At 38.7% G+C, this 72089-nt stretch overlaps 1 protein-coding gene across 1 annotated transcript; it reads right to left on the bottom strand.

Moving 5' to 3' along the window:
* Positions 1-28643: 28643 nt before the first annotated feature.
* On the bottom strand, positions 28644-57402 carry LYPLAL1 (lysophospholipase like 1; the record flags this gene model as incomplete). The annotated part of the gene is made up of 5 exons (XM_081997060.1): positions 28644-28880; positions 29511-29626; positions 40648-40817; positions 53182-53281; positions 57318-57402. The coding sequence occupies 5 exons, from the start codon at positions 57400-57402 to the stop codon at positions 28644-28646; spliced, it is 708 nt and encodes a 235-aa protein (XP_081853186.1).
* Positions 57403-72089: the final 14687 nt, after the last annotated feature.

The raw sequence follows: 72089 nt of genomic DNA, 5'->3' as shown, positions 1-72089 counted from the left end.
GCTTGTGACTCTGCTGGTAGAGACGCCTTGAACTGCTGGAAAGAATGGCTTGTCTTTGCATTCACTGCCGGGAAGAAGAGATGAGCCAGTGGTGTCATGGCAGTCTGCTCTTTCCTGAATGACTTTCCACCTTGTCCTTTTGCCTTTAATTCTTCAGGGGGTACTTTGCCACCATGGTTCTGCCCATTACTGTTGGTGTCCATATTTTTTTTTATCCCACAGTTTAAACTGCAGTCAGTGTCCTTTGAATCACTCTGATCACAGAAGCGAAACCCCATCATAATAGGTCTGAGGAAAGACACTTGAAATTTCACAATATATGGCAATTGGGTGGGTTTAGTACCAGTTGTCATTCGAAGAGGTTAAATGAAGAGTCCAGCCATGACTCATGATCTGTGGAGGATTTTTGTAAGACCCTGTGACTGTGGGCTTGGGACCTGGGCTTCAACCCAAGCTCTCGTTGCCTGTGCTGCCTGCGTGTGTCTGATCTGTGCCTCGGTGGAAGTAGAGAGAGGCAAAGCAGTTCCTAAGGAGGGTAAATACAAATGCAGTTTTGGGACTAGTGACAGTGAGAATCTTTCAAACAAGCTTTGAATGATCATACAGGGATTTAGGAAAATTGGTATGGCTAACAAATGGTACAGGCAGGATCTTTGAATATTCAAAAGCCCACTTTAAGTCTGTTTCTATGGTTTCAGAGAAGACAGGATGCTTTTTTCTTTTTACATCCTCCTTTCTTCATTCTCTGCCCTGAATACTGCAAAAATACACTGAATTCTTAACTCCCCCTTCTTGTGCTGGCCTCCACTCTCCAGAGCAACTTTGATGTTTGTACCTGCCTTTCAGCAGAAAGTTGGAGAGTCAGTTGAACAACTCATATTCTGTATTTATTTACTACCAAAGTGCTCTTGGCACGGTCTCCACTCAGGATGAGGGGAGAGATGTTCACCCTGGAACCTTTGGCCAAGGTTTTTTTATGGGTGATATAATCCAGCCGCAGATCCTGATTTATGGAAGAGAACCAGGCTGTGATGAACAAATTACAGCTCCCACAACATATTCCAACTTCTGCTTTCAGGCAGGAGCTTTTAGGCCTTGATTTGTATTTTCCTGAGAGTGGAAACATTTCCTTGTTGGGGAATGGGAGAGGAAGAGAGGACCTTGTTTCTCTTATACTAAAATCTCTGAAAGAGGGCAGTAGATGAAGAGAAGTCACTACAGTTCAGTTCTGTCCTTAATCAGGTCCCACCAGCCTGTTCTTTTTGTTCCTCATTTCTGCCTGTTCCTGAACCTGTACTGGCTGCACCAGAAGGTGAGTCAGGCTTTTCCTTTGTAATTACATCTTTATTAAGAGTGGTGGTTATACTGTCCTATATTGTCCAACATGACTCTGAACCAACTGGTGAAAATTTTTGTAAGAAAAGCCTGAACATGTCTGGGAAATTATGGCATGGAAATAAGGTGATGATCATGTTCCAGTTTCATTCTGAATACTGGTGATGCTTAAGGAGAGGCAGATCCTGTTTTAACAACTGCTAAAACCACAGATTGTTTTCACCATTGGTTTTTGTCTAGGTTCAGGACCATTACAGCATTTAAAAATTAATTTCAAGGTATTTTAGGCAAGTGAAGCTACCAGAAAAATATTATATGCTATTTCTAGCTCATTTATATCTATAGGCTCAGCTGATTATACAAGTTGTCCAATTCTGAGACCCTTTCCAGAAGGCACCTCTGGAAGACCTGACAAAGAGTTTTAAAGGGATGACAGACATAGTGACTGGGTAGCTTATGCTATGGACTCTTCAGGTTAGCAGTAAGAAATTAAAAATGAGAACACATTTTAATATTAAATCTTGTAGGTTCACCTAGAAAATTCATCATGATTACTCATCACTAATTAGAGATCTACAATATCTTCATGAATTAATATTTTCTATTGAATTGTAAAAATGTACTTAAATTCAACAGTGTTTTCTGAAAGACAGAATTTGTAGTGCGTTATTAAAAACAGCCAACCAAGCCCAAAACAAAACAGCAGAACCCAAGAGTTTGCTATTTCCCAACACACTATAACACTTGATATTTTGAAGCTTCATCTTATCTATTGTGCCCCAAGGAGGTCAATATCTGATTTAAAAAAAAAAAGGAGGAAACAATGAGTAGTAAACATGGGTTTTGAATGAAATCTTGTTTCAGATAAGTGGTGTCCTTTTTTTTAAATATCTATGTAGGAAGAAGTAAAAGGGTTGCTGCAGCACTTAAAAATAAGCAATATGACATTTATTTTGGAAAATCATTTGATTTCAGCAATTTATCAAATCGGTATGGTAGTAGGCACTGCCTAAGGTTAGTACCTGGGGCTGTAACAAGGCTTCTTAACAAGGTTTAAATTTCCAAGTCTTCCAATGACTCATGGACAAGTCACTTAGTGTTTTTGTTCTCTCAGGAAATTTTGTAAAACTTCCCTTGATAATAGCAGCACTGGTAGCCAAGTTACTGATATTTCCCAAGAGGGGATGCAGCATCTGTATCATATTTTCCTTGTCTGCAAATTATCAATAATATCGTCCACCTCATGCAAATGTTGTAAAACTCATTTAACAGTGGTATAAAAAAGGAGCAAAACCATTTTGAGCAAAGGGCAGATGAAAGCTACCACATGAGGTGGAAGGTGTTATTCACACTTTATCATTACTACTTTATGATATTAAAGTGATATGTACAATCCCCTCTCACAACTGAGGACTCTGAAGAGTTCAAACTGATAAAGTCTTATGAAATACAGCTTAGGTATCCTCTTTAACCAAATGGAAAGGTCCGCAATGAACAGCTAAACCGAGACATACAGTTTGTCTTGCAGACTAGACAAATGCTCAGGAAATGACTAAAGTCAGACATTCACGCTCACAGAAGCTGGCAACAGGGAGAGAAATCAGTGGGCAAACCTTCTGGGTTTTGGATGACTGACTGTGGTCACTTCCAGTTGTTTTCCATTGCACTCATCGCTTAATTTCAAAATACCCTGTGGCAAGCAATAAATAAATAAAAATTTAAGGTTCAGAGCCTTTACAATAAATTCCAACCCTTAATCCTGTCCCACGACAGTAGGAATTAATTCACGTAGTTGGGGGCTGAATATCTTCAAATGTCACCCTGTGTTTCTGTAATGTCTCCAGAGAGGACACGAAATTCCAGTTTCTGTATAAAGAATGCATTTTTTTGTTTTTCATTAATCCACCCTTTGTCAACATTGTACCTGCTCACAGTAAACTAATTCTTTTCAGCCACTATCCTTAAAAAGCACAGATGAGAAGACAGGGCGAACAGAAGTAAATGAATGCTATTTTCAAAACCTTTTTCGTTGTAGGATTATTCATAGTGCTATATTAGCCTGCGCAGTTTCAGTCTTTACATTGTGAGAGTATTCCACGAGGTGGATGTTTTACAATATGTATCACCTAAAGGGATTTTTTTTCTTTACCAGCAGCATTTTAGAATAATTGCATGAAAGTGATGTTGGTTTTTTATCAGACTTTGTGACAGTGCTGCATTTGTTTATAGTGTTAAATACATGCTTGTGCCAAAGGGAGGCATGTCTTCTGAGGAAGGTGGCAAGCACCTGGCTTTCTGATCACAGAGAAAACTAATCCTCCATTTTCACGGAAATATACAGTGTCTGATGGGAACTAGATTTATATATATTAGAGTTAAATTTCAAAGGTTTTTATATGCTTTTCTAAAGATACAGACATACCTGAGTAGGCTTTTCCAAAGTGCCTAGTCATATATTTCTCTGAGAGTTTTGTTAGGATCCTGCTATTTCTGTCTCTTTTGGTGATTAAACATAATTTCATCCATAAAATCTGGGTCAACTGGCTCTCCATGTAAAAGATCACAAAATATTTTGTAATAAGCAAAATACCCGGTGCCTCTGCCTCAACCAAAATTTCCTACTTTCTATGGACAGCAGGATAAAATTCTGAGCTGAAAACCATTTTCACCTTTATTTCTCTTAAATTGACAATGTTAAAATCCCATTTAAAACAAACAAACAAAGCACAGTGACACTTTAAAACCTCGGTCTCACAGAACTATAATGTGATTTCAGTCCCTAGGGCCTAAGGGAATTAGAAAAGTGAGATGTGGTGCTTTTTTTTACTTTTTTTTTTTTTACAAACATATGGGTGCCTGTCTCAAGACACTATGGATTTTTTAGAGATTTAATCAGGGAAGAAGGCTTATGGCAATAACCTAACTGGATATACCACATGTTTTGTTGTCTATTCTTTGTCATTGTCTCACTCCTCCTTAGAGCTTAAGAAACACTTTAGTGCTTTGCCAAATGCTGGCTACACAAAGGCAGCTATATACTATTCACTGAGGGACTCCAGATCTGTTTTGTATGAAGCTACTAATGAGCTCATGTGTTGTTACTGCTTTGGAAAGCTGATATATGTGCCCTGACATGGCCTTCAGCTGAACAGCAATGGGGACTGAAGCCTGCTTTATTGCCTTGACTGGAGGTTTTTTCAGAAAGGAGGCAGGCACATAATGGAGACGCTAATCTACTGTATTTCTGATCTCCCCTGAATGACTTTATTGCTATAGACAAAAAGCTGTGCCTATTAATCCTTGCCTGTGCCCAAATAATGCTTGGCTTCAGCTGAAATTGCTTTGAAGAGTGTTAATTAGCATTTTGCAGAGAACTGAATTTGTGATCCTGCCATTTATCCAATGAGAAAGTGGATTAGGATCATTAGACAGAATGCACCTGCAATACTAGATGGAAACGACTGTCATCCACAATGCAAATTTAATTTTAGTTGTCATAATCGGAGTAGAAAGCTTTGATTTCATAATCTCAAAAAATTAGAATCTCTAAAAAAGCTAGATCATGCAAATATCTGACTCCTTATTTTTCTTTTATTTCACCTTACTAAAAGCAGAGAACACTTGGCAAACAACACAGGCTCTTGGTGAGAGAGCAACAAGCACAGGGAACAGAAAAACTTGAGGGAAAAGAGACAGTTCTACTGTATTTTTTCTTCTTTCAACAAATAGTTTTATTTCTTGCTCCCTTATTCGAATATTTTACAGTCCAAATCTTTGACGTACAGGTATTTTGTTAGTTTAATTTTTATTTAATCAAAGAAGAATACAGATACGTATGAAACGCAAAGAGAACATTGAGGAAGGTGACAGTCGACATCCCTGTTAGGATGCTGCTATTATTTTTGTGCTCCCTGTAACACAGGACCACAGGCTGGGGAGGGACCTCCTGGGCTCTTTGGGCCACTCAGTAACTGCATTATACAATCTCCTTTTGTAACTAACATGCTCCGACCGAAAGTAGGTCAGCGTTTCACCCATTTCTCTTGACTACAAGAGTGTTCCAGACTCTGTACTTCAGTGTCTTCTAAAAGCTTCATTTATTCATGAATTGTTCAAGCTCATTTGTTCATGGGCCAAGAGCATCCTTTAGTTTAAGTAATTCTTTCCTTTCCCCTTAATCCCTATGACTGGCTCGTATAGATCAGTCATCTTTCTCATTTTTCTGTGCTGGACAACCAAATGTTTACCCTCCCTTCACAGGAGATATGCTTTAATTTAGTTAATCTTTCCAGAGCACAGATGACCAGAGCTGTGTAGTGCAGTTTTGATGCTATCTCACCAGCACCCTTCACAGTGGTGGTGTTCCTTCTCTTACTGAAATCTAGTGAAGCAAGAAAGGCTGAAAGCTTCCCAAAAAGTTTAAAGGATATCAACCAGTTCCTTACGTTCTAGGGGATTTTAGAAATGTGAATCCTTACTTCATTGGAAATTATTTGTATAAGATAAAACGGGCATGGCCCTAATGAGACCTGCATTTAACTGATTAACTACTTCTATACTAAGCAATTTAATACTTATTTTCAGTTTTATCCATCATCTGGCTGGGGCCAGGATTTGGAAGGCAAGTTCTACTTACTGATTCTGCAATGCATCAACAGCAGCATTGTTTGGAACAAGTTCAGGGATTCATCTGAGTTAAGGTAGTTGCACAATAATCGTCAAAAATCCATTCTGCATCCAGCTCTCTTCTTAGGTCAGCCAGCTGAACTTAAGAAGAGTTAAAAGGCAAACAGATTCCAAGGAAACATTAATATCTTAAATTTGTTTAAATACAAAACAAGATTCTTAAAAATAATCGAAGTTCAACTGAGAACTTTTTGTTCACAGAAAAAGCAAGGTGCACTGCTTCATTCTTTGGATAAGTTTAAGACATTTTCTTCTATGAGCTGAGGTGAATTTTTAACTGAACCTTGGTAACGAGTTAGTCATGAAAAGTGGCTAGCAACTTTTTGCAAAGATGTCAGAATAATAGGCACTTCAAAAAGTGAAAGAAAAACAAAGGCTTTTCTGAAAAGAAATCATGCATTTAAAAATTTTCATAGTGAAGTACTTGGATGTTTTCTAAATCATTCCTGCCCTCTTGGGGACCAAAAGCATGTATAAAAAAAAAAAAAATTCCGGCTGCTCACCTATATTGAGGACAGGGCAAAGAAACCAAACTTCAGGGTAATGGAATTCTGCACCTGACTTCAGGCACTTCCCTCCTGTACCAAGATGTCTGCAGTTGGGAGAGGTTTGCAAATGAGGTTTACAAAGAGGTTTACAAAGCATCTGAGGCAGCTTCTCCTGCAGGCAGCCTGCACAGCTGGGGGTTACCCATGGGGACAGCATTTGTATTTTCATCACTGAACTGACTGCTCTCAGTCAGGATATGCCTGTTCTTCAAAGACCATAACTGTTAATGAGAACTCTGTTCTGTGCTGAGAGCTAGCACAGTTTCTCTGAAGATTTGGTTAATTCTGTGTCTTTAAATAAAAGTATTTGGAGGGGTCTGATTAGAAATTAGCTAGAACAACATCTGAAAGATAATTTGTTCTGTCATTTCTTTTGGGGGAAAAAAACCCCAAACACACTGTCCCTAAGTTAAATATGTGCCCTCAAGTGCTGTAGTAAATGCTTTGTTAACACACTTCTCATGGCTGTAGGATAAAGAAAAAACTAAGTTGTTAAAAAAATCCTAAGTTTTCTATTTGGCTCTGGTGCTTATGAACACAGGTTTTATGAAAACTGTTTTGTCAGTATGTAAGTCAGGTTTGACTGGTGCCTGAATGAACACATGGATTACGAATACACTTTCACAAAACAGAAAATATACACAGGCATGACTTGTAATTGCAGTTATTACTGTGCAAAGGAGGTTTTCAACATCTTTATTGGTCCTGTTTTAACTTCATCTGTATTCTCCTGGAGCTATCCATCTCAGAGGAGACTTAAAAATAGATTGAATTATATTTTTTGATCACTTGTAACTTTTTTCTTTTTCAAGCCTCTTGCCCTTTGTTCCCTCTTTCCTAATTAACTGTATCAAAGCCTCAGGAGCCTTGGCTTTCCACTCTGCTGGTTAGACCTCTATTGTTTTCCTAGAGAAAGGCATTTCAACACAGGAAACTTTTCTTAAGTTTCAAAACGTCACATCTCCAACCAAGATATTGAAATACTCGCTAAAGATTCCTTTGTGACTTCCATTTGTCCTTAGGAAAGCACAAAGCACAGACTTTCCATCGTAAACTTTAACACAAACCAGACTATGACAGACTGAAATGGAAGAGAAATGAAAGTCAAAATAAAACACGGATAAGCCCATGTCTGAACTTGCCTCTTGATGAAATAAGGAGGTAAAAGGACACATACCAAATTAAAGTAAGCCTTCTCTGGGCATTTTTAAAATGCAGGGCCTAATCATGCCTGGAATGAGGGGAAGCTAATGAGATGCACGTTCAGGATGATGATCATCACCACCATATGGCACAGCGATGCTTCTGTGGTTGGCAATGCTTTTATGCGTTGCACCATAACTTAATGTTAGAAGGGGAGTGTGACTAGTTAACCTAGAAGACCCTGTTCCACAGACCTTACTGCTTTGAAGGTTTATTATTAGTGGATGAGTGTGTTTTGGTTTTAAAATATTGTTCTTCAGTAGAAGTATTCAGTAAGTCAAAATTAAAATTGGTTTTGGCCAAGCAATGAAGAAAACATTCAACTCAGTTACCCTACTAGTGCTAACTGCTGGTAAAAGATTTCGGTCCTGTAGATCTGTTGGTAACATGTCTGTTGCAATTAATTAGAATTAATTCTGATTTTTTTTCTTTGCTAGAGAAGTCCTATGCTTAAAGCCTCTGGCTTATGCTTGTAAGACTGATGACAAAGAGAATAAACAATTGCTTCATGCTGACCCAAAGCTATAAAAAAGTGAGATTCCAGCAGTAAGCAAATGATGTAGCTAGAGAGAGCACACATAAGTGTATAGTGCATTTATAGTGACTATTTTGTGAACAAACTGGAGGACTTTCTGTCCTTGCAACTGTCAGTGCAACACCCCTTCTAAATATCGTATTAATTTTAATGCTTTTTCTCATTACGCATTTTACTGTGCAAGCAAGTTTCATTTTTTTCCTCTTAGTACATAAATAAAAACCTGAACCTAATGACTATTGCTATGTATAACCTCATTGCCCCATTTATTGATATGCACCAAAGACAGCACTTTTGCACGACTGGGCTAACAGCTAGTGTTGAGGCGTCAGCAGCGCTTTGAAGGTTTCACCCTTTAATCTGACGATAGGTCACTAAGTATATGATATTCTTTTTTTTCCCTCACTCTTGCAAACTGAGAAATCTAGTTGTCATCTGGAAGTGGAAGGGTGCAGTATTCATAGATGTTGTGCAGCTTGACCTCTAACTGAATGCAGAATCAATCTTAATTGTTGTTCTTTGTTCTTCACCCAAGACCTCAAAAATGTATAGCTCTGTTCTGGAAAACTGGGGCATTCATACTTGCTGCTTTTCTACAACTCTCCAAAAAACTGTAATACATCTATGGTGACGTTTTCTAACTCCCTCAGAAATATTTTATGGTCAACTTATCCTTAAGATGTTACTTGGCTACTTGCACTCTTTATATGTAAAACTGTTTCAAAAACAGAGCCCTTGGCAATCACACAATTTTCTGTAGTGCCCGGTCCCAATTCATAATAACGCTGATGGTGCTGCTAAGTGTCAGAAGAAGCTGACCATAGTTTAACAGCTGTGAGCTTATTATGCACTCATTTCCTGGAGCAATGAGCTAGAAACTACTTTCTTTTGCATCATACCAAATAGTTGCAGCAGTATGGTAAGGTACAGTGGCAAATCTAATTAATGTTTTTGAGGGAATGTGTGGGTTTGAAAGATAAACCTATGCAAGGGTTGGAAAGCGATGTGTGCAATCAGCTAGTTCCAAGGGCAACACAAGCTTATTTAGTCTATAGCAGACGTTTCTGATATTTCAGAAAAACAAAATTAAGGTGACTGATTTCTATTACTAGAGTCATCCACCCAGACTTGCTGAAATCCTTGGAGGTTCTGAGTCCCTTGCAGAAAGTAATTGAAGCTGCATCAAGCATACAAATCATCAACCGGCTATTACATCCAGGCTTTTCAAGAGGAATTCAAACAAAGTCAAAGCTTCCAAATATTAACCTAAGAAGTATTCAGAACTAATCAAACAGATTAAGGAGCTAACAGATATGTCAGCATCCTCTGAAATATTACAGGATATTTAACTCACCTGTCAGAGGTCTGAGTTTATTGGTGAATTCTGTTGATGATCCACTTCTGGCACTTGTTTTCTTTCTTCTCTTGTTTTTTGCTACCTGTTGTCAGGAATGACTACTTGAGCTCAGCTGCCATGGTTCCCCTTCACTGGCCTTTATGGTAAGTCATCCTGGATTTTTCTTTTCCACCCTGTCCAAATCCAACTCTTTATTTGTTCTCAGCCCTCATACTGTAACCGAGGGCTCTGCTGTCTACTGCATTATGCAGAATGTCAGCCTCTGAGACCAGATTATTTCCTTTTTTCCTCTGCAGTGCACCCATCTTTATTGCTACAAAACTTAAAATCTGTTCCTTTCTTTTCATCTTTAGACCATAAACATTGACCTTCCCTTATCAAACTGGCATTTGGCTTTTTGCTACCCAAATTCATTCCTGTCTCAGTGACTTGAATACTACTGTTTACTGGGAATAACCACAGTAGAAATAATTAACTGACATCCCAGTCAGAGTATGGTTCATCAAACTGTGAGGTGACAAAAAGATGAGTCTTGACTGATGATGCTTGAGTCCAAGAGTTTGGCAAATGACATAAGGTAGTAAAAACCACAGGGTAGGTGGAAGCAAGTAAGTGATTAGATTTTGGTGCTACTTTAGAAGCAGTAATCCCAGAATCAACATTTCTGACATGCAAAGACAAACCTTAATCTTATAGTTAAATCCTATCCAGAGATTGATGAATTAGCAAACTTTTATGGGAAACTTCACTGAGGAAGGTGAAGTGCCCCACAGAAATCTGGGCATATCAGCACAGAAGGTGCAATCACCAGCAGGGCTGGAGTGGGAAATTATGATCCTAAACCACATAAAAAAAGGAAGCCTAGACACAGACCAAGATTGTTCTGTTTGGTCCTGAATAAATACAACAATCACAACAATGGGGTTTCAAAGTATCTTGCTGCCACATGAGTATGCCAACAGGTAAATTGCTCTGAATCCACAAGGTCATGCTTTGGAGAGCATAAAGGCAACAAAAGATAGAGAAAAGTCTGTCAGTCTACTGCACTGGTGTCTTAAGCTGTCAACAGGTATGCTACAAATACACACAAATCATATGGATACCACATTTTATATATTGCCTTTTACCGTCTAAGGGAAAAGTGAAATCACAATCATCATGAATGAAGGGTATTGAAGTAGCCTGCATGTGCCCTGGCAGTGCCACATGACATCATAGGATAGCTCAAGATGTATTTCATGTTGATGTAAATCACTGTTTAATTTCAGGACTATACGTATCAAACAGCTCTAAGACTTGCTTTCATAGATGTTAAAAGAAATGTTTGCTTTTTCAAGCAATTACTTAACTTTCCCAATTATCCAGAAAAATGACCTCATTGTAGCATGTGAATGTGCATTGGAGACTCTCTATGTAAGTTATATAGCTTTTAAAAAATAGATACGCAACGGGACTGAGATACTTGAGCCCTAGATGTGTGCAGCATGTATGCAGTGAGAGCAAAGGGATCTCTTCTGCTGTTGTTACCACCCAAGCCCCACTGAACATTTACAAAACTAAGAATATCTTCCAATGTGTTTATAAGAGTATCTACCTTATTTGCAGGTACCAAGCCAGATGGGATGATAAAGATCAAGCTTTCATGCTGTGTGAAAAAACAAGTCTTTACTTCCAACCTCCTCCTACAACCCTTAGGCAGCTCTTACTATCTACTTTGTGCTGGCACTTTGCTCTGTGTTACGTTACCATCATATAGGTAAGTTTCTGGGATGGGACCTTATTGGATAAAAAAAATCTGAGCTATTGCACCTCTCAGCTTCTAAACTGAGCATAAAATAACCTGGAACTTTCATTAATTCTATTTATCTTTAAAACTTTTTGTAGACAGCATTTAGTTGTTCTTTGCTGCAGGTTTAGTAGGAAGCTGTAATATTCTCTAGTAAAAAGGTATTTTAGTGTCTCATACATGGTTTGAAAGGTTTGACAGAGCTTCTGCATTTACCATCAACACAAGCACTATTTGGAAATATCTTTCTTGGACAAGAGGCTTGTGATAGAAACTATTAAAGCTGAGTAAATGCCTGCCTAAAATAAAAAGAATCTATCTCTGTGTGAGCTGCTAGAAGGTCAGGAAGTTGGCAGACATTTCCCAAAAATTTTGTCCTTACTTGCAACCCTCCTTTTAGCTGTGTCCTTCCTTGTAAATCCTGCAGGTTTAATCTGTGCAAATTAGGAAAGAGCAGGCGAAGACTGGAAGACAACCAGCGATGCCAGCTATAACTTGCTTCTTATGCTCTTCAGCAGCCTAAAGGAGCCATGTAGGCACATGCATGTGTAATACATGTGTATGGAAAAAGTGTTACGTATCAGCTTACTAAATATCTATAGGATTCAGATCAGTGCTGTAGGTATTCTTTCTTCCATGAGACATTGCATATATTTTCCCAAATAAAATAATGCAGTGGAGACTGAAGGGATAAACTCATGGGTGGCACTGAAAAGTATGATGCAAACACAAGCTTTCCCTCCTGCCACCTTCTAATGCCTCTCTGTAAAATATTAAAAGGAAAAATTATCATCAAAAGAAGTTTGCATCTAAGGTTTCAAGAGACGTGGTTAATATGCACAGTTGTCCCAATAAATCGTTAAACGTGTTTGCAGTGAATTCGTAAATCACTGTGTGAGGCACTGAAATAACTGGCACTACTGTTTTGGCTCAGTTACCAGTTTTACATCAGGGACTTATTTTCCATTTTTTTCCTCTAAGTTGCTGTAATCATGTGCTGCAGTTGAATCTAAATTGAATGGCATGCACAATAAATACGCTCCCTCACTGAGATCATGCAAGCACTATAAAATGTAAAAGAAAACAGTGGAAGGCATTGAAGTGGTTCACACTGTGACCTTTTATAAACCAAGAGGAGGAAAAACAGCAGAAAAGCAAAATTTGTCAGATTTATCTGCTCCTTCTGGCTTAATAACAGAGACTATGTTTGCTTGTCTTGCGAGGACATCTATGGCGCAGGAAAAAGCCTACCTGAGCAGAAAAGAAATCCCAGCTCAGAGCCTTCTTTCATCCACTCACAGATGCAATCCAACTGTGTATTTTTTTTTTTTTCAGAATCTTACATCTGAAGTGATGACCCTTATGCAAAAGGAGTCACTGGAGTGAGCAGACACTGACTTGCAAAGAAAACAACATGTTTGGAGCAGAAAGACTCATTCTGTACCTCAACAGCAATCCTGTCCGTCACAGCTTTGTTATTGCTTGATCGTACGCCATGTAAAACCCACAAATCTTCAGAAAGCAAAATAACTACAAATGCCAGAAGGGACATTAGCATCTCTCAGTCTCTTCCAAATGTAAACAGCTACAAATCAAAAGCTGATCTTAAAGTGCCCTTATCGGTGTTTAAAAACAATCAGGATCCTATAACACAAAGTTATATGCTTTTGGGTGATTTTGGTTCTTGTATTAACAACAAATGCCCTGAGGACAGAGGGAAGTGAACTCTGGGCTAGTCCAGCCCAGAAGACATGGCTTCTGATCCCAAATCTGCCTTCTGGCTTCCTGCACAACAGAGGCTCCACAATGAGAACTGTGAAGCACTGATTACTGTGTCTCTGGCTCTTTATCTATGTGGTCCAGTGAAACTTTTACAGTGGAGGTGATCTTTTTGGTAAGCTTTAAAGTAAAGCTACTGCTAAGTGACAAGACTTCGGTTGCTATATAGGTGATATATTAGAAAAAGGCCAGTTCTTCACTATTCTTGCCTTCCACAATTGTGCTTCATCTGAAGGAAGCAAAAAAACCTCAGTAAGTGTACATTACCTTAGCTTTTCATAACACTATATCGTTTTGTAAAAGCACTGTTTTCTAAAATGTCCTATATGACAACTCCATGCTTATGATTTTTAAAATGCAAAATTATAAAGTACATTAAGTGACTAAAAATGTATAAATCAAAGTTTGTATATTAAATATATACACATACTCAAACACACTTGGAGAATGTGACTTAGATACTTTTCAATGCATATTAGGAAATATTACAGTTCTCTGCTTTGCAATGGAAATGTACTCCTTTTTAATGATGTTTTACTTTTAAAAAACAGGAGCTAAAAATATTAAAATCTTCTGATTGTAACTGGATGTCTCACTTTCAGACTCCAGACTATTCCTGATTTTATCTTCCAAAGGAAAACTAAACCACTGAAAGTAAATAGCTGGAAATCTATTTCTTTCTGCAAATATAGTTATATACCTGTTTCTCAAATCCTCAATTCTGATACTTTTTTTTTTTCTTGTCCATATTGATGCTACTTCTGGTAAAATGAATTCAGATTCATAGAAAATTAGGCTGGAAGGGCCTTGAGGAGATTACCTGCTCCAACCTCCTCAGAGCAGTGCCAGTGTCAAAGTGAGATCGGGTCCAGATGAGATTTGAAAACCTCCAAGGAGGGACTTTTCATGGTGCTTAGCCACTCTCATGATGAAGAATATATTCCTCACATCTAAACATAATTTCCCTCATTAAAACTTGTGATCATCACCTCTTATTTTGCAGTAGAGAAAGGAGGAAAATAAGGAAAAGCAGAGCTGCACAGTTTCTTAGTTGCTCAGTGTCATTACTGTAATTCCCACATAAAGGCACAAAGTTTTCCAGTTGACTGGGAGAGAACAATTGGCTTTTTCACTGCAATGGACTGCAAGCCTTGCTCCTCCATCCAGGAAAAGGCAAATGCAGAAGTAGTATGGACATAGATAAAGCCTTCAGTGGGAATGCTAATCCAACCTAAGCTAATTCACTCTTTGGAAGTTATTCTCAGTCACCCAGGGGCTGTAGACATCATTTTTATCTATGACCGTAAGGTTAATTTTCAGGCACCTGTCTCCCATATCTTGTGACAGAATCATTCCCATTACAGCCCAAAGAAATTTACCTGCTGCCCATGGAGAACTCCAGAAACAGCAAGCACTTCCTCATGCCCAAATCGCAGCTGCCTCAAGAGCCTGGGGAGTTGTCATGGGGCTGAAGGCAAAACTGCCTGGACAAGGCAGCTAAATACAAACGAGCTAGGAATATATCATAGCCCTCAGTTGTTCATGCCAGGAACCACCACAGATCCCCTGGGATGCAGTAACAGCAACAATAATAATAAACAAAAAATTTCATCTTCAAGGAGGGACCCAAAACAGAAGAGCAAGGGTATGTTATTTGCTTATGCCTTACTTCCATAATCTGCAAGAGGAATACCATGGGGGCCAAACAAGTGGTGTTGCAACTCTTGCCCTAAAGACTGAAGTAGCTAAACAGATCATTTGCACTGAAGTAATTTAGAAAATGGCTATAAATAACCCACATGTTGATCTTTGGCTTCCTGCAGACTGCGCCAGTATGAGAAATAACTCCAGGAATAATTCCAGAAAAAAGCCCTGTCCACTTGCTGACTTCCATCCTGCCTTTTGCTTTCACATCCACTTCAGATAAAATTGCTCCTGTTGGAATACCCTAGCATAATGAAAAATTACATTGCTGCTCTATTTCTCCTGCCTTGGGCGAAGAAAGTGATCTTGATGTTCTCTTCTTAGAGGGCCTTTGCATCTGCTTTGTCAGTGGGTTTGGATGGAGTCTGGAAGCACGTTTCTATTTTGCAGAACATTGTAGGGATGCTTATCATTTCACGTGTTTTGCAAGTCCCATAACACTCGCTCCAGCCCCACTGGCTGTAAATTTCTTCCACTTTTCTCAAGCCAGTACTACATTTCCTAGCACCCTCTACGCCAGTAAACAACACTTTGTTTGAGTATCGTCTCCATTGGTAAATCTACTGATTGAATGAAACTAACTGCCTAGTCAATAGGAAAAAGTCCAATGGTAACATAGGAAGTCAGGAAACACTGGACAGATCCAGCAGAAATTACTGGTGGGGGGTGGGATCAAATGGCTGTATGGAAAGTGTTGTAATTTAGTTTTATTCCAGATCTAAAAGTGGAAAAACTTAAAGCTTCATACTACTTTACAGTGGCGCCGTTCAAGGTCTGCCAATGTTTCCATCATGAACTGCAACTTTCAGGGGTTTGTAACTCAGCCATAAAAATTTGCTTTGGGATGAAACTAGAAATAAAAGCTCTCTACCCAAAAAATAATCCCCCCCCCTTTTTTTATGAAGGAGAGAGTTAAATTTAATTTGCTCATATTTAAGCCAGCTCAGTTTAAAAAAGAGATCGCTTTTGTCACTTTTTGTGCTATTACAAAACACAGATTAACTTTGAAGGCTCTGGGGTTATAGCAGATGACAAACAAAATACACGTCAATATCGTTATGCTGCAAGAGGGCAAAGGTTTTTTTGGTTTTCCATTAAAAATGTGAACATCAACCCTAAGAGACAGGCAGTAGTTATTCTGTGCAACTTTGCAACCTTGCGGTCTCATCCAGAGTACTCTACCCAATTTGAACATCATGTGTTAAAAAGAAGTAAACCACAGAAGAACAATAAAAATTATACAGACCTAGAAAACATGACAAAAGGAAAGACTGAATAACTTAAGATTTCATCTAGGGACAGAATGTCAGTGGATAAGTGGCAACAGTTTCCCAATATGAAGAAAAAACCCCCAAACATTGTAAGGAGGATGGTGATCAGATGCTTTCCAAATTCACTTCATAAAGAATAAAAAAAAATAAATTTATCTGAAAGAATTATGTTTTAAGTTACATGCCTGTAAATTCACATAGCAGTGAAGTTGTGCAGTGGAATCACCCTCATCTTGACCTGGTCATATTACTTAGCAAATATTTCTCTCCAGGCTGGATAATTATTTTCAAGCTGGTGGTGAAACAGGGCACTCAAATACAGTTTATTCAAATATAGCACTCAAATATATAACCTGACGTCATATGACTAGCTCAAAAAACCCCACATTATCTCTTTTACTGAAGATAATTTGGAGGGTTTTTTCCCTTTGTTTTGTATTTCTCGAGTTTTTAGAGCATATTTTCAGTTTCCCTGCAATTCAAACTAAAAGCTTGATAAGCTCATAAGCAAAAAGTCTCACATAATCATGCTCTATATGAGCTACAGCTTTATGAAATACATCACAAAATAAAGAAATTTGCAACAAAACGACAAGAGTTTTCAGCTCTGCATTTACTCCATTAGCATCTGATTTACTTTCCACATTTTATTTGGGACAGAGAAATTAGACTGAGCAGTTTCTCTTTTTTACAGTGTGACCTTTGTTTCATTTTGCTAAACTAACATAATTTTGAGTGTTTTCCTTTTAATTAGCAATTGTCCGACCTTTACCTAAAGAGTTATTCCCTATAAACCCAAGCATCAGAGTTATCTACACCAGTTTGAACAGAACTTGGGAATCAATTTTTTCAGTCCTTTGGGAAAGAATTAGGAGATTCTTCTAAGATTATTAGCAAGAAATATTTGCTGGCTTCTAGTCCTTTCTGTGGTAGCTTATCACAAAGGCTGGGAGTTTATGGTAATTTCAATACAGTGTAAAAACATTGATTTATAACTTAAAAGATTAGGAAGCTTTGAAAATCATCTATGTTTTACATTTGGCTGAGGGATCAGCTGACAAAGCATTTTATTTTATGCACATCACATAAATTTTAAATATTGCTGATTCTTTCCTAAAGAGAAGCTTATCTCCAAGTAGTGGCTGGGGAGCTGATCGTAACCTTCTGCGCCTCCCAAAGGTTTCTGACATTTTCTACTCCCCCTCTGGCCCCTGTAAGTATTACGTCTTCTCTGAACTGAGGTTATGGCCCCCAGGGTCTTTCCTCTGAAGGTTATTCACCATCTCTGCTGTCCTCCCTCACCCTCTCCAGCCATGTCTCATGGGATTGCATCGTGCTTGTACCTCTGATATGTGCTTCCCAAGTATTGACTGTCAACTTCAAACACTGTCCTTGTTCACCATATTATAGAGTCACAGATGACCTTTAAAGGTCATCTAGTCCGACCCCCCTGCAGTGAGCAGGGACATCTTCAACTAGACCAGGTTGCTCTCAGAGCCCCGTCCAGCCTGACCTGGAATGTTTCCAGGGATGGGGCATCGACCACCTCTCTGGGCAACCTGGGCCAGGGTTTTTCCACCCTCACTGTGAAAAATTTCTTCCTTCTATCTAGTCTAAATCTATCCTCTTTTAGTTTAAAACCATTACCCCTTGTCCTATTGCAACAGGCCCTGCTAAGAAGTCTGTCCCCTGACACTGCTTTTGATTAAAAAGATTAAAAAAAAACAAACCAAAACAGTAGTAGTGTCATTTTTCTTCCTAGAAGGTAAAATCCTCCAGGACCGTGTTTCTCATCCATGCAGACTGCTGTCACAGCACCTCACTCAGTACACCTCAGGTTGCGACACCAGATCCAAACACACTCAAGACCTAGATGTTCTGTCTCCACATCTGGCTTGTGCAAGTAAAGCCCAGCTTTCCGTTGACTGAACGGGCAAGTTGATAACCTGCTAATGGCATGTTGACAGGCTCACATTACTCTGATGCTGACCGGACACGTGATACCCTTGTCATCCATACAGCAAACACGCCCCTGCAGGCAGAAGAAACTTCTTGAGAATTTGACTCCTGCCCCTTCTACGCTTCTACTCCGAGACGAACCCACTGTTCTCACCAAGTGTACACGGAGAGGAGCTGGGCTCCAATCTGAAAACATCTTGGGAAGGGACCAGGTATTTTTTCCCAGGTAATACCAAACACATCTCAGGGCGAGCACCTAAAAACCATTTCAGGGCAAGCTGACAAATCAGCATAAATTATCTGTAATGGTACAGACTACACTGAAAGTTTGGTTTTGCCTTGAAACAGTTCAGGAGTCGATCGCCACTAGAGATGGCCTGAGACACAAGACACAATTTTCCTGTAGAATCATGGGCCTATGTATAAGGTCACAGACAGACCTGGTGCACTCACCTAGTAAAAAAAGTACACGAAGTCGGTGTGTCAGCAAACATGCGACGACTGAGCTTAGATTAACACAGTGAAGTCACAGAAGGGCGCAAATGTTCCTCCTATTCTTGGTCCTCCTCTGGATGGTGCCCCACAAAGCACACTGCTACCATACACACACCATTCCATGCTGCATGGTAGGACAATACACAAGACTCAATCCCCACAGACTGTTTCCCCTCCTCATTATTCCCCTCCAGCCCGCAAAGATTTTAACAAAATAGACAGCAGATCATATTAGGTGCACAGAAAACCAATTTTTCAGTCTGGCACTTGAGGCTCCCTAGACCACATCTCACCTTCCGCTACAAAATTTTCAAGAGAAATAACAAAATGAAGCAATACTATTATAAGCAGCCCTGGGGTAGGTCACAAGTCAAGCTACTGCTGACTAAGTTTAATCACCTTCAGAGCCCTGTAACCTCCCTGAAATAGCCCAAAATATTATGAAATGGAATTGGTACGCAGAAGGCAAGGAAAACAGACCTTTTAATTTACCAGACTTACAACTATGATTATGACAATAATGGTGGGTCAGAATCTTCCCATTACATCAGTGGATCTATAATTAGCCCCTAACTTTGTTTTTGAGGGAGTAAGAACATCTTTCAGCTTGCCACTGGTTGCTGTATTAATTGCAACACAAGTGCCTCCCCTCCAGCTGTCAGCATGATGCCACCATTTCACCTACGTTTTCTCAAGGCTTAGAAAAAAATTTTTAAAAAATCGCATTGCTGAATTGCCCCTTCTACATCCTCTTCTACTTGATGTACTATCCAGGAGAAGCGGCTCCTCAGCTGGCACAGGGTCAAACCCCCAGTAACTCCACTCATGTCAGGTCCTCAGCTGATGTATATTGGCACAGACTGGTCCCAAGGGAGCTACACCAATTTACAGAAGGAACTGGCACAGACAACTCCTCTCTACTCTGTATAGCATTAACAGGTCCTCCTAATTATTTATTGAAAGAACATTTTATTTTCCTGCTGCTCTCTAAAGCCAAGTCCCTCCAGGGTGGTCTCAATCCAGTGCCTGAAGCTGGATGTGAAGCTATTTTTGAACGCCTGCAAGGTTTGCGTGCCACCATTGGGTAACCTTACCAGGTCTGGCCAGCCAGCCAGAAGCTAAACGTGTTCAAAGCTCTGACTGTGATGCTGGGCACAAATCTGGGAACACAATTTGCGCCATTTAATCGTCTCAGTAAGCCAAAACACAATTTCGACTACAAGAGAAATCAGCACATGCAGATGTTATACATGTAAATCATTACAACGCACTCACTTGTGGTTATAGCACTGGAGGGAATTTGACAAAGTAAAATGAGGCCCATCCTTCTTAGCACCATTTCAGCATTTGATTAAGTACAAAGGGAAGGTTTTAAAGAAATTGTAGAGTTAAATTCAAATGAATTGAGGCAACTACAGTACAGTAATTTTTAAAGCCCACCTTAATGCACTGACTGCTATGGAGGAACACTGTGTTAAACTTTCTGACACTTGTGTATCTGTTTCATTACAAGAAGGGAAGGACACTGATTTCCAATACTACTACACACAGCAATCAATGTAAGCATGCACAGAAGCATTTGGTAGACAAGGATCTATGCTATTACTTCTGCTGCAAGTGTAATGTAACCTATTGTTAGCCCACTGAAGTACTGTGTTAAAAATGCGATGGCTGAAGTAGCCTTCCCAATACTGCTTCCTCTCAAAGGACGCAGACTATCACAACTAAAGAAAAAAAAAATTGGCAGTGTTTTCTGAAAAATTATTTTTTCAGAAATATCTATTTCTATAGTAATAATTTTAATATTGTAAGAAGGCAAGGACAAAAATATTTACCTGTATTTCCCTGTCTTCCATTTATCTCCCTTTTTCCCCGTTTATCAATTTTCCCTGGCAAAAAGGAAAGTAGTAGAAGAGAAATGGAGACAAAAATCCTCAAAGGAACAAGGAACTTTTATGGCTTTTGAAGATGAAACAAAATTATTTTCCAGGCTGAAAGGAAGGGGTGGGGGGGGTGGGGTGTGAGAGAACAAAAGTTTTAGTCAAGCAAAGTTTTTTTGAAAAATAACTAACAAAACAGAAATTGTTGCACTTTATTTTCCTCCCTCACCAATACAATTTGTTGCATTTCAAAACCTCATACAATAAGGGCAGCCAGCCTGCAAGTCTGGAAGGGAATTCAGCACATGTTATTGGTGGATGATTTCAACGTAGCCACAAGGGGAATGCATTTAAAGATCCATATGTTTGGTTGGCACCAAATCAAGTTCCATTAAATAACACTGTATTCAGCTACACAACAAATTTACTTACCATACATTTCACATGAGAACTAATTTGTTTGATAGGAATATTGCTGATGTTTATATTGGTTTACTGTAATGAAAACAGTATTTTCCAAGCTATGAACAAATGCATACCAGTAGTTTTACAGTGGCTTAACCAAAGTACTGGTAGTGCTTCAAGAAGGGAATTTATACAATACGTATGTTTCTCAGCACTGCTCACGCCAAACACATTAAGGGGGTTCCGCTACAAAGACGGAACTTGCTTGTAACACTGGGAGAGCAGACCTAAATCTCCACACGGGCCATGGGGAGAGCTGCTGAGGCCAGCAGGACTATAGGCAGTTCCAGGCTTGACAGCTTGCTGCGTCCAAAAATGCCTTCAGGAAAACCAAACGTGTATGTCCAGTTCTGGTGGAGTGGAGCATGGCATGAGGCTCTCATTTCTCATGACACTCTACAGAAATTATGAAGGCAATCGCTTACCTGCTGTTTTAGCTGAATGTCAGACCCTAAATTTTAGATGTGAAACCAAGGGCCTTTATATAAAATGTGAAATTCACACACTATTGCCTATCTGGTCAACAGAGCTGCCAAATATTTTCACATACAGAAAAACACTGGCGACTGAGTTGTGCTATAAAAACAATAGAACAACTTGAGGATTTCACTTAGTAATTCCATGCGGTCTGGCATTAATCAATTGGACATCTTCAGAAAAAATATATTTCCTTAGTGGGAAAAAAACTAATTCTTCCAAGAAAGTCACCTTCAGTGTTTCACATGTTTATATTTTTGCTTAGAGAAGCATCATTTTAAAAAAAACAACTGAGAAGGAGCCAAGGATGATTTAATGAGGCACTTACTGAAACCTCTGCAAATTGTCCTTTTTGTCAGCTTTTGACATACAAAATCTGCCTTGGCAATTGTAATCTCAATATCCATTCTTTTCTTTTCACCAGGACAGTTCTGACTTCTGGTTATGAGTCATGCTAAATTATAAATACAAACGGAAGCATGAGCCACATTGTTTCCAAACAATATGTCAACATATCATTACAAATACTGGCAGCACCATCCCTCATTTTTGATCCAGTTCATTACTGAGGAAACGGTTTTCAATTAGCACATGGCACTCCACACCACCTTTGTACCTGCTGCAGGTGTCCACAGTACAAAAATCTCTGCCTGTAAAGAAAAATCTGCATGCTTTTAAGTGTAAATCTGATGTGATGTGCCATGGGATCAAACATGTCTCCACAGACTGATTTTCCAACGGGAGAGGGAACCTACTTCTAAACAAGCTTCCTCTCCCTTCCCAAATCAGCGGTGAAGGAAAGCTGGCAGTCAGGCAGGCACCTGCAAGTCCTAACTGGAAAATTCTCCCATGCATACTAAAGAAAGGGTTCATCCCATTTCCAAACCCCGAGCTCCTCACATTTATTTAGCAGATTTAGACTGTAACCTGTTCAGCAGAAACACTGAAAAACATTCTTTTCTCTGAAAGGTGTAGGATCAAGGTTTAAGATAAGATGGGTCTATGGATAAACCTGATTTAAATCACTGCCTATTTGGAAAAGACCTATTGATGCTAATGCAAGAGTTCTTGCCCAGAAGGTCATCAATCAGCCATTACTATTTCTGCAGTGCAAAAAGAATGAAGGTAAGCTCCATTTTCTTTTAAGTATAAATAAAGTTTGCTGCCAGAATGATGTATCACATTAACCTGCAAATTATTATAACACACACTTCATAAAAAAGTAAACCCAAAAGAGAGACCTTCCTCAGATATAAGCCTACCTTAACTGGGCTAGGGATTAGCAATTAAAAATCACAGCCATGGAGGGGAAGGATGGTTGAACATTCAACCATTCTTATTACTCTGGAAGTATTAAATCACTGCCTTTGCATTTTTGGCATACTACCGTGATTAAGGTTGATAGTTATTTTGGCTGCCTCCCACCAGACCTTGGCTACATTAAGAACTTCACCCCAAACCCTCCCAAACTCAAACAAAAAACCTCCATCTTTGAAGCCAGACTTTCTACACAGATCCATCAGTGGGAACCACAGGCTCTAAGGCAGCAGAGGTTGTTCGCATGCTTGCATATCACGATTTTGCTCCAGAAAGGATTTTTTACACTAAGATCAACTAGGACAGCAGGTAAGCCTTGCAGTCTGATTTAGTTCTGCATGTTTTAAAGGCCAAGAAGCAGCAGAAGTCACAATTTTGTAAAAAGTTCTCTACTGTACACATGACAGTAATATCTCTGGATGGCTTTTTTAATTCAAACTACAATCTGATGTGCTTGATGTCTGCTAGTATACATTCTGACAAACACCTTTAATTACAGCAAGAGAACACAAGCAACCAATTAATTCTTCTATGGTTTTATTCTGAGCTTCAGAGTATTAGGTTACTACTCCTTCATGTTGCATTTAATTAAAAAAAACACTTTCAAGAACCCTGAGCTTCATACACTCCAACCACAAAACAGCAGTCCCGTGAAGTAGTGGAAAAGTTGTAAGTATACTCTCTGGTCTATTTTGACTGTCTTCACTATGTTTTAAAGTTACACAGTCTCATTGGTTTTGTTCTCTAACTTCCTTGTCACTAGCAATTAATGACCCAAGAATAACGTTTAACAGTACACAACTGTTTTTGAGAGCTTAGTAAGAAGCAACGAACTTTTGCTTGCATTGTCAAAGGAGCCTATAGGTTTACACAATGAACCCGCGAAAGATTTCAGGTGCCTCCTCACCAAGGCAGCATCTACAGCCCTCAGATGCTTCAAAAAAGAGTGGAATTTCTGTACTTCAAATAAAACTCACAAAACCTCAGTGATGCCAGGTTAGCTAGGGTAGTCAGGTTCACTGCCATGCCCTGGGAATAAGGGGCCTTACTAGATCCACACCACTGGTTCTTCTAAAATTTTTTTTCAAATCTGATGTTCACTAAAGACAGTGCTCACCCAAGACACCGGATATAAGCTCATTTCCGGCCTCTGCCAGACAGGGTACAGGCCGGTATCCCACTCTAGCAGGGAGTTGCTCAAACCAGTGATCAGTAGACTGATGCAGGATGCTCTTACCTTCTCTACTTAATTGCAACAGTAAAAAACTCCTTAAGAGACAGATGGAGAACAAGCATAACTCTTTTGCAGGTACTCACCTAAGCGAAGTCAAGTCTGGAACACCCTCTCTGTTCCAGTGAATGATGATACAGTCTATGCTAAAAACATATTAGATGAATTGACTATATAGGTAACATTTTAAGGCCTGGCACACAGGTGAACATGCTCAGATGGGCAGAGGAATTAACTCCAGGTGTCTCACGTCTTTAGCTAACACTAGCCACTGAAGTACAGAACGGGGGTGGGGAAACCACTGCCTTTTCCTTCTGGCTCTCATTTGTAAAGACAAATATTCTCACTCACAGCTCTGCACAGGAAAAGCACTTGTCTCGCACGTGCTGGGCGAGTGCTGCTGATCAGTGGGTAACTAAGACAGGAAGAGGATGCTGTTCAGCCCCACTGCAGTGTACAGAGGAACATGTGAGCAGACAATCTGGTCTTGAAAATAGAACTGCCAGCTGCTGTTTCTTCTGAGTAGTGGTATCGGGTTCCCACAATGGAAAGGGGTTTGGAAAATAAACAAACAAACAAAAGTAGGAAAAGACATGAATTGGTAACTGTGTTATTTCCTTTCTCTAGAGCACTTTTAACCAGCTGCATCACAAATGAAGGTTGACTCAAGTTGGAAAACTCATGGAATAGATTCTTCTTCTTAGATCTCCCGAACAACATTCTCAGCTGTCCTAGAATGTGTGTCAACTGGAAAGTAAACTCCTATTGCTTTCCTCCATCTATGTCTTAACAAATTTAATTCTAACATCGTCCACTAGGTTCTCATTCCATGTTTTGCCATCTGGATCTCATCTTTATAAATACAAGTTATGTTCACCCACTTGGCTCACTTAATCTATAAAGACTTGTTAAATGGCTTTAAAGATGATTTACTAAAAAAGCTAAAGATTTAACATGAGAAGAGATTAATTTAAGTAGAGAACTTCTTACTTTAATGTCAAAATTGCATTACCAATGACTTTTGCCTTATTCACATTTGTTCTATAGCTCTTTATGTCTGCACTAGCACATTAATTATTCAGAAGGCACCCCAGTTCACAGCAATGATCTAGTCACAAATTTCAAACAACTGAAATATAAATGTGTAATGTCAGAAAATTAGAAAGAAAAAAAAAGTCCAAACACTAGTGCTTTGTTTCTGAAGCAGCAAGGAACACACTAACTGAGCCCAAGAGAGTTAAAAGCTTAAATTAAACTAGTTTTCCTTTGCTTACTGAATTGTGTTCTTCACCAAAATAGCACCAAGCTCCAACAAAGTAACATCAATTTGAATGGATTTACTCCCTCAGTTATGTTGGTTATATTTCTTAATGGTATTAAAAGTTTGTACTTAAATGACAAACTCTTTTCTAAGTTTTAAGGGGGGGGGGGTGGCGGGGAAAGACCGTGAAAGTTACAGTAGGAAAACAGCATGCCAACTAATTGCTCCTGCCTCTTCTGGATCAGCACAGAGCCACTGCCATTCTAGTTTATGTTCTCATATCTTCAGTAGCTGAAGTGATACAGATCCATGCTTGGCACTGAAATTTTGCAACTTACTCCTCAAAATGATCTTTAAACATGTTTTTCTCCTTCAGTCTGAGAGAGAAACAGGACAAAGCCCATGTAAAACATAAAAAACCCCCACAAACCATGAGACAGAGCCCCGAGTTTGCTCCTCCTAAGACTACATGGCATCTATTTCCTTAACATCTTCATATTATATGTAAACACCTGTAAAGATACCGTGAATGAAAGATTAGGGATGAATGAAAACAGTGGCATTCTTTCCCATTGTCTTCATTTAAATCTGTAAGATTTAGTAAGGCATACCAGTTCAGGGATCTGTATGCTCTGGCATCTGCTACTGTAACTGTTCCAACACCATGCAATTAGTTAGTCAAAAGGGAATTCTTTTTGATCCTTAAGGATTCTGCAGAATACTTCAGACTCCACGCAGCAATCAACAGGTAGATGCTGAAGCTGTAGTGCCATAAGCATTGTTGAGATGCCTTTTTGCCAAAGGAACCCGTGCCCTGTGCTCCAGTATCAATCTGAAAAAAGAATTTTTTTAGGTGTAATAAAAAGGGACCAGGTCAAAAAAGACCAGTCAGTCAAAAAAAAATCTAGATTACTGTGAAACACGCTGTCAAGCAGCTGGGCCAATTTTGACTATTAAAGTTTTCATTTGATTAGAGATCTAACAGCAGGCCCACTGTCTTCAAGGACTAATATTGCCTCTGGCTGCTTCTCAATACCAACCGGCAGTCCAACTTTTTCTGGGCTAAACTTCAATCTGTCCAACCTGAGCTAGGCACCATCTGGGACACAGAGCCACACCATCCTCAGCAAACGGGCTAGGCAAGTCACGCTGTCCTCACTGTAGCTACCTGCAGACTGAAGGAAAACACTATTGAGAAAGTGTCTAACATCCCAAAAGTGACCTCAAAACTCTGAGATTTGGGACCCCTTTACAGCATATACTGAACAGATTTCCAATCTTATGTCACGATGCATCTCCTGTTTAGTTGGCATTTCAACTCACCAACTGAGGAAGATGGAAGGAAACAGATGCAGACTGGGGACTTCACTGTTTTCTAAGAATGTCATGAAATGCAGACCTTTGCAATTGCTTCTCAGCCTGTATCAAGGGAACAAAACCAAACTCCATAGCCACTGTATTTGCAATTATTGAGACTGCAAAAACAATCAAAAGAACTGGGTTTGGCTTGGTAATAACTTCTATTCCCTCCATGATCTTATTTCAACTGGTTTGCACTGTTCTCTGACCTTGTTAAAAGCCACCTTGCCAGGAGCCCACCACTTTCCCATCTGAATGCACTTGTCACCAAAATGAATTACCGCCTTGGATTAGTGGCTCAAATAGCCTCCTGATAGGAACGGCAGGAAGAGCAGAAAATGGTGCAAAACTCAAAATGATGTATTATTGCTAAAATGCTAGAACTTCACTTGTCAAGGATTGTAATTAGAGTTGGGCCAAGGCAATGTTAGCTCAGCTGCCTCAGAGCACACCTGTTTCAATTTAATTTGTAGTAATTAGGAAGCCTAGGGCACCAGGAAAAAATGCTTTTCAGTTACTGTTTCAAATAGCTGAGTTTTCATGTGCCATTTAAAATCCTGTTTTTTAGAACAGACTGCTGACTTGCTAATGCTAGCAAAATGAAATAAAGTAAAATATTTTTAGCAGCAGGAAGTTGTTACTTGCTACTGCCAATTACATGCCTTGTACTTGAACAGTGACATTTTTTCCCCCTTTGCTTATTCTTCAAGATAGGTAAAAGCTGGCTTAGGTCTCAGTGCATGCGGATTCGAACAAAACTCTTAGTCCCCCAGAGCTGGCCAACACTTCTGGAGCCATAGCCAATACAGGCAGCAATCTGCTGTGACAGAGCAAACAACAGTGTCCCAGATCCACTCTTCAGAAAAAGGGGGAAGGAGAAGATGAAGCAAGAGCCTTGGACCTCCTGACTTTGGCAAAAGCCTGAATACCTTGTCATGCTAATAAAATTACTGAATTTGGGGAGGGGAAAGTGGGGCAGAGGGGGGAAAATAAAAAAAAGCATTAAAATTACATAAGAATAGATATTTATACTCTGAGTTAATTTATCAAACTGACAGAGATGAATCATCCACCATTAAAATAATGGGATACAAGTTTTCTTTGTATCACGATCATTATTTACAACTCTTAAATATTCATGAAGGAGTCAAGTATCCTCATCTTTTAAATTAAAATGTGATCTTGCAGGCCAAAATAAAACTGTTGGCAAAAATAAGTTTCTACAGGAACAGCGCCAGAGAATGATTTCTTCAAAAACAGGATAGATCTTAACAATCACGAAGGCACTTTTTTTTTTTTTAAACCTACACTATAAACCACACAGGGCTCAAGCAACTCTCATAAAGCTGAGTAACAAAACAAGAAGAAGGGGTAGTAACAAGAGCCTGTGGTATAGCTAGACACAGGTACTTAGGACTTTTAAAAATTTAACACAAACCTCAGTTATTTTTTTGAGGTGACATACAACTCTGATGCAAGTTTGTTGCCACATGCTGAGAATCCAGCTGAAGCCAATACGGCTCCTCTCAGTGAATGAACTTGAGTATATGCATGTACTTCTACAAGTAAGAGTTCATTATTTTAAAAATTTACCTTTTTCTGCTATAATGACATTACAAAGACAATCATACCACTGTATATTCTTCCATCTTAGAACACACACCAAAAAAAGGCATCTGGGAAATTCACAGCAATGCTTCCTGACTACTGTTTTTATTATTTAGGAATGGTTTTAATATTATCAGTCATTATTTTCCATAGACTGATGTGGATGTGTATTTAAAAACTGGGCAGGAAAACAGAAAAAGAAACCCATATGATAAAATGAGTGTTAACAGTCAGCATCATCATTTCACCACTTAAGTGAACTTTATGGAATATAGCAGTGTCTACTTGAAGGTGTGCTTATATAACATATATGGGACACCCATATACATGCCAGCATGACTTTAGAACCACAAAAAATCAGAAAGTATACGAAAGCTGCATCTTCTTTTATTCATTTGTCTTTGCTTCAACAGGTAATTTCTGTACAATCCAGGCTTTTAGTTTTTCTATTTCGGTTCTGCTTAACTCATGATTAAGGTTTGGAAAAGTATGAAGTGATGTTGATACGCCCAGTGATTTTAACATCTTGTTGGTCTCTTCACCCCATGAGTAGAGAACTAGTTCATCAGCAGTTCCATGACACTGAAATAATTCTGGAAGAACAGTTTCATTTCTTTTCAAAGCCTAGATGGAGAAGAAACACTGTCAGACAAATCACTAAAAATTTTAAAAGAGTAGTTACAATTACATGGTGACAATTTACATAGCATTTCATTTATTAACCTGCCTTTTAGTGGCCATATTGTCCTATCTCTACAAAAGCAAACAAGGAAATACTGGAAAAAACCTGCACTTCAGATTCCAGTGTAACTCTTGACAAATGATAGAGTTTACTTTAGATAGAGTTTACTTTAAGGTCTATATCCCTCTCCAAATAAGAGAAACAGAAAAAATTCATGACAGCAGATGGAGCCCATGAGTATTATAATTCATCACAAATTTTCAAAGAACAGTTACACTTACATGGACTCTCTAACAACTAAGGACAACTTGTAAAGCATTTAATTTGTTAATCTGCCTTCTACACTGACTTACTTTGAATAAAATAATTGTACTGTCTGTGCAAAAGAGCAACAAAACATCATGTAAGGACAGCTTTAAAGCCTCAATTCCCTAATGCTCTGCTTATCTATTCCAGGAATGTCATAATTTTAGACTATTAATCAATTGCCCCAGATAAATAAACAAGCTATACTCAGTTTTAATTATGTTTTTCTTTTATCTAAGCAGTTTTTCTGTCTACCACACACTCACCTGGTAAACAGCAGAGTCTTTATTGAGAAAACTTGACAAAGCAAAGACACCTGCCAGATCTTGATGAAACCTATATGCTAAATGCATTGCCATTCCACCTCCCATTGAAAAGCCTCCTAGGATGGAACAAAAGAAACAAAGACTGGATTTTGCTATATGTCTTTATAACCCAGGACCCAATTTATTTTTATCTTCAGGCTTGTTTCTTTTATACAGAATGCAATCAAAAAACTTCTTGAGTAACATAAAGGTTACAATGATCTTAAATCAAAGCATGATTCATTTGAGAAGCTGGATAGCTAAAGTAATGCTAAAGATTCATTGTTGAGGCGGGGAAAAAAAAAAAATCAGCCAAAATGCCATTACTTTAGAAGCCATTCGTGTATGGTCCCTACCAGGTAGTTGAACACTGAGGCCATATATTCTCTGATGTTAACAAAGCAAAACTCTATGAACAGACTACCACATAACTTCACAAGGACACGGTATTATATTACCATAATATTATAGTAATGTTATAGGCTATTATGACTGTATCCAAATAATGACTAGGGTGAAGAATGACTAGCTGCTGATATCTCTTCTAGCACAGGGATAGCAACCAACAGAAAGGTTATGACTGCAGCTCTACTTAGAGTGGCATTAACATCCAGGATACTGGTGATAGAACTGGTTTGTGCCAGATAGTTAACTGGTGTTAATTAGTTGCAAAATTCTGAGCCCAGACCTTTTTACACAAGAAACATGAAATTAGGGACTGAAGAAGAAATGCAAAACTAGCAGACAAAATACCAAACCATTTCAGCTTGTTATCTTTTTGAAGTGATTAAAATGAGACTCCAAAATGGGAATGGCTCTTTTGCAATGGCTACATGAGCCCTGTGGGTTGACTTCTGTGCTATGCAGAAGTTTGACATGGATGCTAAAAAATCCAGCCAGGAAGCAGTGTCCAGTGACACCCTGCAACTTTAGTACTTCACTGGATCCTGGGACCACACAGGAAATCGCTGGCACACACAATGCTGCACTTCGTAAATATTAATTGGGTCACAGTGAGACTGTTCCTAATGGGGAATCCTCTTCCAGCATGTTTATCTGCAAGTCCCAGCAGATCTGCGACCCTTCTAGCTCACACTCCATCCCATCTTATTACTGGAAGATTTGGCTGGATTTGTGCTGGAAATTTTCTTGACAAAACACTGCATGTCTGGGTTAGTCTAGTGTTCTTTCTCCCACACAACATTATTTTTTTTATTTCTGATGAATTCCTGATTCTGCTTTCTACTTACGGTCACCTTGTAGTATTAAGGGATGATTGTGGCCAAAAGCAGTAACTGCAGGTTCCTGACTTACAGAACTTGGATCTTAGGGAGAAAGAGCAAGACCACACAGCATGTAAGACTGGAGTCTTGCTTTCATTTTTCAAACACAGTCCTTAATTAAATTAGGAGAGCTGTATCCTCAAACTAGGAGATACACCTGGGATCCCCTAGCTATGCTCACAGGGGGCTCATAATACCCTCATATTTGGATTTGGTAAATAAAGCCAAGACCTACTATCAACCCAATGAATCAATCTTTAACCAGTTCAAAGTTAAATATAGTATGTCTAAGTGCCCACTGGCAGTTCAGAAACAAAGGTAGTTGAGGAAAAGTAGGAATGAATGTGGGTAAACAAATTCATCTGCCATCTGCATTAAAAACTCATACAGCCAGAAATTTCACCTGAAATTTTGAATAAACTTGTCTTCACAAAAATTAAAATACTGAAAATACTAAGCTTTTCATCTGCATCACTATTTCCTATCAGATGTGTTCTCTTGTCACATGTAAAAGAATTCTACAATAAAAAAAATTTTGCACAAGTGTCACAGTAATAACAAAAATTCAACACCACTGACCCTTTTAACACCACTGACCCTTTTGACCCACTGACATTCACAGAGAGAGAAAAATACAGCCTTCTGAGAAGGTATATAAAATACAACAGCTACGCAAAGTGACTATGTAAACAGCAACATCTTGTGTTGAAGTTTCCTTTATTCTCTTCTGTGGAATGTGATCATTTACCTCTTCATTTCCTTTTGATCATTCTGAATGATGCGGTCATCCCCAAACCCAAAAAGTAGCACTTATAAAAGACCATTTTGCATTTGCTTACAAATAAATACAGATATACTTTGTTCACATATAAAATGCAGTCCATTTTAAGTACTTCAGAACACAGGAAAAAAAGCAGCATTGAAAACTCATTACTAGTTTGTAAATGATTTAATCTAAAATTTAGTACCCAGTTAGTCACAATCTGGCAACGCTATCTGCAATTACTCACCAGCAGTCTTTGACAATGCAGTCACCTTCTGTTTAGAAGAATATTAGGTAATGGTTCTTTTATGTGGGTCATACTACTATGAGAAAATGTAATACAAAGGACTAGTTCTTTGAATTTGGTTTTCCAGGGGAAAACCTGAAGTTTATCACTTGATACCACAACAATCATTCAGTAAATTGCTGTATAGTAAAGGCTTCAAAACCAACAATTTGAACAAGCACTTGTAGTTGGAGACAAATTTTGATTACAAGAATTATTTCAGTATAAGCATAAATTTGACATAACATGTAAAAGACATTCTCAGTCAAGAACTTATATAACAATACAAATTTTGGATTAAGGGAAAATAAGAGGCAGGTAAAGATATTACACAAAAATGTATGAAGTGACAGTCAGAATGTAAGCAAAACACAGAAGAAAACTACAAGTATGCTTATGTACACCAATGATCTCAGCATAAAGAATACATAACCCTCACAGCATTGCTAGGCAGATTGTGTCATGAGCGTTAATCAAGATCAAAAATGACAAGGAAACCTTTCAACCTTAGATGGGCAGAACATAGCAAGCCCTTCGCTCGAGACCATTCTATTTCCAAGAAGTACAACGGATGTGCACAGAAGTTCAGAATTTGCCAACAGGTTTCACATAAAAGTATGTTCACTTTCCATTTTTCCCCTTGTATCTATTTTTAAAGAGATCTGTGATTAATGCTTCAAAACAGTTAAAAAGTGTTGGCTCCACAGTGCTCAGGATACCAGTTCAGGAAAGCACCTAACTGTTTGCATTAACTTTCCTGCTGTACAAAAGAGGCTTATGCACAGGCTAAAAGGTAAGCACATACAAAACAGACTCCATTACGTAAAACACTTTTCTTTCAGTTGCAAAGAAACTTCACTCAAGTATGCATTTATGACCTCCAATCTGCTTCTCTGTAGTGCTGGTTTCTAGGCAAGACCTCTTTTCAGCGAGAGGAAAGCTGCTTGTAACTTGCTTTGCTAGTTGAGAAAGATCTGCTGAAATCACAGGATCATCACACTTCCAAATTAAAGAATTTGAATCAGAAGGAAATTCCCATACAATACTTTACTAAAAACAAAACATTCTTTGCTGGAATATCATCTGTAACTATGTTAAGGTAATCCCACCCATATGATTATGTAACGCAATGAACAGAGACTGAATTTCTCATATGTAATTTATTCCTGCTGAATAAAATAGAAACCCTCATCACAACTGCCATTTTTCGTGATAAAACCGTCTTTCCAGAGCTTGTAAATGGCCTTAGGAGCCTTTTAAACATCAAAATGTTTGTATAAAACCTTGAGTTCACTTCTGCTAAAAATCTCGATTTATATTAATTTGCTCCTCATTTGTATCTGTCCAAAATGATAATCTGGTCCATGATGACATTTCAACATTACATCAAGTTCAGGAAACTAAATATTTACCTACTGTCAAACTTCAGCTTTACTAATTTCTTTGTATTTGGTCTAACAATGTTTGGGTTTGTATCAGAGAAAATTACTAACTTTATTATCTGGCACAAAGATTTCTTTATTGCGTCCTGTATACATGAGAGAATGCTAAAAACCCTGCCTTCTCCCCTATGCTCCACTTTAGTGCCTGCAATGACCTATTCTTGAGTTCAGAAACCTCTTTAGGTTTTCATTCTTCTTTATAGAAAAAACACATCTCCAATAAACACAGGTTTGACATTGCTGATTGCTTCCTGAGTCATATTGATCTGGCTGTAAAATGCCTTAGTAATTTGTTATAGATGATTATGGACTTAGGAAACAATAAAGCAGATCACTTTTTTGGTCTTCCCAGTATAATTTTAAATTATAAAAATTTTAATTTTAAAAAGTGATCAAAGCTGTTTTCCACACTAGGAATCACAGCCATAGGAAACAAATTTTAGTTATCAATCACATTTAGTGCATGAATTCTACCATGTGCATTGAGTAGAGATCTCCTGCTCCTTGCAGAGACAGACCTTGAGCTCTTCTCACATGAGTCTGAGTGGCAGCGGTAGAAGCTGCTTCATTACAGCACAGAACCAAAAGAGGAAGCAGAGAAGCTAAACCCCAGACTTGAAAAGTCTTCAGATTTGGGTGTAGGGTTGGGTTTTGGGGTGTTTATTTTAAGCAATATTTCTCCACTACTTTCTCATTAGTAGTTGTTCTGCATCTTCCCTTTATTTCTTCAAATTTGTCAGTAAAGCTTTGGTAACAAGGGGCAAGAGATGAATGCTACAGCATACAGTGCCTGTGCCAGCACAGCACCAGAGACAAATACTATTCTGTTGTATAAGGCTACACCAGCACAGTTAGAAATTGTCTTTGCCCATTCTGTTATCATCACAATACATAACATACTCTTGCCTGATTTTCTTTCCATTCTTCCAGTATTTTTCATTCTCAGTTACTCCTTTCTTTAGATATTTCAACTTGAAGTTACTTTAATCAGTTTGTTACCAGGAATTTTTCCCCAAAGCTGCATTTCAGTTTACTTTCTGCTCTCCCTAGGTACTTTCTGTGATTTACCTTCTATTAATGGTAACGGCAAAACCTTGTTCTACACATCATCTGCAAAGCAGCTGACTTTGTTTTGACCTTCCTTTTTCATCCATGAATGGGAGTATTATATACATTTAACAGTGTTCATATATGAATACCAGCAGAGTACAAATGCCAGTGGAACAGCAAATTCCCTTCTCCACAGAACTCCCTGAACCCTGCTCCTGTGTAAGTGCTCAAACATGTACTTTGGCTCAAGTGAGTTTCCTCATAGCAGTGATTTTGTCCTTTTAATCTATTCATGAAACATCACTAAACACCAACCTTTCACACCAGCAGAACTGCAATGAATGGTTTCAACCCTTGATAGCCTTTTTATTCTGTTTGTTACTCAGTAGCTGAGAGGCTTTACAAGAACAAAGGCAACTTCCCTTGACTAGCTGAGCCAGCTTCCTCTTATTAGAAGCATGAATCAATTTGCTATCCAGCATTCTCACCAGCCAAAACACATTTTGAAGTGCATAATTAAGTGGTACAAGTTTTACTGCTTTCTTGTAAAAATAGGTATATAATAGTTTCTAATGTATCAACTTGCAGTAAAAACAGAACCAGTTATGGTTTTATTTTCAATTGATATGGGTGGTAGAGGGGAACCCAACGTGTAGCTAAGGAATCATAACTTTCAGCACTAGAAGGAAAATAAATTCCATGAAAAGTCCCAAATCAATTTTTACAAAGACGTTACTCTATTAAATCTATGGCTTGCTATTTACCTAGTGTTTTCTTGGTTGTTTCTGAGGATGACAGCACAGCCCTGCTGCAACACTTACCTGTCATTTTTACAGTCAGAATAACTACCTAACATGGAAAAAAGGAAGAGCATAACCTATTCTTTATGCTCATGGTACTCACTATTTTAAACTGAATCACAGAAAAGAAACTAGAAAGTAGGCGCTTTAAAGTGAAGAATAGTGAAGCACAGGAACAGGTGGCCTTGGAAAGCTGTGAACCTTCCACTAATGGAGATCTTTTAGAACAAATCAGAAAATCAATCTGCCTAAACAGAGCTGAACCTGCACTGACACATGAAGATGGATTCGCGAACATTGTTAAGCTTCACTCTCCTATGATCCTGTAAGGCACAACTGTGAAAAAAGTACAGGTTAATGTGCACCCTGTGGCATATCTACACGACTCAAGCATTCTAAAAGCCCATCCATCCATTTAACTTTGCACTGAATTCAGGCATTTCTTGAAGATATTTCTACTCAGGCTGAAAAGATCAGAATTTGATTCACTTTATAATTATTTTCTTCCCAAAGCCATCATCTGATAATAATATGTGATGACAATATCATGACAATTATTTTTGGTTTTACTGCTGTGAGCCCTATTTACTCTTAATCTTCACTATCATTTGCTAAGCTTGTCATTCACCATGCAGATCAAAACTGAGAATATGCCACCTTTCCAAGACCCACACTATCAAGAGCTAGGAAACAAAGTGCCAAGTGGTGGATCCTAGTCTCTTGTTAAAATTATTAGCATTTGTACCTCCTACTGAATGATATATCAAGGAAACTGAAACATGCATTTGTTAACATCTCTTGCTTGCACATCAGGGAGTAAGAAGAGTAGTAGAGATCCAAAGGAAAAATAAATGGACAGTTTAGGTGCAAACAAACAAAAGGAGCAAACCCGTTCTCTGAAGTACAGATGCAATGCAAATTTACACTGACACGCTGAAAATTAATGAAATGTTTGCTGGTATTATTACTGCTTTGAGCCCAGCATCTTATAGGCATAATTTAGATAAACCACAAAGCCACATAATGGGTGGTACAGAAAGAGAAATCTCATTTGAATTGCAGTGACAAATGGCACTATAAAACCATGAATTTTCTCTGTGAGAGCAAGATATTAAGTGCCTTTAAATGAAAGGCAACACTTTCCTAATAAAGACAGAATAGAGAAGATACGATGAATGACAGCAAAAGGCTTAGAAGCCAAAGACATAAACCACCAAGACTGCAGGTGAAGTAGTGTGCCCAACATTTTAACAATTTACTTTTGATTTTTTTATCTTCCCATATTTACAGAATCTTCTTTCTCTGGGATGTCAAAGCCACGCTATTTCCTCCTCATCCCATTCTCACACACACTGAGAGAGATGGAAACGCTAATATTTACAAGAAGCACAGAGCTTTCATGTTACTTCCACCATGGTTCAGTAGCTATGTAAGAAGACTAGCAATAAACAAAAAGTGGTTGTGTGTCTTGTGTTATTGTTACAGTACAAGGGGTCAGGAATCATGCATGTGTTTTCTGGCATACAGTCAAATCTACAGGACTGTTATGGAAAGTTTATTTTCACTGGCTGCTTACACAAGTGACTACAGGTGGCAGAGACCAACACGCTTGGATCAGCATTTCTGTGCTACACAAAAAGTGACCTGTAAAAGTAGGAAAGCCGTGCTAAATTAAGAACAAAAAAAGAGAGAACAAAAAGACTGCCTTTCACTGAAGTGTAGTTGACTAAAGTGAGCACTGTTCAAACGCTCCAAGTGTGAAGTGCCTATTTCTTTCAAGAGCTTCTAACATGTTCTTGAACAAGATTGTTGAAATCTTTGCCAATTTCCACTGAAGTGGAGTTGCTTTATAGTCACTATCACTATGGAAGCAGTTAAAAAAAACCCAAAACACAACACCAAAAAACAGCCAGAAGAAAACAAAACAAAGCAAAACCACCACCACCTGAAAAACCAATTCAGCTTTAACTAGAAAAAGAAATTATTGTCCCACATTTCAAACTGTGGTTATTTGCTTGTTTAGCTAATTTAGCAATGAATTCAGGCATTTATAAAGGAATACATGCAGTTTTTAAGAAGGGATATTATCAAAGCTCCAAGTGTCAGAATTTGACTAATTTTATCAACCTCTTATCTCCGAAGTCAATATAAACCTACTTACAGGATAATTTTCAAGAAGTGCTTTAGCCCAGAAGCCCAGCAAGAGTAACTCAACAGGAATGTTTGGCTAAAAAGTGACTTCCACTATCAAATTCTGGGGATGATATAATTATTTCTGAATAATTATATATTGCAGCCAGTCTTCCTTCCTCCTTCAAGGTCAGGGGAAATAAACCTTAATGAACCAGAAGTCTACCTCCTTCAAAAGACTTCTGTATTAGCAGGAAAGCAACTCCTGAAACCATCAGGAAATAGGAATGGGTAGATGATCTGTGTATGACTGTGTGCTGGTAGTTACACTACATTGATATGGAGGTTTTAATAATAAGACTTTACTTACTTTCAGTGAATTAAGTAATTTAATTCTTTAGAATGCAGCTGTTAAAAACAAGGCTGCACCAGTATTTTTCTTGATATAGAAAAAGAGGAGTGGCATTGCACAACCTGGACTCCATCCCTAGCTTTGAGTTCTGCCCTACAGCCACTTGGGGATTCCAGAACTAACTGTGCTACTGAAACAAACAACACAGGCTATAATTTCTTTCAGAACAAATTGATCTTACTGTACCCACAATCTTGAGCCTTGTGGAAAGTCTGAATGGCTCCAGAAGTAGAATCATCCCCCAGAACACCAGGTGTTGGGCTTCTCATTTTCCATGGCTGGAGAGCCTGCTGCTGCTTCCCCTCTCTTCCCACTCGCTCTCCTTTGCACAGTACTCCCTCAGATCTTGCTTTCTTATGCCACACCTCTGAGCTGTCAGCAGCTACCCACCTTCCTGCTTGCCTAACACCTCGCTCGCCCTCATCTAACAATATCTGACACTCATCCTCAGCCTGTAATTTCTAGTCTGCTATTCCATATAAAACCATAACCTTCAATCTTGTTACTCTCCTCATACTCATTTTGTTTTCTTTCCACTCATTAAAACTCCCACTCATTAAAAAATAGACAGTCCCACAAGCCAGTTCTCCTTAACCCTTTAACAACCATCTCATTCCCTGTAACTCTCTCTTCATGCAACTGCTCTGCTCTCTTGGCTGCTGTGACCTACCTGAAAAGGTCCCCACTGCTCTTCACAAAATCTCTAGTCCTCCAGTCTCTTCTCTCAACTATGTTGTTTCTATTTTCTATAATAAGATACGTATCAGTATTCCCATTACAGATCTCCAACATGATACCACATCACTGAATGCACCGGGGAAATATTCGTAGCAACATTTCACTGTGGTTTCCTCTGCTCTAATAGTCTTTCCCTTCACCTCAAGAAGACTGTCCCCTTGAACTCTATCACACCAGCACTCTCCACCGTCTGCTCCCCACTCATTACCACAAACTTCCTCTTCTTGTACCAGATGAACATTCCTGACTTCTTCAAATAGGAATTTAACAAGATCTGACATGATTTAGTTCTTTGACATTCTAAGCAAGTGACTGTATCTTTCATGATCTCCTGCACACCTATCTGCCCCAACTCAGAAAAAATTCAGGTCATCCATTTCTACTTCTCCAGTGGAGGGTCCAGTTTGGTGCAGACATACTGACTACATTTTCATAACCAAACCCTGCCCTTATATCCTCCTTTGATCAAAAATGTTATAAAGCTGTCAGATGCCTTTACAGAATTTCTAATTTCCTGTAAGAGACAATGTCAGAAGATGGGCAATTATTTGCACAAAGTCCCATCTAAAATAACTAAGAATGTCACACTAGGCTGACCCAGACTGACACTAAACCCAGCCTTTATGCACAGAAACCTTACAGGATCTCTCAGCTTCGTTCTCCATTGCATCAACAGCTGGTTAATCATCAAAACCAGTGCAGTGAAGGCACAAAGTCCTCATGGAAGAACACTTAATCTTGTGCTGCCACAAGTGACACAATTCATTTTCCATTAGCGAATTTCTTATGCGTCTACATGGGTCCCTTCTGCACTTTGGATGGGCCTAATTCAGGGCTGCCTTATTTTGTTTGTTACACGAATATTAGATTCAGCTGTGAGAATGTAGGCATGGAGTCTCTGTCACAGAGGCAAGGAAACAGTGCCTTACTCTAGAAGGCTTAAATCAAAGCTCTGAGTGAGAAAATAAGTCTATTTCTGAGTTACAGATGAGGAATGCAAATACACAGAGATGGGGACTTCCAAAGAATTTACGGGCTGAAACAATTTGTGCATAGCAACTTCCTTACTCTACTTATGACTTGTAAAACAACTTTCATACTCCACAGCCTCACTAGTTCTAATTTTGAAGGCTAAAGAGAAAGGAGAAACGCCTACTAGCAAGTTGGATCTGTACACAGAACATCTCCCAGTCCACCCTACAGAAAAGCACCTGCGCTTCTTCAGCTGTTTCCAAGCCAGCAGGTATAACACAGGAAAGACAGATCAAAGAGATGGTGCTGACAGCCATCCAAAACAATGCACTCTGCAGCCAAGGCAATGAGCCAGAAAGGGAAAGTAAACAGAGGCCTTCAAAGAGCAACACGGGGCTGGACCAAGAAAACATGCAGGCTGAATGCTAGTGGCTCTAACCATGCAGGATTTTGATGGCATGATTCAGTTGGCCATAAACTTATAAGTTCCCACATTAAGAATTTTTTCCCCAACCTGAAATAGTTTGTGGTCTAGGGATAGGATAGTGAGCCAAGGACTCGTGAATTCTCATTCCATCTGCGACATAGGTTACTCCATTGCCCTCAACTCCCATGCCTCAATATCCCACTATCTATTTAATAGAAGTACCTTGAAAGTAGTTTCTGGAAATTAAGAGGGACAGGAAGATAGACACAGATGAACTATGACAGCTAATACTTCATTTCTTAGCAAGTGTTAATCTTTAGTGAAGCGTAACATGCAAATTTCTTCCCTGTGAAATAACTTAACCCAGAATGATTAGAGCAGTAAGGAAAAGCTTATGGTTATTTACATGCTACATCTCCACTCTAAAAAATATAAGTAATTTTGGGAAAGTATGCTTCTCCATACTTGAAAAGGGCTAAAAGGAAATAGTAAAAATATATACCTTTTAAAGTAAATCACTGCCCACTCTGTATTTTAAATAACGATTACAAATTACTATTTACAATAAAACCAGTTTTAAGTTACATCTTTTGAGGACACTGCTTACAGTTAGCCACATTCCCCACCTGCTATGTTTTTAAATAATGATTCAATATTCTTGAGAATTGGGCGCTGAAGATGCTGTTCAGCACTTGCAAGGCATGCTCATGAGCTTTCAGGATGGAGTAAATTCAAAGTAGATGGTCTGCTAACAATTAAAAATCGTTAAACACATTAAAAATAAGTCTCTCTTACCTATTAGGATCCTACTCTTTGCAATGCCGTTTTTAGTCTCATCATTGATCAAGTCTGTAAGTCTCTGGCACATAGAATCAATACTTTCAGTGTGTTCTGGAGAGTCATTAGAGATCTTATACCTGTCAAACCACACAGTGGAAAAAGCTCCTTTCATAGGTGTATATGGCCTGCAGTGGTGGAAAGAAATAAAACAAATGATTAACCAACTATAAGATCAGAAGCCTTCAGCACACCTGATAAATAAAAACAATTCAGTATCCAGCAAAGGAAAGAAGGAACCTCTTTCAGGTCTAACTCAATTTACAAGCAGTCACACTGCATTTCCTTGCATTCAAAACATGGTCCTTCAAGAATGAAGACAGCATTTTGGAAGCTACGTAAAATGCAAGTTTCAGTCAGTTCAATGTCAAGGTTGATCAGGCTTTTAACAGTGTTGAGAGGTTCTTAATACTAAACAAAGTTAGGCTTGAAATCCACCTTGGAATAGGACAAACCAAAAGTAACCGCTAAACAATACAGCTTTGCAGGAGCTAATTTTATGGGATTCAGTTGTCCTATTCTTGTCGAAACTGACAGGACATAGGTATTATGAACCTCTAGGTATTTACAAAAACTTATTCCTTCTGTCAATTTTTTTTTTCTTAAATAAATACAGCAATCCTCACCTTAATGGTGTAGGTATCTCATAAAAATAACTGAAAGAAATGCCATGTGCTTACTGGATTGGTGCACAGACATAAGTTAGAGACATGATACTGCCGCCTGCCATAATATTCTGTTGTCAGATTAGTATTTTAAGTGCATTAACACGCTACCCAAACCTCAGATAATCAAGGAAGCTACAATTCAAAGCAGCTTTTTCTTTGTTTTTAAATAAAGATGATGAATAGGGCCCTGAAATCCCAAGAAAGGTGATCTAATTGCCTTGCAATGGCTCTACAATTTAATACCAAACATACTGCTATGAGATCGATGCTTCATCTCAAAACCAAGCCCCCTAAAATCCTTAATTGCAGTGTTTAATCAAGGGTCACATTTTTCATTTTTACTTAAACTCAGATGAGCTCAGATCAGATTACAATCATTGCCTACAAACAGCCAGCCTTTGATAAATTTGTCTGGATGGGAAGCCACTGAAAATGCAAACATTGACTTCTGTGTTCGCTCTGGATTTTTTTCAGTACTAGGATTAAACAAAACCACAAATAACCTAAAATGAGAAAGTCACTGTTTCAGTTATTCTTCATGAAGGAAGAAATTCTGCCTTTATTAATACCAGAGAGGCTTCACATATGTAAATGGCTATTTCTAAACCAGAAATATTGCCACTAGTAGGAACATACAAGAGGCAGTATAATATTTGCGTTACTCAGTTACACAAGTCATAGAATCATTTAGGTTGGAAAAGACCTTTAAGATCATCCAGTCCAACCATTAACCTAGCACTGCCAAGTCCACCACGAAACCATGTCCCTAAGCACCACATGTACACATCTTTTAAATACCTCCAGGGATGATGACTCAACCATTTCCCTGGGCAGCCTGTTCCAATGCTTGACAACCCTTTCAGTGAAGAAATTTTTCCCAATATCCAATCTAAAACTTCCCTGGAGCAACCTGAGGCCATTTCTTCTTGTCCTATCGCTTGTTAGTCAGGAGAAGAGATCAACCTCCCTAAAACCTCCTTTCAGGTAGTTGTAGAGAGTGATAGGGTCTCCTCTGTCTCCTTTTCCCCAGTCTAAACAACCCCAGTTCCCTCAGCTCTCCTCAGAAGACTTGTCCTCTAGACCCTTCACCAGCTTCATTGCCCTTCTTTGGACATGCTTAAGCACCTCAACATCCTTCTTGTAGTAAGGGGCCCAAAACTGAGCACAGTATTTGAGGTGTGGCCTCACCAGTGCCGAGTACAGGGGCACAATCACTTCCCTACTCCTGCTGGCCACACTATTTCTGATACAGGCCAGGATGCTATTGGCCTTCTTGGCCACCTGGGCACACTGCTGGCTCACACTCAGTGCGCTGTTGACCAACACCCCCAGGTGCTTTTCCTCTGGGCAGCTCTCCAGTCACTCCTCCCCAAGCCTGTAGTGTTGCATGACGGTTGCATGGGGTTGTTGTGACGCAAGTGCAGGAGCCACCACTGAGCCTTGTTGAACCTCATACAGTTGGCCTCAGCCCATCGATCCTCTCTAGAGCCTTCCTTCCCTCAAAGAGATCAACACTCCCATCCAACTTGGTGTTATCTGCAAACTCACTGAGGGTGCACTTGATCCTTTCGTCCAGATCATTGATAAAGGTATTAAACAGAATGGGCCCCAATACTGAGCCCTGAGGAACACCACTTGTGACCAGCTGCCAACTGGATTTAACTCCATTCACCACAACTCTTTGGGCGCAGACATCCAGCCAGTTTTTCACCCAGTGAAGAATACACCCATCCAAGCCATGAGCAGCCAGTTTCTCCAGAAGAATGTTGTGGTAAACAGTGCAAAAGGCTTTACTAAAGTCTAGGTAGACAACATCCACAGCCTTTCCATCACCCACTAAGTGGGTCACCCTGTCATGGAAGGAATTCAGTTTCGTCAAGCAGGACCTGCCTTTCATAAATCCATGCTGACTGGGCCTGATCACCTGAGTGTCCTTTATGTGCCACATGATGGCACTCAAGATGATCTGCTCTATAACCTTCCCTGGCATAGAGGTCAGACTGACAGGCCTGTCAGTCCTCAGATGCTCCTTCTGGGAGGTGGGTGTCAAAATGAGAGAACACAGATGTTGTTCTGTCTGGTGTCACGAACATGAAATAAGGTCCATGACTTAAAAGCTAGAAAACCAAATATAGAGAAAGAGGCAAACAAACAGAAACAGACAGGTACAGACAGACTGCACTGTTCCATCTTTTTGAGCACAGCTTCAGGAATGAGTACCTAAAAACCACAAGTCTACTGTTATTCAAAATGGCATAAAAGTATATGGCCAACTTTAGTACAGTGTGTGCCTTAAATAGTCCCTCATTTGCTTAATTCAAAACAAACCATATACTTAAGCACCAGAATTAACAGATTATTTTTTTTCAAGTTAGCCCTTACTTGTCTATTAAAAAAAGACAACTACTAAATTAAAGCAAATTCAGTGGAAATATTTTGTACACCCAACAAAGTAAAGCTAAGTTTAAGAAAAAGTTATTAAAATGCTTTTGCCTTTTTTTTTTGTTAACTTCTCTTTAGTATTACCACTGTCTCCAGGATTCTTCCCAAATGAATTGATCAACACCTAAGAAACAAGTTTATAAATCTCTACTTCACAAAAGCCTTCCAAATTCTAAGAGGAAACTTTCCAGTCAAAAATATCAACAACAGTGGAATCAGTGGGGTTTCTCAAAGTCACTTGGACAATGTGATGTACAACAGACTAAGCACTTGTGCAAACAGCATTTAATTCATGTTTTTAGCTTCTCTCAAACACTTTTAGATCAATCCTGGTTAAAATGCTTAGAAGCCAGAATGCTTTATTTTCTAGTAAAACCAGAGCACCTTATATTTCATGTGCACAATTTTAGTATTATTGCAGCAGGCTGACCCAGGATTCCCATGGAATGAAGATACATATTTGTATTATATTACAGAAGTATTAAAACAGGTTTCCCCACAACTGAAAGACAGAATCATACCATTTATAAACAGGACAAAATCCATTATGAGATTATAATACTTGATCAGGCATCAAAACTCAGGACTTGTACCTGCTGTCTTTGCAAATTCTTCAAGATAGATGATGAAGAAATTCTTCAACATAGATTCATCTATCTGTATATAGATAGATGAAAGACTAATGTCTCTTAAGCCCGTAAGAGAAGACCCCCAAGCAAATGGACAAGGTGCTTTCAGCTGTCTCAGAAACATCCTTGCAACCACTCTTGATTTCTCTGAAATGCATTAAAAATAACCTTTACATAAAGATGAGAAGTAAGATTCTTTTAATGGTTCACCCAACTGGCCCATCTGTTTTAGTCATTCACCTTGTTCCTTAAATAAATCCCTTTATTAGCTGGCACACTACAACTCAGACATTACCACGGTAAACAAATATGTTTGGCATGGAACCATTTGTACAGCTCCAAGAATACAGCATAAAATTTTTTCATACAATTAAACCACAAAAGAAAAAAAAATTTTAAAATCCCTATGTTACAGTGACACAAGAAGCTGGACTGAAATACACAAAAGCAAAGAAACAGAGTTGAAAACGCCATCCGGTACGATCAGCGTGGTCAGTTAAGGACAGTGTCAGACCAAAGAGTCAGCTGTAAGTTTAGATTTTTTGCTTTCCTAAGTTTAATTAAAACTCGTAACATTAGTCCTGATGGTTTTTTTCTCCTCTGTGCCTCACTTTCTTTATTGTTCTTTAAGTTATGCTAAAAATAAAGCTCCATGTCTCTAAAATATGTGCTGTTGAAACTTGGAATGAAAACATATAGCCCCCCAAGTTGTATGCATTGTTTGCTGTTGTTGTTTGTTTAGTTTTAAAAGGCATTTTTGTTTTGCTTGCTCTGGAGCATGCATAAGATTCAAATCCACATAGAAAAACAAGAAACAAGAATTATCTCTCTGGGTATATCCGACTTCCAAACTTGTACGCATTTTTAAGAGACTTTTGAAGCAAAGTTTTCTACAAATTGAACTAACTCTCAACTTTTAAAAATAAAGAGAAACGAAAACATAGAGGAGACATGGCTAATATCAAACAGCATTTAAGAAACTGCAGGCACCCTGAGAAAAAGAATCTTTAAAACTCTTCCCAACATCCTCAAATCACTCTAGACCATGTTTTCCAATTACTTTATAGGTCTTAGTTTTTAAGGGTGTGCATTGATCTACAATTTTTTTCCTCACACATATACTTCTTTCATGACACTGCAGTTTCAAGAAGATCCTACACTCCCAATATTTGAATGTGTTAAAAAGAAAATATATTCTGCAATATCTCTGTAAGTATTTATCATCCTTCCAATCTTTTAAACATGTATTCAAATAGAAGTAATTGTCACTGTTGATTTCACTGCAAAGTTTCGAAGTAATACAGATCATTCAAATTTTCACAAACCGAAGATAGGTTAGCTTCTGATAATGTGAATCAGGTATTAACTATCAAAATATAATGAAAGCAGGAAGCAATAACACCATCATTTTCCACCTTCCTGGAGCATGAATTATATACCCTAGACCTTCTTAATCATGTTTAGAATTGTGCTAAGTAGTTTGACATTATCTTAAATTAATGGAAGTGGAGAGCAACCAAATGATGCTACACAAGGTTCAAATTCAGATCTAAAAACATGCCAAGTTTATATCCAAAATGATGCTATCAGCATAGCAATCACATGAAACTACAGGTGTTTTTGTTTGTTATCCAATAAATCACTGTTCCTGTACAATGTTTTATGTTAAAAGACAAGTCAGCACTACTAGCTGCTTTAAATAAGAAGCACAAGAGTAGCAGACAGCACATTGATAAATAGTAAATATCCTTCCCCCAACTTTTTATCCTGATGCACAATTGTATTACTGCCTCCACACTCGGTGCTATGATCACCTTGCTAATGCAGCCACATAAACCCCAGACTACGGGTGGTAGTTTACAGCTTTCTTGAAGTTCCAGACAGAACTTCCTGAGATGTCAGACAGAACTGGGAATTTGTAGTGAAGTTATGCTTCAAGATTCAAAGAAAGAAAGAGAAAGATCAAAATTTTTGAAATCTTCACTTTTGCTTCCTTCCCAAACCCATCTCCTCTCAGTTAGGAGGCACAGTCACATAGGACATTGTAATGCGACCTTCTGGAGGTCTATGCATCCCTTTGAGAAAAATCTACAGAGCACACTGCCTTCTAAATTCTAGAAGCAAGGCTTGACTCTCTTAAAGCTGATGGCAGGTTTTTCCAATGAAAGCAAAGTTACTCCCCAGTCCCAAATTCTCTGCTAGCAAAGTCTCACTGCTGACACTAGTACAATGCAATAGAAAATCTGGTTCATAATTCTGTTTTTTTCATTCCCACTGTCTGCTTGAAGCAGAAAGTAAATTTTAAAAGAAAAGGGAGGGAAGGCAGAGCATCCACCTATTCAAATCAGAAGTATAATTCAAAGTTCCAGTCCAAAGTATATCTTATGTTAAAACCAAGGTTCAACACATCTTAACAATGAAGCTTTGTGGTATGGTAACACAGCACAAGATGTGTCAGAAATTCAAACAGCTTAAACTTGGAAGTATACTTAAAAAAAATTTAAAAAGGCAAGAGTCATCTCCATGAGGAATAATTTCGGCTGTTCCTCAGAACAGGCTGTGCCTGTTCACTCAACCACATGCAATGCTTTTGATAAGAATTGTTCTGGATGTATACTGACTGAAATGAGAGCCAACTGAGCCAGTACAGAATGGTCATTTGAAGAAATACTATGTTGACAGCTTTTGTTACTTGGGACAAATCTTATTTATTCAAAACAAAGGAAGCCACAAATAGAAGCTGACACAGAACTCAGCAGGACAAATTCTGAGTTTGTTTCTGTTTCTTTGTTTCTGTTGGTTTCTTGGGTTGGTTTTGGTTTTTTTTGGGGAGGTAGGGAGTGTAAATTGTGGGGATTTGTACTAATCAGAGAATGGCAGTAATGTTATATTTGAGAAGACCATAAATTACCTTTTCTACACACTGCCAGTTTCTCAGCAACCAGGTCATAGTGGCTGTTTCATGAATTCACTGAAAGTGGCAAGAGGCGAACGAGGGTCCCATCTGAATCAGTTCTCCATTACACAGTTTGAAAGACACTCTGGGATTCAAAGTGGTACCTTTCACAAGCTGGTGGCAAACAGTGAGGGTGCATGAATGACACTAGCTAAGCACAGAAACCCCTGAAAAGCCTGTAAAGTAAGAGCACAGAATGACAAATAACTTAGCACCCTACAACTGCTTGCTGGAAGGGGCCATATGAAAACCACTGTCTCCAATTGTTCTGTATTGGAAAATGGCTGAGAGACGAAAAACAGGAGGTAGGATGTCTAAGTGTGTGATGTGGTTAAAGAAATTAGAAATCCAAGATTATTGGCATCATGTTCTACTGTTTTCCCCAAGCACGACTAAAGTACCTCTGACAAGTGTTTATTGCATTCCACATGGTATTTAGTATATGATGTAAGCATGATGTGTGCGCATATCCATATGTTTTCTTCAACTAATGCAAGAGGAGAAATAAAAGGACAGTATGAAGTTTACCCAAGCATGCTCCCATCATTATTATGAAGAATATGTTACATTTCTACTTACAGGAGGAGATGAAAGAACCACCTGTCGTGGTTTAGCCCCAGCCAGCAATTAAGCACCACACAGCAGCCCGCTTCCCCCGCCCCTCACCCTGTGGGATGGGCGAGAGAATCGGAAAAAACTCATGGGTTGAGACAAAAACGGTTTAATAGGACAGCAAGAGAGGAGGAAACAACAATGATAACAATAATAACAATACTGACAAAGAAATGTACAAGAACAAGTGCAACCCAATGCAGCAATTGCTCACCACCTGTATGTACCGATAGCCTGTCCCCAAGCAGCGATTCCCACCCCCAGCTAACTCCAGTTTATGTACTGAGCACGACATTTTATGGTGAGGAATATCCCTTTGGCCAGCCTGGCTCAGCTGTCCTGGCCGTGCCCCCTCCCAGCTGCCTGTGCACCTCCTCACTGTCAGAGCATGGGAAGCTGAAAAGTCCTGGGCTTCGTATAAGCACTACAACTACTTAGCCACAACTAAAGACTTCAGTGTGTTATCAACATTATTCTCATGCCAACTCCAAAGCACAGCACTATACCAGCTATCGGGAAGAAAAAACAACTCCACCCCAGCTGAAACCAGGACACCACGCCATATCAACCAAAGCCTTTTCTATTCGTCCCTCAGACTTCCACATCTAAAAAGCCTTCTTTGTGTTAAATTTATGAATGAGGTTAAGGCTCACAAAAGCGAAGGATTAATAACATTTGCTTGAGCCAAAAATAGTATGATAGGCACCATGCATGCTCCCCGACACTGCTCCGCCAATCCATCTCAAGTCTGACCTGCAGTACCCCTGCTGCTTTTCCAATCCTAGGCCTCCTCAATGTAGAGACTGCCAGTATAGCTGAACGGTGCCAAACTGTCTGGTGGTTTTGCAATATAGCCAAATGGGGACTACGATGAGATGAAACTCATTTCCACCCATGAGCTGAGCAAAGATGTGAACTTAGGTAAAAGGATGGAGTACCAGGCCGTATCATGCTGAGCAGTCCTTACCAGCCACATACTTAGGGACAAGGGAAATTAGACTAAATTGGGGAAAAAAAAAAGCAGACAACAAACTCTGCATGGAGACTTATTGGCCACGGAAAGGTATGTTGAGAGATTGTCAAAAAGATCCACAAAATAGCCCAAGAAGTATTTATAGTTTACTTTCTGACTTACAAAAGAGAAGAACTGTCAGAATGGAATGCTAGACAACGCAAAGAATCTTTGACCTAGATTTTTGAAGGGAATTATAGAAGGTAAGGTATACTTATTAAAAACAAGTAGAGGCTAAATGGTTTTAACTTTACCACGTTAGCTCCTGCAATGCCAATTCAAACTATCGCTTTCTAATAAAAAAAAAAAGGTTAAATTGGGTGGTATTCAGTTCTGATTTAGAAACTCAATAGAAAGCTAGTGTTTAAGTCACAGTTGTAGCAGCTGAAACAGTATTTAAAGCTGTAGCCATCCTGACCCAAATAAAAAAGGAAAAAGGAAACCCTTTCTTTTAAAACTATTACTGTAGACGTGGCTTTAGGGATTGCATCAGCTGCTAAGGCTACAATTTGAGCTTCTTTTTTTTAATTAAAGATATGTATTTGCATTTCAGTGGAGAGGAAATAGAATTCTGTTGTGTTTAACAAGTTTAATTTATGTACAGAAGCACTGATCTTGAAAGCAAGCTAGATAAAAAAGAGAACTTGTTTTAATAGTTAGTTCTTTTAAGTATCCCAGTTGCCTACATTACAGGGGAAAAAACCAAGACCTCTCTAAGCAACGTCTAAAAATTTTCATCTCTAAAGCAAAGTTTGCATGCCCCAGCTACATGCATTTAATTTCCAAACGTATTCCAAATTCAGGTGCCACTACTCTCACTACATCACACTGAGACTTCAAATCCACATATTTTTCCCTTTTTCATCCAAGCACGCTTTTTACCATGAGCATTTTACTTAGTGGAATTTACTATTAAAAAAGAAAAACTTTCAAAATTGCTATCTCCATTCTGTTATTTTCACTCAGGATACAAGCAAACATGAGACTCATAGGACTTTCCAAAGTGATGGGGGCTGAACATGACAAAATGCTGCAAACACTTTACCTGTCCAGGGGACATCTGGTGATCATTCTCTACACAGATCATGCACATTCTAAAAATGATTAAAGAAAATAAATATTTTTAAAAAGTGTAACTTTTTACAGATACCTATAGAGAATAGTAAAAACCAGTTTTATAAAATGTAGTTCAGTAACTTTCCATTGCTTTTACCAATAAAATGGAAGAGTGTCCTCTCTACTGTTTGCTGACATCAATGCTAATGAAGGCAGAGAATATGTTTTAGAATTCTTCTAGATTATACGCTGGGCTGGTTTTCCAAAATAGTTTTCAAACATACTGACTCCTGAATCAAAACATGTCTGAACCTCTGATGTTGTAGTAAATTTAAAATATGTTTCAGTGTCCGAGATAAAAATCTAAACAAAATGTAAACATGAACGCCATCCATCCTCCACAAAGGAAAAAAGGAATCTTCAATGTTTTGTTGAAAAATGTGAATTCCACTGTTTTTCAGAACTCTATCTAATAGAGGTGAAGAATGTATAAGGCCAAATCTACAGATCTATCTATCAGCAGTATCCTATCCATCAAAAAAGTGAAGAGGTATTCCTGATCTTCAGTTTATCCTGCCAAAGCCTCTAGCACTGTAGTTGCATCATCAAACCTGCTTTTATCGGCATAACTACATTGAATGCTCTCCGTCAAGTATACGTGGTAAGTATACTACATCCTGGAAAACACAGGATTTTGCCAGAAGAGTATTAGCCAAGCAACCCTAGTATAGTCTTGCCTAACTTCAAGCTTTTCTTTGATTTCAACATCAGTGTAAAAACCTGCTGGTAAGCTTTGCACTCGGCTCCTATAACTGACAATGCAGTGGCAGGTTGTGCCACCCACAGAGATTCTCACTCGCATCAGCGTAGCTTCCCACCAGCATACCGCCCTGCCTCTACACAATCAAAGACTGGGTCAGAACCTTCTTCAGCATATCTGCAGACCCATATCTGTCTACCTACAGGTCTCATTATCAAGGATGCTGAACTCCCCCGTTGGTGCCAGAAGCACTTGGAATTCTTATTAAAACATATATACGTACACATATAAGATCAGACCACATATTTAAGTTCCTAAATCAGATAAAATAATTTTTATGTCTGCCATTCAAGTCGGGATGTCCTAGGCCAAGTTTTTCCTTTCTGTGGAAGAAAGGAGAGCAACCATTGCAAATGTTTCAAAAAGCACAGTGTGTTTTGGACTTGAATACCAAACAACATGAGATGGGTCTGTAAAGGCTTCTGTTATTTCAGTTTCAACCAATAACACGTATCTTCACAAACTTCACTTCAGCATTGCGGCAAACGTTATTGTACTTAAGGGCATCTGTTTCATTTCACTATGTCAGCTAATGGTGCTTATCAGGAACAAAGGGCTGTACACTAATATTCCCAAGTGTACTTGCTATTGCCAGTCGAAGACAAACAGTGTGGGTATTTTTTTTATTCTTTGCATATACGTTTCAGTTTTGCTAAAAACCACTTCTGAGTCAACTCATGCACAACCTCTAACTGCTCTAGAGAAGAAGAGTAACTGACTTAAAAAGTGGAATTAACTGTTCACCTATTTTCATTACAACAGTATCTATCTTCCCATCTCTTTAACCAAGTACTGAAATCCAAAGTTTTAAGATAAAAACAAATTCCCCATAAATGCCACTCATTTGAGTCAGGAGATCTTGCTGGTTAATCATTTATACATAGTTTACATCTGCAGTTACCCAAAGAAAACAAAACAAATGAGAAAAGGATTGGACCCCAGAAGTGCAGTGGGATGGAAAAGTAAGGCACTGGCCCAACAGATGTGGTCTGAGGTGCTCTGACTGCATGTAGCTCGTGAAGAAAGATTGTTTCATAGAGAAGCAAAACCTCCTGCATTTCTCCAGTACCTGCTGTGTTGATATGGACAAAATGGAGCCCGTCCGTATGTGTGATGTGCCACTGATAACTCTAGCCATCACTTTAGCCTGTCATCAACGAAGTAATGAGCATGTTATTTACAGAAAAATCACATTCACTACCTAGTAACCCAAAAAACACTGCTTCAAAGACTTCCACTCATGAGTTTCTGTAACACAGTGAGTACATTCACACTGCAACCTCTCAATTGCTTTTCCTGCCTAAGTAGATCATAAAAATACATGGTCAAGGAAAGTTTTTTTTCATGTATTAGTGATTGCCAGACAAAATCTGCTATTATACTTGTTTATAACCTCCAAGAATTTTTTTTCTGACTTTCAAACCTCTGTACCTCGAAAGTCTGTGAAGAATGTCACAATTTCCTTTTCTTTTCAGCATTCATCCATGCTTATGCACAAATTCAGAAAGAAACTTAAGCCCCATTACCTTTCAAGGAAACATTTTCCTAACTTAGTCACAGACACCTTAAAAATGAATGTATATTATGAAAAATTAAACATCTCTGAAATATATGGCCATGACTTTAGATAGCTAAATATGGAGGTAGGTGCCCAATATTTAGCCTTTAGGTTTGACCTCATTAACTTTCAAATTCCCAGGGGTAAATATTTTTATCTGTGCTTCTGGCCTACCACTAAACACGTACTGTCATTTAATAACGAGATTTGTGCCCACAGTGAATTTGAATTCAATTCTCTTTGAAACAGTTGGGTCAGGATTCAAACTAGAAGAAATGTGTCATTTTAAATTCCCGGTCCTTTGTCCAGCCGCTGAACATGTTTCACATCTTACTTGACAAAAAGACCAACTACCTTCAGAACTGAAACTTGACATCAAATATTACAGAATATTTTAGTTGTTAATTTATAACAGTTAATACAGGTAGGACTGTGATCCAGAACATGCCTCTATAATGCCATTACAACACCCATGGCAATATCTTCTTCTATTCGTATCAAGGAGACGAAAAGATACTATGAGGACAATACTTGAATTTGGATTAGAAACTGTGACTTCTGCTAAGTCTTACCCACTTAAAATCACAATCCCTGGGCACTGCTGAGCTCCAGTTTTGCCAAAAAGCATATACATGAGAAAGAAGAAGGAAGTGTTATGACAGTCTGTACCAATATTCACAAGCATATTTTACAGTACTGGAATAATTTAATCTTACAGTTAAAATATATTAAATAATACCTGGCAGGAGCCGTTGGGTAAATTACTTTTATATGTTGGAAAGCCATGTCTTGATTCAAAATTTGTTTTATCCATGTTCTTGCTCCTTGGCCAGTATCACCTGTATCACACAGAAGAGTACAACAAGAATTATTCTGTGCATTTAGAAGGAAAACTATACAATGTCAAATATATTTATACTAGATTGCCCTGTTTTCTAAATCACAAAGTTAATCCTCCAGAACACTAGAAAAGAACCTTTCAGAATAACCTCAATCCCTCTTCCAAGGAAGATGGACTCAAAACTTCCTAGAAACAGACTACTTACGAGGCCCACAGCATAAGTTTAATAAATACTTTACTACATCCAACGGCTTAAGCACCTCCTAATCAGGCACGTGGCCTTACCTCGTATTTGCAACTTACCTTATTTGCTGATAACCGTGATTAAAAAAAAAAATACTGATGAACATTTTAAAGTGAGATAAAATACCTGCTGCTCCCCTTAGAAAAGATAATTACTTCTACTACAGAATTTTATGCTAATCTACTTCAAAACCTAGTCAAGAGCCATAAAAAGCCATTTAATCATGCTAATAGTACACACAGGCTTTAAGGGAAGTATCAGTCAAACACTCCCAACATTTTATAAAAAGTGCTCAAGAGACGAGTTCGGGTTAAAATATCTAGCAGGCTCCTCAAAAACCTTAATCCCACAGTTCCATTTGAAAGCCTGTTGAGATCTGACCCTCAACGTAGTTTCTTCCTAGTCTTAGCAACTCAGCCTATAGTCAAACCCCCTGCGCATTGAACAGATATGAAGAGATACACAGGATGAATTCTTAAGCAGACAGCATGTGTTCCTTTACATACACATATTTGGTATATTTGTAAATTGTAAACAGCCAATTTCTAGAACTTGTCTTTGCACCACTGGTATCTTCAACTGTAAATTCACTGCCACCCCTCTGAACAGCATGCACACGTCTCCAATACGAGTTAAACAACGCTTCAAGCTGGAGGCAACTGGCCCATCAAAGAATATAGCTTATAGCAGGCAGTAATACAACATGTAATTGTTCAGTAATGCTGAACCTAAAAATTTGGTGGGGATTCAGCAAACTGGAGTTTGACTACTGCCACTCATGCCATAGGACTTTAGTCTCGTTTGAAGTCGACGCCCCCACATATTATCAACTCAAACTGCTAATCTGAGTTAACGGTATTCTTTATCACTTTATCACAAATTGGTCAGTTTGACTTTAGAAATCACTCTATTCTTTTCAATAAAATGGCCAAACCACAAGAGAAAATATCTGCCCAAAGTCAGGCTTACTGCCACATTACATGGGTTCATCTAAACAATGTCACATGAATGTATCAATTTATTGCTACAGTGATTATAGTTCCTCAATGGAAAAGATTTGCTCTTGCTTTAGCACTCAAACAAAATTCAGTGATCTTTATTTACACACAGAATTAATGCATCTTCAGAACTAATACAGAAGGCAAGAAGGATGCAAACCCAGCATGTTTGTTTTCTGTTGAGCACAAATGGCATAACCACGAGTTCCCTGTTTGACCCAAATACTCCAAACGGCAAATAAGCAACAGGGTCACAAAACTGACACAAATCTTATTCTGTGCTATGTTAAACAGTAAAATCAAAGTTACATCTTTAACTGGATGCTTCAGAACACATTCCCACCAGCACTTTCTCTATATGAGTAGCATGGTCTGAAGTCCAAACACACCTCTGATTCTTAGTAGACACATTTGACATGCAAGGGTTTCCTCATGGTTGCTGTCCCCTACTTTATGAACAACGTTATCTTAAGGAGGCTTGAATAAACTTTTTTCCTTGTGCACTCCTCTTTTTTCAGTTAGACAGCAAAAGTCTAGGCTTTACAAATACTTGCAAAGGACCAACCCTCAGGTAGGTCAACCTAAGCAATTATCGGAATACTTAACAGAATCGGGACTTAGGTCTTTACAAGCTCCTTAATGGTGCAACACACATCTTTCATTATTTATTCACATTTCTTAAACTTTGCCAAGATCAGGAGAAACATTTACAGTTAGTGAAGCTAGTTTGTCCATGAAAAGTTCATAGAAAACTCATTACATATGAGAAAATTTAACTATGACCTTCTGTGTGTCAAGAGTCCTTACAGTCCAAATGCTCTGCAACAACTGTGAGCACCTGCATGCAGAGATAATGTATTTTGGTTCGGTTAGAATAAATTTTGGACCAGAGGGAAAAACAGAGCAGATTGTGACACCAAACAAAACCCAACAACCTTCTGAAAGGTTTGTCTTTCAGGCTGTTCTCGTATTTTATTATTATATGTTCTTCTGAATGCTACTAAAAAGAAGTGAACATGCACAGACAATTCTGCTTTGAGTCTGTTTCCAAACCTTAAATAGACTGGTGGCAGCAATATTATCTCCCCTCCGCCAGTAAAATATGAATTATTTTTCTTTCAAACATAGCTTGAATTTCCAAATTTTCTTTCTGTGTAAGCTTTAAACTTAAACATGTTACAACATGCAAGTTGTAAACCTAAGTCTAAAAAATTGCCATTTGCCTTCCCTGCTGAGCTACCAAATGGATCCTCTACCTAAATTTGATGTACAGTACCAGGAATTTTCTAATATTTTACTATACCATTTTACATTTACATTCTCCACTTGTTATAATTTGTCTGGAGCAAGCATTATGAACAAAATGGATTCATGCCATTTGACTGCCACTTTCCATCACAAGCGCTGTACAGAAGGTACCAATTCAGGTTTACAGGCCAGCCCACAGCATCAGCACTGCGGCTACTTCTGTTTTAAATTCTATTCTGTAGAACTACTAAACAAAGCCAAATAAAAGCATGCTTGTACTTCCCCATTGCAAACATTATGAAGGAAATCATATAAAAACTGAAAAATTGTAGAGTACTTTAACCACATGTGGAATCAACCTCTAACCATAATCTTGCCTTACTCCTCCAACATGAGAAAATTATTTCCTCAAGCATTAAAGCATTAGCATTAACAAGAGGGGTGAACACATCTTAGGAACTCTTTCACTTCCATTCTTTAACTCACAGAATTTGAGAAAAGCAAAAGTAGACCAGATTATAAAAATGAAACTAATTTAATAAGCACGTACATGTTTGTTAAACTAAAGAGAAACATCAGCTAAAAGCAAAACTAAGAAAGACACTGAAAAGCGTTGAGCACTTTGTCATATGCACACGTACAGCTCAACAGCATTGACTCCCAAGGCCTTGATTTAGTAAAGACCAATGATTACTGGTTGTTTTGGGTTTTTTTGGCTTTTTTGTTTGGTTGGTTTGGTTTAACTCATGTGGACTTTGTTGTTGTTATTTAGCAGGTTAGAAATAATCCTTAAGAGAAAAAAACCAACAAACCACACACTCCCCTCCTGCCCTCAGACTGGTGCCTGATGCAGGTAACTACCTTCTACAGATGGTAGCCATGACGCCAGCCTGGACACGGGTAGGACCCTCCTGAACAGGGAGAATATTAGCACTAGCTTTTAAGAGGTGACAACACCACTCTCAGTCCGAGCTTTAAAACTCCAAGAGCTATCTGAATTATTAAAATCATCCTTCATACGTGGCTACCCTTAGCACGGACGAATTAAGAGAATATCTTCTGGAACAGGTTTGTTCTCACGGCAAAGCGAGCCAGGCTGATGTGTCCCTAAAACACACTCCACGCACCCGCCTCAGGCGCGGGGAGGCCCAAACGCTAGACCAGTCCACGCACACCGCTTTGCTCACGGAGGCTCCTCCTTGCCGGCCAGAGCCGCAAGGACAGAGGCACCCGACGCCCCTTCTCCTCGCTTTGCAGCCGCGCCGGGCCCGTCCCGCAGGCTCCCTCACGCAGCACCGGGCTGTCGCGGCCTGAAGGGCCCAGCAGTGCCCCCCCCCCCCCGCCGCGCTGCGCTCCCGGCAGAGCCTCACCGCGCAGGAGGCGGCGGCAGCCAGCCTGGTCCCGCGGCCGGAGGGCGGCCTGCCCCGGGCGGCACCGCGGCGCCCGTCCCCAGCAGGAAGAGGCTCCCAGCGAGCCCTTGACCCGCGCCTCGGCCCCACCGCGGGGTAGCAGGGGAGAGAAGCGGGGAGGGGGGAAGCAGCCACCTGAGCCGTGCAAGAAGATGAGGGAGGCGGTGTGCCTGCCGGCGGGGGACACCACGCTCCGCTGCAGTGCTGCGGGCGCCGCCATGCCCACTGCCCTCCTCCTCCGCCTCCCGGCCCGGCCCTGCCCAGCCCTGCCCTGCCGGTAGCGCGGCCCACCGCGCCGGCGCAGAGGCGGCCCCGCGGGCCGGGCAGGCACAGCGGCCGGCGCCTGGCTCGCCGTACAGCGGGCGGTGGGCTTGCGGCTCACACCTGCCGCTGTCCTCAGGTACTGCTCCCCCAGGAGCAGCTCTGCGGGCCCTAAACCAGGAAAGCTCTCACTTTTAACGCTGTGCCCTGTTACCAAAATCTATTTATAGAGAACACCATTTCTCTAGAGACCCAATATTTAGAAATGCCATATGATAGGCGAACTGGGGATCAAACAGCGGGGGGTGGGGTGTCACCCCGTTCATGTCGCTGTACATGAAAGGCGATTAGGCTTCAGCCTCACCAGGTGCACGCTTTGGAGAGGAAAGGCCCGGCTGGCAAGCAGGCTGAGGCGAAGCGGGGGGGCTCTGATGGCTCCCTCGAGGCACCTCGGAAAGTGAAGGGCCTGCAAGGACCCATGTCACAAGGGTCCAGCAGACATGCGAGAGCTTGTCTGGCCTCAACGCATGTCTGAGCACAACCACTCTGATGCTCTTGGTAGTTTCAACTGAACTGCTATAGAGGGATAAGGAATAGGAGCTTGCTTTCACACTTTGGGTAACTTACACATTTTCAAGGTCATAAGACTTTTTTTTTTTCCCCCCCCTATTGATGTGTAGATTAACCACCTGCATTGGTGCTTTGTGGTCTGCAGCAGTGGAACAAGGATGACCAGGCATAAAATCCGCTATTGCCATTTCACTAGCCAGGTGCGGTGCGAGACAGGGGGTAAGCAGCAAGTTTACAGATTAGTTTTGCAGTTCATCATGAAGTATTTTGGCAAACCATAGGGGCACACCTGTTAGTCCTTAAAAATGTAATGAAACCTTAGCCTCTTGAGGTAGCATGTTATTACCTTCAGAATGGCCCGTGGGTTAAGTAGATGAAACATCAGCGTGTATGTAATATGAAGAGCATGCTGTGCTTGTATTTCTGTTCAAATTACTGTCCTGACTACTATATTCCTGTATATTTCGGCCGTGAAATCTTAGGGCACCAGTTAAATGTAGACTGACAAATGGCGTGCTATGACACCCCTTCAAAATGTACGCAGCTGTCTTTTTAATATATCTAGAAGCATTCTGCAGCGGGTCCAAGAAAGAAATAGAAGGAAAAAAAATCTGATAGTTGGGGAAATGAGAAAATTGCATGGTAGGGATGGATGAAAGATACCTAAAATTTTCTACAGTTTCAGTTGCCCAATTCAAAGAATACAAAATCTCAGCAAAGTAGTACCACCATGAACAAGTCAGTACTGCCAGTGCCTAATAGCTGAAACTCACCTTACTTTTCATTTGCAGTGTACAAGAGTAATTGTGGTATTTGAGACATCAAGGCTCTTTTTCTTTTAAATTAGCTTAGCAGGAAAGTTTAATAATGATTATAGGGCACATTCACTCATTTAATTATGCTTATTTGTAATATTTAATTTATCTTGCCTTCTTTCATGTGCATGTTATATGGGCTGTTATATGTGAAAGATCACTGGACAAAGGTGATGTGTGCCTTTGGAATAACTCATCTGCACGGTTACGGCAACAAACCATAATCAAACCTTTTTAAAGCTTATGGTTTGTCATTCCCTGCCTCAGAGTTACAGGCTTGGAGGTACAAAATTTATTTGTGCCAACAAATAAAGCTTGATGCCAGGAACAAAACAAAGGATAAAATAGCAGGCCATGCAAAAATAGTACTGTAGGTTTGAAGAATTTTGTGTTTTTTTTTTTTAAAGAGAAACAGTCAAAGCATAAGATTCCTTCTGTCTTTTCCATTAAAAAACAAGCAGAGTGCTGTCTTTACCTTTCCCCGAGTGGAGAGGACTCCAGGGCTTCAGAGGAAAGACCAATATTTTAAAAAAATTAAAGACAAAATAAACTACGTAGAAACTTGTGAGAGAATAGGAGCTCTGAGCAAACATAAAAGGAAAAGAGATGACATAATTCTGATGACAACAAATTTACTGTAACAACTTGATATTTATACTAGAGGAAAATCTTTTCTTGGGGTGTTTTAAAGTGTATTAATTATCTTAAATGTTAATGATATTAAAATGTATTTTAATTACATTAAAAAAACCCACACACACAACAGCAAAAAAAACCCCTTCTACTTGTGATAGCTCTGAATCAAGTACTCAGAAATGTCCAGGAGATGATTCTTTAATTTCTGGGAGTTTTCTGTTGTTAGAGGGACAATAGAGTCCCCTCCCCTGCCAGTTTTGCCTTCTACCCAAAGAAGGAGGGGAAGGAGGGAACGTGCTTGGAGTAAGAACTAGGAAAGGGTTATAGGTATTTCCCTGGGCCAAACCTATGAAGCCTGTGAAGCAGACAGGTGTAACCCATGAAAACTATGAAAGTCATGGCTGCTGCTAAAACCTAGCCTTACTGACTGAAAGGACTATCCTGAATGAATTAACAGTATGTTAATAACCGTAGAAAATTATAGGCAATATGAAAATTGCTTGCGAATTTTGTTACATTAACATATGCTTAAGTTCTGATGCTTATAGTGTTTTACAAGTTTTTGACTGCTGACAATTAACATCTCCAAAAATAATTTATTACATTTCATAGCATCAATAAAATCTCCTCCCATACCCTTGAAAACATATTCTGTTGAAATTGATTCTCTTTTTATTTTTTTTCTGGGCTTAATGAAATACATGGATTAAATTTTGATTTAAATGCTAACTAAATATTGAAATGTAACAATGTGGCCATATTTAAGTTTTCTAAAGAAAGTAAAGTGTGAGTTGCGTTTTGTTCCTTAGGATAGGCTCTTGCTCACAGTGCTCTCTGTTCTCAGTTTTCTCACACTGCCTCTATTCAGAAGAAACCAGGAGAGTTTAATTTACTTGCAACCATTTTGATATTTTTCTCATTTAAAATGGCTTTGCACTTTAAAATTAACTTTAGCTGAAAACAGTATGTTGCAGAGTAATTTTTATGTACAGCATGTGTACTTATATAACATCCAGAAACACTGCTATAACTGCATGTGCAGAACTGAGACTCTTGCACCCCACATTGAAAAATAGTTTGTAAGTATTGTATGGTTACTGTTGGTTTTGTTTAGTAGATGAGTTAATCCACAGATGCTTCATCAAAGATTAGAAAGTATAGCAGATTTCTAGTTGATTATATTTACATTTAGGTGATTTTGACAGAAATGGGGATTTTGGTATGGAAATAAAAATATCAAGTATTTGGATCTTTTCACACACATCTTTTATTTCTTACTCAGTGTCATGACATTATCATCACTGTATCAGATCACATCATTAATGTCTAGTCTTCATTGCTTGAGTGATAGCTATCCTAAACTTGCTTTCTTCATTATTAAGGCATTAAAATGAAATGCTGAATTTCTTTGACTCTTTTATACATTCCTTCCCTTTCCTATCCATCTTCCATTTTTCTACAGGCAAAAAGGTCTGTCCACTATTTTTAAGACCATTATGCCAATTACTTTGATCTGATGAAAATAGGCAACTATCCTCAAATTTGCAGGTGGTTTCATTCATTGGAAATCAATGGCAGTGCTTTGACATTGCATTTATATGGCATGGGAGGTTTTTTAGGTCTCCCCTTTCAGTGTACATCTTGGCATAGTTTATTCTAAAAAGTTCTTATAAGCAGTTCTCTGCAGAACTACTGCAGTAGAGGTAGAAAGTGCCATAGTGGTTTCTATTCAGGTGCACAGCCTAGTATTCCATTTATCATGCTAAACTATTAATGCCCTCACCAAGCCAAATGAAAAATGTCTTTCCGTTCATATTTTTTAATTTGAAAAAATGTTTTTTTAGCAAATTAGCAACATTCAAAAGATGAAGATTTTGAAAAGTTGGTTTTCTTGTCCAGTCAGAAGTATATGTTGGTGCCAAGTTCTCCTGTTCCTTACTGGGAAAAAAGTTCCCTGGCTAGGCTACATCCCTCATATTGTGCATCATAGATATCATTTACCATAGAGTTTGGTGGGGGAAATAATTCCATGAAGAGAAAAGCAAGTTGCGTTCTGCATCTGAATACGGTCTGGCACAATGGGATCTTGACCCAGTGTTTCTAGTTACCACAGCAAGGTAAACAAGTAATAAGTAAACAAATCATGTTCTTTTCTGGCCCAAGAGAATTTTGTATTTAGGGTCTTGTGAGACAATTTTCCTAGCAGGAACCAGATATTTACTGCCTGCCATCCAATTGATTTAAAAACAAACAAGGGCACAGTCCCAGGGACAACAGGAGGCATTTCCTTTCTTCAGAAATCTGAGCTAGCCAACAGCCTGCCAAAACAAATCCAGAGTTGGCTACATTACTGGTGTGCTTCTTCTGCTTGTTCTTTGCAGCAGGTTTGCTGCTTCTGAGTCATTTGGACGTCCACTCAGCTGCTACATCTGCAGACATCTCCCAGGCAAGCTCGTTGGCCCATGTTGTTCAGCTTATAGCCTGCTGGAGCCTGGAGGGATGTTCCTCAACCAGAATTCCCTAAGGAATCTCACAGACATGCTTGGGGCTTACCAAAAACATATTACCAGTATTCTCAGCAAATACTGAAGCTGCTTTCTATTAATATGTGGACTGATGGTGTCTGCCTTTTACTTAATACATTGGTGATTAGAGCTATGGCTGCTAACTGGTATGACTGGTTTTACATTGACTTGACAGTTGCTGGCAAAGCAGATTTATATATGAGAGAATATTTCAAAGATGCTTACCCTGGGTAGTGAATTCACCTTGGCCGTGGGAGGTGTGAGTTGAGGACTTTCAGGGGAAGTTTGAAGTGCCATGGGAGGATTTCGCTCCACTGGAGCTTCACCTGTGGGAATACGTTGGTAGTGAGACCATGATATTATTCCAGTTTTCAGTAGAATTTCTGGACTCAGGAGTGAAGGGTCTTTCGTCAATTTAAACCATGTATCTGGCAAGTTTGTACGCCTTGTGATTTCATTGTGTGTTTTGGTGCTTCTTCTGAGGACCAGTGCTCTTGCATATGTTACTGAATATGAATCTCAGGTTCTTGTTATTTTAAAACGACATAAGTGCTTTTGAATTGAGGAAAAAAGTTGCGAAAACATGAACCTTAAAATCCAGACATACAAGAAAAAAACCCCAAGATTCCTGTTTTAAAACTCTCATAATTTTGACTCATATTTTTAAGTTCTGATTTATGCATTAGGAACTCTTGAAATTAACAGGAGTGCTCTAGTAAGATTACTGCACTGGAGTTCATAAATGAATGTGCTCAGATCTGTGCTGCCCCATTCTTTGTTCATGTCTATGCGAATTAGGAGTGTTAAACATATCACACTCTCAAATAACATAGCTGTGCTAGCAAGCTCTCTTGTTTTCTCCATAGAAATGCAATCTATCCAACCAAAGTATCTCATGTCAATGTGGAGCACTTTTGCCAGTATAAATTGGAAGTCTGCAAGAGGGCTTTGCTCATATAAATATATTGGCAAGACTTTATACAGTCAGAACAAAATCTAGATTTGCTTTCTTAATGCTAAAATCTGGTTTTGGTTACGTTACTGTCAGTCTGGTAACTCCTTCTGGTTGACCCAAAGAGAAGTTGAACCCAACGAAAGAGTCTTTTGGACTCACAACCCTGTAATGACATTAGAACATGGAAATAGCAGAAATCACTTTTTTAATCTGCAAAGAGAAAATATCTATGTTCACATTGGTTTTGGTTAATTTACCCCTTCTGAGCCTGAACAGGTAAAATGTAGAAATTTATATCAACACTGGAAACATAGAATACAGAACTCCCTGACAGACCTATTTGTTACTTTCCTTCTGCTTTCATGCCAGTGGGACTTTGTTTGTATGGCTTCCATATTTTGGCATTTATTTGTCAAAACTGGGGCGTAGGTGCAAACATTTTTTTTAGTGCCAATTTATGTGATGCCATAAAGCAATGTTTTTCATTTTTCAAAACTTATTAGCTCAGCTCCTCAGCTGTGCAGCTGGTGTGAAACTTATGGTGGGATAATTCTGACAGGTTTATATTGGCCTAAATTTATAGCATCTCATTTGGGAAAATGAGTGTCTTGTTCACATTTCCAATACAATTTTGTGACTATTTGACAATATCAACCACCAAGACCTTTGGAAAACTAGAAATCAGAGGGTGTCATAAAGATACATAGTTCCACTTTCAGGCAGTGGATTAATGGAAACCCAATTTCTTTAAATTGTATGTGCTATGTTGTAAATATTTTAGTGTCAGTGCACCAAATTCTTCCAAAAGGGAGTGTCCAACATGTATATACATACATATCTATATATAAAATATTAATATTAAGATAAGCTGAATGATGCAATACTGTACTCCAAGCTTTTAAGATAACATTTGTGATGCCTTAAGATAAAACACTGTGGTGTCTCTTTTTCGTCATAGACCAGATATGGTACAAGGACATACAATATACATCAATACATTTTTCCTACATATAAATTCATGACTAAATATAAAACCAATATGCAGAGTGACTATCATATATACATTTGTTATGTTTTCTTTATTTTTCTTAAAAGAAACATCTCCCAAAAGAGTAGTTCTGTAATCTCTAATAGTTAGTTCTGTATATACTATTTTTTCTATGTATGTGCTAAGGATAAAATCTACGGTTGGTCCGTACTATTTTGTTTAATTGGACTTTAAGGGCGTGGATATCTTTTTCTGAGTGGGTAAAACTGGCCCTTTTCTGTAGTCAATAGAGGCAGTGGGTCTTCTTCTCTGGTCTGTAAAGGGTGCCTATGGCAATAACCCCAGCTATGTCCATCTGAAGTCTGGACATCTCAAGTTAGGTGAGATAAAGCACATCCTAAGTCTCTACTTGGTTTTGCGTTGCTGGATTCCAGGTCATGGCTGTACTGTTATTAGCAGGTCACTGAAAATGTTCTCTCTCAGAAATGTAATTTGGTCTTAGTTTGGATCTGTGAACTCTTGTAGTTGGAGCGTTGTGCCTGAGTGACAACAAAATAGTTAGGACCCACTTCTGTCATGTCTGAAATGTACCTACTTTTTTTAAATCATCACTGTCAAGCTAGCAACAACAAGGATTTGTTTTCTTTCCTGCAGCAGAGGAACTACGAAATTAGAGTATGAAAAATATGAACAGGTCGCTGTAGAAAGGTTACCCACCAGGGTGTTGGATCTGCTCTAAGCCTAGCTGTAGAGCATTTTTTCCGTTACATACCTGAATGAATTCTCACGCATTTGAAAACTCAAAAATGGGGCCACCTGTGGATAAGTGGGTGACTCCATTCTGAGTCAATTATCACAGAGAGAATTATGTAGAAAATTAAATAATTATATTTTCAGGCAATGTGCAACATGTACATTACATTAGTGTAACATAATGAGTGTTTTCAGAAACAATTGCAAGTAGACCTAAGCATATGTTATGTGAACAAATCCAGCATGAAGCATTATATATTATATAGGTGCAAACTGCTCACTGTTGTCTTGAAATGTCACCTTAGACACCTGTGAATTACAATAAAATCTGATACGTTAATGACATTAGAACCATATTGCTTCTAAAGAGCTGACACGAAAATACTTAAATGGTTGTATTACGAAGATCCTTGTCTGCATTTCTATGTTTTCCATTATGCAAAATTTTGCCAATATTTTCAAATGAATTGTAGATTCTCTGTAATTCAGAGGGAATTACTCAGTTGAATAAACCCTGCTGTAAGTTGGTCCTGTCCCGATGAAAGTCAGTATTACGTGAGAGCAATTATTTTTCATGGTCCCTAGCATAAACCATGTAATGTTGGGAAGTTCTGAATGTTTGAATATGCTAATTATTCTTCCCTTTGCTCTGTGGTAGATGCTGTTTTGCTATATAAATTGGCTCAGGAATCTGCATGTTTTTGTGATGTGCTAGTTGCCATCTGCTTTGGAGATATTCCCATGCACTTTTGTTGATGCAACAGCTATAGTGTTTTCAGATGTTGATACTATGAAAATGTAATGTGATTGGACTTGGACAGGTGCCTTAAACAGACCACCCATCATATTTATTTTGCTGCCAGTCAGAACAGGCAAACTCTTGGGTAAAATATTGAAGTGCTTTGAACTTTCCAGATAGATAGTGAATAATTTGTAGTTAGTTTTAAAAGAGATTTTGACAGTCCTGAAAAAAGTCTTGCTTAACTAAAAGCCACCATTATGATCCAAATTTTCAAAGCTTTCTATTTAATTTGATTTTATTTTTAAGTTTTGTAATTATTTTCACAGAATAATTTAGTTCAAATGCCCTATTTTGTTAGTAGTGGAAAAAAAATTTAGAGAGTAAGCTGGAACAATATAAATTTACTAATACTATTACTCTAAGTCAAATGCGGAGCAAACAGCTATATTTGCTTATGTTTATAAAATGACCGGATTTGGTGAACAAGGTACACCAAAGATTCTGTATATATACAATGCAAAGAACGTTTAATGTGGACACAGATGCTTAGATATGGTGTGGACACTGAAGCTTAGATATGCTTATGTCATGAACATACTTGGCAATCACAGGTTTTAAGACATATTATTGCTGCCAGTTCCAGAAAAATAAGAAAGTCAGGCTTCAAACCACTAATACAAACTATACATGCAACAATATACACCCATGCATGTGTGGTTAGTCTATTTGATGTCTTGGTTTTAATTTAATAGTAAGCAGAGGTAAAAACTTTAACTTGAAGTCTTAACCTTCTCAAGCATTAAGTTCTGGAGGTGACTGATACAAAATTCCTGGGTAGAAAACTGGTGGTTGAAATAGATTGAAATATAAGTGATTATAGTAAAACAGTGTTATCATTGCAGATCTGAAAATTATCCAATATTAGATACAAAAAATAAGTATTTCAGAACAGGAAATCTTCTTCTGGTAACTGATATCACAGTTGCCAGAAACAGAGTAGCACAGGGGGAAAAAAAGGATCAAGTGAAAAATGACAAAGCAGACAGTCAGGATTTTGTTCTCTGAAATGTTAGATGCAATTAAGAGTAATTCATGTAAATTATGGCACTGGAAGATTGACATAAATGAGAAGAGAATTTTGCATATGGTCACTCCAGCAAAAATACAGGACTTAGAGTTTAATTTTGAGGTGACCTTAAAAAAAAAAGAAGCTTGTTTTCACGTAAGTATTCAATAATCATTTTTAAAACTAAAAGTGTTCCATAGAAAAGGGATTGTCTGTGAAAATTTTCATAAAGAGCAAGTGTATCTTTAAGGATCTCCAGAACCGTAGCCACATTTTTGGACTTAATATTGGCTGGTGTTGTGCCAGAGAGGAAGAGAAGACTTAGGTGTGGTTGGTTGTTTCTGAAAAAAGAGATAGTGTTGACAATTATTAATTAAAAAAATTAAGTCTCGAGAGAGGATGGCCTAATGGCAGAGCTATTAGCTACATCCAAAAAGATGGTCTCACATCCTTGCTGAAACGTTCAAATTACATGAGAACGCAGTGTGTTTTCCCAGATGGGTGAAGGAGAAACATAAGCATCTTTGCCTTTAAAAATGATGACAGAAATAGCTGAGAAAATTATACCTCAATTATCTTGATCGATCTTGTAATAAACTCTGCACACAATCTATCTGTCTTTGCTAGGAAAGAGGTCAGGAAGAAAAAATATGCCTTTTTTTTAAGAAGAGGACCAAGACGAACTTGGAGTGAAGTTTTTTCAAATGAGTGTATTTATTTATTAGAGATACTGTGGAAGCAAAAGTAGCTGCTATCTAATTTTTGTTTAAGTTAAGCAAAAGTTCAGTACAGGAGCAGGTAAGAGATTTTTGTCATGGTCTTGTTTTACAGTGAACAAAGTCAATATTTTATACTGAAGAGTTTCATCCAAAATATTGCAGTAAGATCTTACACAAGCAAATACTAATTTATAAGTGATCAAACAGCAGTTTGAATGCGTAAGAAGCTTTCAGAGCGCTTTGGTTACTAATCATGATACGGCTTTTATATCACATGTTATGCTATGAATGAAAAAGTCCTGAGGTCCATAACATGGTACAAGCATTTATCGTCTCTACATGTAGGCACAATTGTGTAGACAAGACTGGTACAACTCAGATTCTAGTGTGTTTTATATGTACGTATAACACTTTTGGGTATGCTGTCACAGAGATTGTAAGCACAAATTTTTCTTGTACTTCAGTTAAAGAAACACTGAAGGTTTTGAACCCTGATATTTTTATTGAAGATGGTTGGTCCTAACTGATTTATGAGTGTAGAGAAATGGTCTAGAGACAATTGGTGTAGTGAAGATGCTCTGTTCATCAGACCAGTGAGTTGAAAAAATAGTTCAGAAAAGTAAATAATGCACTGTAAGTACTGAAAGGATTTTGCAAGCCAAGCGAAAGCTGCAGAACAAGAATGAATTATCCTGTTATATCTCATTTAAATTGATGTTATAGGCAGTGAGCTTGAGAAGATAGGACTTCATAGCAATGGAACATGGAAAATAAATATCTTTGTCACATCTTCACATTCCTTTTCTTTTGTTCCATGAGGTCATATATGAACTTAGCTCTACTGACTAAATAGAGAAATTATAGCTTTAAAAAGAATCTTGCCTTTTTTTTTAATAGAATAGGCCATGAGAGATTTCCACAGAAAATACTGGAAACACTTGCTCCTCTCACCCCAGTTTGATTAGGTCAGAATGCTGAAATTAGATTGTGCTATCCTCAAATAGGAAACTGAGAGTTATATAGTAGGAACCTGAGTGCATGGAATTATTATGTATATGGTGCCAGTGCTTAGGAGTGCAGAGTTTTATTCTTTTTAATTAAAACAACAAATAAAATCATACAGAGTAGATTTTGGGTTGAAATTGTCTTCTACTCGTCTATGTCCTAGCCACTGCAATTCTGTATGGTAACTCTTTGGAATACTAAATGGGACTATTGGGCAAAGTTGGTTTTTTTTTTGCTGATTCTTGCATTGTATGACCATTTGCAATTCTGAACTTCCATTTTAGAAAGGCTGCAAAAATCTGGGTTACTGTGACACTTTTGAATCAGCTGAAGTGGTTTAATGTTAGACTCTTTGTGATAATGATGTAGAAGAGTTACTGGTTTAGACACCCTGACTTCTGAGTTTTACCAGTACATTTCAGGCTTTTGATAAATGAGGATGGGGTGTGTGGATTTCCTAGGGTTTCAATTTTACTATATTTTATTAAGGGAGAAGCAAAAATTTTGTGAGTCAAAATTGTAGATTTTTATCTAATTTATGGAGCATAAAAGTATAACTCTTTTTGATATGGCTTTATTTTGTAGCTGCATAGAAAACACCTATCAAAGTTTTTAATATTAAAGCAAAACCTTCAGTGAATGAAGTCCTGCCCTAATATTTTAGCAGAACAGGAAACCTGCCGTTTGCATGTCATCCATGTGCCAGAGCATTTGATAACACTACAAACAGAACTGTTTTACCAAGCTGGTTCTGATACATAAAAGCTGTGACTTCGAATTTTTTCCCCCTTTTAAAATTCCTACTGATTCTTTTTTCTCAATACTAGTCTGTTATATTTATTTCCTAAGGGTATCCAGGTGTTTTCACTGGAATAGTGCAATTTCAAGACATTTCTTTCCTGCATGCCAAATTCATTGAATTAATCACTGTACGCAAACGTGGGTCAGCACTGTCCAGCGGCAATAATGAGATGCACCTTCTCCATGGCTGGTTTCCAAGCTGGCAGAGGGCAGTGGGGCGACAGCCATCACCACCTTCTGCTGGTTTGGCTGCGGGACATGGGGTGAGAACTGCAGCACACTTGGGCCAAAACATGGCACAAACCTCCACATCCATAGTGGGCGGTAATCTGCAATCATCCAAGCAAAGCAATAACGAAACCATTTTGCTTCTTGCCCCAAGACACAGTCTGTTGAAAACATCTTTTGCAGCCTGAGAAGACAAACTTGGACTGAGAATTGTCCTGTGTGTAAACAGAGGGTTGTTTGTCCACAGTGTTTGGGCAGTAACTGAACACGTGAGCATTGTGCCTCAGGGCAAAAATTAACAGAACTGAGAGAGAGTAGAGCTGTTGAAGAAGAAACTGAATGTACTTCCATATTTTTAATGATTTTAAGGATTTGACACTACTTTCAAAGGCTGTGTCAAAACATACATATTTTGGGCACAGGGTATATGTACTTTTTGAGCTCATCTTCAAGGAATAACTGTGGAGAACCACACACTTGGCAAGTGTAAATCAATATGGCATTAATAAAGCAATTGAGAACCAGGCCCAGAGAAGGGTCCAAGTTTCAAATTTAGGGACAGAGCTATACCTTTAAGGTTTTGGATTTGGGGTTCAGGTTCAGGACTAACTTTAAATAGAGCAAATCAGTTTGAGAGGTCAGGCGGGTTTTTCAAAGCAGGCAATATTCTTGATAACAGTGGTCTTACTCTGAAGGGTTAACATCCTTCATGAGTGGTCAGGCATAATATGTCAGTGCCAATGTCTTCAGCAGTGATAGCTCAAAATAAGAAATCAGGATTTGTTCTTGTAAACCTTGTAAGCATGTATGTACTTATAATTCCACTGTAACTATCTGGCTTTGGCCTCATATACGTTTGATTTCAGAAGAATGAATAAAGTAATGATAACTGATAATAATAAACAGATGCTCTTTTACAGTTGCTTTTATTCCCTATGCAGCCAGCACATGGACACATCCAAGTGTCTTCTTTTTATTTTCTTGTTACATTTATCTTGTTCCTACTTTCCAGTGTTTTATATTTTTATTTGCAGTATGAAAATACTTAAATCACTGTTGCAATTTGTTTTTATTGCCCAGTGTGACCACTTTTTGCAGGTGTTTATTTATCTTTGTGAAAAAGGTTCTTACTGGTTTTTATTCGTGTTTATGTTTAGAATGCTTCTGCCACATTTCATGGCTGTTGGGCCTCTTGGATGGGAAGATGTTTTACCATGTGCATCATTATCACTCTCTTCATTATTTTGTACACATCTATTAGGTCATCCTAAATGTTTTTTATCGTCACTGAAAATAAGCTTAACACATAACAGGTGTGGAGCCAGATGGGGAGAGAGAACTTGAAAGCAAAATACTAGTTTATCCAGTGCAGTGCAGTGCAGAGGCCTCTCTCCATCAAACAGCAAAAGCATACAGTGATGCAAAGGGGGGTATAGCCTTCCTAGCCCGCTCCCTCTGTAAATCCTCCTCTGAGTAAGTGCCTTGTGTTGAAGGTCCGTATGACAGAAGAGAGCTGTATAAAGCAAGCAAATCTTCCAGGTCCAAAAATTGTAGGTCACTGGCTATCTGACTGTCATTCATAGCTCTTCACAGCCTGTTATGTTATACTGAGATTTAATATTGTCTTAATGCTTAGTATCCATTTTTCCTTTCATGAACACAAGGTGTAAATAAAATAGGTAGAGAGTTACCTAAGTGTTGCTGAACTGCCTTGGGATTTCTCTGGAGTAAAGGGTGTTAAAGCATTGTTATAATGGCTTTATAGTGGCCTGCTATCTGGCATCAAGTTGGGCTGAATTTAGTAAGTGATTGGAAAACAGCTGACTCCCAGCTGTAGGATACAGTAGGATCACTGTATCCAGGTGAAATTTGTGGGACTTTCATGCCTCCTCTTACAAGCACAGCAGCCTGAACCAGCCCCCTGGTCACAGTTGGGAGAAAAGGTGGACAAAGTGGCACACTTTGTCCTACCTTTCCTGTTTTGGCCTCCACATGGTGCAGATGAAGATCTGCCTCTAAAAGAGTAAAGAGCTGCATTTCGATTCCTATAGGACTGGGCTCTAAATCAGGAACAGTAATATAATCCTTGTTTTTTCCCTTCCTTCTCTATACTATTATTAGACCATTTCCTTTGCCCTTGTTTCTCATTTTTTGTGCATTTCTAGAAGACCACTACTATATTTTCCTTCTTCAATGTGAATATGTCTAAAGAGCCCATTGTTGTCAGTTGAAATATTTATGTAGTTTAGCATTCAGTAATTCCATTTGCTCCTTTAATTTGATCCTTTAACTTACTTCTGCTTATTTTTACATACAGTGCCTCCAAATCCTCTGCACCAGATTTGTTTATCTTTTTAAAAAACTTTCAGCTCTCCGCTTGTAAAACTCTTTGCATTTCATTCCTTACCTAACCACAATGGCCTGTGTTGCACTTTTCCCTGTTTAGATTGAAGTGGGAAGAATTTCAACTGCGCTCTTTCCAGCAGTTGCTTAAACATTTCCCACTTTTCCCCTAGTAGCATTCCCACAGTTAGTAGAAATCCAATCAAAAGTACTTTCCACTCTTTTCAAAATCAGCTACTTTATTTCTGTCATGCTTTCTGGTAATATTCTGTGCTCACCATTGAAATTTCTCAGCCATCTTATATATTTGAGAGAATGTTATATATAGTGTGTATGAGTATATTTAGCCTTTTTTTTTCTTTCTCTCCTCACATTGGCTTCCAAACTGCTCATATCTCACTGTTGTGTTTTGGAGTGTTTTGTGTTTTTTGTTTTTTTTAAACCATTACACTATTTTCTTAGTATAGTGGGATGGAGAAACATCTGATACGAGGCATTTG

Source organism: Phaethon aethereus (assembly GCF_964289735.1).
Source record: "Phaethon aethereus genome assembly, chromosome: 3".
Classification (NCBI taxonomy): Eukaryota; Metazoa; Chordata; class Aves; order Phaethontiformes; family Phaethontidae; genus Phaethon; species Phaethon aethereus.
This window is presented reverse-complemented; position numbering and strand designations above follow the sequence as displayed.